Genomic DNA, 55,749 nt, shown 5'->3' with positions numbered 1-55,749 from the left:
GGTTTGTTGTGAATTCAGGTGTACCATGGGGAGCGGAGGTTTGTTATGAATTCAGGTGTACCATGGGGAGCGGAAGTTTGTTATGAATTCAGGTGTACCATGGGGAGCGGAAGTTTGTTATGAATTCAGGTGTACAATGGGGAGCAGAGGTTTGTTGTGAATTCAGGTGTACCATGGGGAGCGGAGGTTTGTTGTGAATTCAGGTGTACCATGGGGAGCGGAAGTTTGTTATGAATTCAGGTGTACCATGGGGAGCGGAGGTTTGTTGTGAATTCAGGTGTACCATGGGGAGCGGAGGTTTGTTGTGAATTCAGGTGTACCATGGGGAGCGGAGGTTTGTTGTGAATTCAGGTGTACCATGGGGAGCGGAGGTTTGTTGTGAATTCAGGTGTACCATGGGGAGCGGAGGTTTGTTGTGAATTCAGGTGTACCATGGGGAGCGGAGGTTTGTTGTGAATTCAGGTGTACCATGGGGAGCGGAGGTTTGTTGTGAATTCAGGTGTACCATGGGGAGTGGAGGTTTGTTGTGAATTCAGGTGTACCATGGGGAGCGGAGGTTTGTTGTGAATTCAGGTGTACCATGGGGAGCGGAGGTTTGTTGTGAATTCAGGTGTACCATGGGGAGCGGAGGTTTGTTGTGAATTCAGGTGTACCATGGGGAGCGGAGGTTTGTTATGAATTCAGGTGTACCATGGGGAGCGGAGGTTTGTTATGAATTCAGGTGTACCATGGGGAGCGGAGGTTTGTTGTGAATTCAGGTGTACCATGGGGAGCGGAAGTTTGTTATGAATTCAGGTGTACCATGGGGAGCGGAGGTTTGTTGTGAATTCAGGTGTACCATGGGGAGCGGAGGTTTGTTATGAATTCAGGTGTACCATGGGGAGCGGAAGTTTGTTGTGAATTCAGGTGTACCATGGGGAGCGGAGGTTTGTTGTGAATTCAGGTGTACCATGGGGAGCGGAGGTTTGTTGTGAATTCAGGTGTACCATGGGGAGCGGAAGTTTGTTATGAATTCAGGTGTACCATGGGGAGCGGAGGTTTGTTGTGAATTCAGGTGTACCATGGGGAGCGGAGGTTTGTTATGAATTCAGGTGTACCATGGGGAGCGGAAGTTTGTTATGAATTCAGGTGTACCATGGGGAGCGGAAGTTTGTTATGAATTCAGGTGTACAATGGGGAGCAGAGGTTTGTTGTGAATTCAGGTGTACCATGGGGAGCGGAGGTTTGTTGTGAATTCAGGTGTACCATGGGGAGCGGAAGTTTTTTATGAATTCAGGTGTACCATGGGGAGCGGAGGTTTGTTGTGAATTCAGGTGTACCATGGGGAGCGGAGGTTTGTTGTGAATTCAGGTGTACCATGGGGAGCGGAGGTTTGTTGTGAATTCAGGTGTACCATGGGGAGCGGAGGTTTGTTGTGAATTCAGGTGTACCATGGGGAGCGGAGGTTTGTTGTGAATTCAGGTGTACCATGGGGAGTGGAGGTTTGTTGTGAATTCAGGTGTACCATGGGGAGCGGAGGTTTGTTGTGAATTCAGGTGTACCATGGGGAGCGGAGGTTTGTTGTGAATTCAGGTGTACCATGGGGAGCGGAGGTTTGTTGTGAATTCAGGTGTACCATGGGGAGCGGAGGTTTGTTGTGAATTCAGGTGTACCATGGGGAGCGGAGGTTTGTTATGAATTCAGGTGTACCATGGGGAGCGGAGGTTTGTTGTGAATTCAGGTGTACCATGGGGAGCGGAGGTTTGTTATGAATTCAGGTGTACCATGGGGAGTGGAGGTTTGTTGTGAATTCAGGTGTACCATGGGGAGCGGAGGTTTGTTGTGAATTCAGGTGTACCATGGGGAGCGGAGGTTTGTTGTGAATTCAGGTGTACCATGGGGAGTGGAGGTTTGTTGTAAATTCAGGTGTACCATGGGGAGCGGAGGTTTGTTGTGAATTCAGGTGTACCATGGGGAGCGGAGGTTTGTTGTGAATTCAGGTGTACCATGGGGAGCGGAGGTTTGTTGTGAATTCAAGTGTACCATGGGGAGTGGAGGTTTGTTGTGAATTCAGGTGTACCATGGGGAGCGGAGGTTTGTTGTGAATTCAGGTGTACCATGGGGAGCGGAGGTTTGTTGTGAATTCAGGTGTACCATGGGGAGTGGAGGTTTGTTATGAATTCAGGTGTACCATGGGGAGCGGAGGTTTGTTGTGAATTCAGGTGTACCATGGGGAGCGGAGGTTTGTTGTGAATTCAGGTGTACCATGGGGAGCGGAGGTTTGTTATGAATTCAGGTGTACCATGGGGAGCGGAGGTTTGTTGTGAATTCAGGTGTACCATGGGGAGCGGAGGTTTGTTGTGAATTCAGGTGTACCATGGGGAGCGGAGGTTTGTTGTGAATTCCTAAGCTCTCCCTCATCACTGTACCCTCTATATGAGAGTGGGCTGGCCTTCCTTAGCTTGTCGGAGACCTAGTCATTGGTTACGTCTTCATTGATCAGGCCATACTGAGACAGCTCCCTTTTTACCTGTGTACCTACATTGTCCAGCAGACAAATGACAACAATTGGCTACGCTCACAGGACTGTATCTTGTTGACTGTGCCCGTACAGAGTTTGGTAAAAAAAAAAAAAAAAAACATTCCAGTTTTCTTGCCCTTCCACTTGGAACGAGATACAAAAGGACATTAAATTGCAGGAGCTCGTGTGCTTGAATTAGTTTAAGGCTCGGGTCAAATCTATGGTGGACAATAAAGTGTGTGTGTGTGTGTGTAGGGGGGGGATTCTGTGTGCTTCTATTTTGGCCAGGTCTCTCTTGGAAAATAGTTTTTTAATCTCAACGAGACTAACCTGGTGAAAAGAATACAAATAACATAAATAATGAAATGCAAATGAAATGGGAAGTTGGTCACAAAATATATGTTCACTGATTGTGACTTGTTATTTCTGGTTTCATCCTACTTTTTATGAGATCTTTAAGTGAGTCGTTTAGTTCGATCTGACTATTCCACTTATTTACTACCACACAGAGAGCAGCTTTAGTGGAGGGTTTGCTCTACAGGAAGCCTGAATGTGTCAGATATTCTAATGGAACAGAGCACATGATATATGAGATGCTTCTCGAGTGTGGTTATGGGGATTTACTTCTGCTAGTCTACAAAGTGCGGTTTCCTAACGGAGCTTAGAGAGGAGATCAAACGGAAGAGCTCAAACAACACAGAGCTCACAGCGTACACAACCAACACCCACATATCCATGCTCACATCACACACACACCGACAGACACACTCACACAAATCAACCAAACAGACACATTTAACACAACACTCAAATTCTCCAAATGAACCACTGTTGATCAGATCTAACAGATCCCATTCACTCCAGTGTTCCAGGTGTGCACGCTCCATGTTCATGGTCTTCACTCTGGACCATAATTTGATTAATCAGCTGTGCAGGGCTGGATTGATCTATCCAGTCACTCATTGATACAAAATGGTAGGAAGCAACTATAGACACCTACACTTGAATGTCGTAAGGTCTTTATTCTTGTCAAAATATATTTTTTTAAATACATCCAGTAGACATTATTTCCACTACATGCTTGCAACACAAAGTTAGTGGAAGGCACTTTCCACTGATGCGGGTAAGTAAAGTCTGCCTACACTCATATATGACATGTTTCCGATGAGATCCTCATGATTAGCAACAGAGAGACCTGGCCAATCATCCACCATCATTTACTGTAAGCGTAAGGGGTGCAGGCATCTGCGGCTTAAGGCATGAGAGCCGACTGAAGATAAAGAACCGCAAACTAGCTAGACTCTTTAGTCGCATGACACTACACTTCATAAAACAAACATTTCCTTTGTGTCATAGTGGCTCACAATGAAGTAGCTAGAATCAATGCAAGATATAACTGTATATGTGCTAATACGCTAGCTGCACAAAACATTAAGAACACCTGCTCTTTCCATGTCATAGACTGACCAGGTGAATCCAGGTGAATGATATGATCCCTTATTGACTTCACTTGTTAAATCCATTTCAATCAGTATAGTTGAAGGGAGACAGGTTAAAGAAGGATTTTTAAGCTTTGACATGGATTGTGTGTGTGTGCCATTCAGAGAGTGAATGGGCAAGACAGTGTCCTGTGTGTATCAAGAATGGTCCAACACCCAAAGAACATCCAGCCAACTTGACACTACTGTGGCAAGCATTGGAGTCTACATCGGCCAGCATCCCTGTGGAATGCTTTCGACGCCTTGTAGTCCATAACCCAATGAATTGAGGCTGTTCTAAGTGCAAAAGGGGGTTCAACTCAATATTAGGACGGTGTTTTGTACACTCACTGTATATACAGGCAGCATTAACATTGTGAGGAGGAAGAACTTGGCATCTGCAAGCATTGATACCATTTTACAACAGTTGATCTACACAGCTATGTACAAGTTGTTTTTCAGTACAGCAAACATCTAAAAGTCATTACAAAGATCTTCCTATCTTTATATCTCTATTTTCCAGAGCAACACTATGTTGATCACTATTATCGCTAGTTACAGTAATTCTAAACTATAGTTTTAACTAAATCATAATATCACACATCAAGCTAAAATAAGAAGCTCTTTAAGTCTATGCTAAGCACTACAGAGCCTTCTCCCCTCCTCTTTGATGGCAGGGTGAGCTGAGGCCTGCTGGTCCAGGGCATCAGAGGGGTCCTAGAGAAGAGGTGTGGTCTGGTGAGAGGATAGTCTACCCAGTCCTGTGGGTAGCGTAGATATCTCTGCTGCGGGTTTCCACACTAAGGGGCTGTCAGGGGGAAAATAAAGTCTTTAGGTGACTGATGTAGCTATTTGTTGTTGTTAAACTTGTCTGTGAATCTGACTTAATTAAGTCAGATTCACAGATCAGTTTCCATTGCAACACCCCACTTTATTATGCATCTTTACCAGAAGTATTGTGAATAGCTAGCCTAGACCATCTCCCTAAAATACTGACAGACATTGGCTAACCATGAGATGTGGAATGAAGAATAAGTAGGAGATACGGATGGAATAAAAGCACAAAATACAGATGGAGAGATAGACAAGAGGTAGTGGTCGACAGCCTACCTCATAGTCAGGACTTGGCACCACGGCCTGCTGAGCGGTACGTCGCTAAGGGGAAAACCAAATATAAATGAATAAGTAAACTTTTGCTGTACCGATAAGAAATGATCAATACTATGCCACAGGGAATTTATATTTTTATGATCTGTGAATACTTTGCTGTCGAGTAGTCCTGGGTATGGTCAAATTAAATAGTTGAGAGCACTCCTTACCACCAAGTGCCACTGTTGGCTGATGGATAAGCAGATGGTAACAGCATTACGTTTTTGGGGTACAGCAGGTCCAGACTTCTTCTGGGCCCAGTTATACACAATGAAGATGACCCCTCCTGTCACCAGCAGGTCCCCAACAATAACCCCGGTAACCAGAGTCGCATCCAGCTCAACACAGTTCTCACACACTGCAAAACCAAAACCAATACAGATCGGGTTAGTAGTCAAATTTTGTTAAAACATGGGAAGGGTGTATGAAGGGAAGAAGGAAAAAAAAGATGTGTTAATGGATGTAAATATTTTGGGGGCATTTCTTACCTTTGATGTATAACTGTTAAATTACAGTTGAAGAATTGCAGTAATACGGTCTTTTAACGTTTTCCACAATGTTATTTATGATTCCTTTGCTTTTATCACTCTTATCTAATGTAAATTAGGAGTCATCTTTTTTCTTTAATTCACCCCCGGGACATGTCATAGTTGTAACGATCGTCGTCATATTCCTCCTCCTCGGATGAGTAGGAGCATGGATCAGACCAACACGCAGCGAGGTATGTGGACATAATGATTTATTAGACAAACGACGAAACACGAAATAACACTTTAGAAAACAAAATAACTAAACGAACTAAACAGACCTAAACTTACGAACTTACATGAAACGAAGAACACACGAACAGGAACAGACAAACCGAAACAGTCCCGTGTGGTAACATGTACTGACACGGAAGACAACCAGCCACAAACAAACAGTGTGAAAACACCTACCTTAATATGATTCTCAATCAGAGGAGATGAAAACCACCTGCCTCTAATTGAGAACCATATCAGGTACCCAAAACCAACATAGAAACAGAAAACATAGACTGCCCACCCAAAACTCACACCCTGACCAATTAAACACATACCAAACAACAGAAAACAGGTCAGGAACGTGACAGAACCCCCCCCCCCTCAAGGTGCGAACTCCGGGCGCACCCCTACAACTCAAGGGGAGGGTCTGGGTGGGCATCTGTCCGCGGTGGCGGCTCCGGCGGTGGACGAGGACACCACTCCACCACTGTCTTTGTCCCCCTCCTTAGCGTCCTTTGAGTGGCGACCCTCGCCCCCGACCATGGTCCAGGAACCTTCACCAACGCTCCTCTAAAATAGAGGAGACAACTCAGGACAAAGAGGTAGCTCAGGACAAAGAGGTAGCTCAGGACAAAGAGGTAGCTCCGGACAGAGAGGTAGCTCCGGACAGAGAGGTAGCTTAGGACAGAGGGACAACTCTGTACTAATGGCAGCTCCGGACTGAGTGGCAGCTCCGGACTGAGTGGCAGCTCCGGACTGAGTGGCAGCTCCGGACTGGAGGGCAGCTCATGACTGGAGGGCAGCTCATGACTGGAGGGCAGCTCATGACTGGAGGGCAGCTCATGACTGGAGGGCAGCTCATGACTGGAGGGCAGCTCATGACTGTAGGGCAGCTCATGACTGTAGGGCATCTCTGGCAGCTCCTGACTGGCTGGCGGCTCTGGCAGCTCCTGACTGGCTGGCGGCTCTGGCAGCTCCTGACTGGCTGGCGGCTCTGGCAGCTCCTGACTGGCTGGCGGCTCTGGCGGCTCCTGACTGACGGACGGCTCTAGCGGCTCCTGACTGACGGACGGCTCTAATGGCTCGGGACAGACGGGCGGCTCTAATGGCTCGGGACAGACGGATGGCTCAGAAGGCGCTGGGCAGACGGATGGCTCAGAAGGCGCTGGGCAGACGGATGGCTCAGAAGGCGCTGGGCAGACGGATGGCTCAGAAGGCGCTGGGCAGACGGATGGCTCAGATGGCGCTGGGCAGACGGATGGCTCAGACGGCGCTGGGCAGACGGATGGCTCAGACGGCGCTGGGCAGACGGATGGCTCAGACGGCGCTGGGCAGACGGATGGCTCAGACGGCGCTGGGCAGACGGATGGCTCAGAAGGCGCTGGGCAGACGGATGGCTCAGACGGCGCTGGGCAGACGGATGGCTCAGACGGCGCTGGGCAGACGGATGGCTCAGACGGCGCTGGGCAGACGGATGGCTCAGACGGTGCTGGGCAGACAGATGGCTCAGACGGTGCTGGGCAGACGAGCAGTGTAGGCGGCGTTGGGCAGACAGCCGACTCTGCCCTGCTGAGGCGCACAGTAGGCCTGGTGCGTGGTGCCGGAACTGGTGGCACCGGACTGGAGACACGCACCTCAAGGCTAGTGCGGGGAGCAGGAACAGGGCACACTGGACTCTCGATGCGCACTATAGGCCTGGTGCGTGGTACCGGCACTGGTGGTACCGGGCTGAGGTCACGCACCTCATGGTGAGTGCGGGGAGAAGGAACAGTGCGTACAGGGCTCTGAGGACGCACATGAGGCTTGGTGCGTGGTGCCGGAACTGGAGGCACTGGGCTGGAGACACGCACCACAGGGAGAGTGCGTGGAGGAGGAACAGTGCGTACAGGACTCTGAGGACGCACATGAGGCTTGGTGCGTGGTGCAGGCACTGGTGGTACTGAGCTGGGGCGGGAAGGTGGCGCCGGATATACCGGACCATGTAGGCGTACTGGCTCCCTTGAGCACTGAACCTGCCCAACCTTACCTGGTTGTATGCTCCCCGTCGCCTGACCAGTGCGGGGAGGTGGAATAACCCGCACCGGGCTATGTAGGCAAACCGGGGACACCATGCGTAAGGCTGGTGCCATGTAAGCCGGCCCAAGGAGACGTACTGGTGGCCAGATATGTAGAGCCGGCTTCATGGCACTTGGCTCAATGCTCACTCTAGCCTGGCTAGTATGGGGAGGTGGAATAACCCGCACCGGGCTATGAACACGTACAGGAGACACCATGCGCTCTACTGCGTAACACGGTGTCTGCCCGTACTCTCGCTCTCCACGGTAAGCCCGGGAAGTTGGCGCAGGTCTCCTACCTGACTTCGCCACACTACCCTTTATCCCCCCCCCCAAGAAATTTTTGGGTTGTACTTGCGGGCTTCCAGCCTTGCTTCCGTGCTGCCTCCTCATATCGTCGCCTCTCCGCTTTAGATGCCTCCAGCTCCGCCTTGGGACGGCGACACTCCTCTGGCTCTGCCCAGGGTCCTTCTCCGTCCAGAATCTCTTCCCATGTCCAATCCTCCTTGACCCACTGCTGCTGTCGTTGCTGTCCGTTAACCCGCTGCTTGATCTGGGTTTGGTGGGTGGTTCTGTAACGATCGTCGTCATATTCCTCCTCCTCGGATGAGGAGGAGCATGGATCAGACCAACACGCAGCGAGGTATGTGGACATAATGATTTATTAGACAAACGACGAAACACGAAATAACACTTTAGAAAACAAAATAACAAAACGAACTAAACAGACCTAAACTTACGAACTTACATGAAACGAAGAACACACGAACAGGAACAGACAAACCGAAACAGTCCCGTGTGGTAACATGTACTGACACGGAAGACAACCACCCACAAACAAACAGTGTGAAAACACCTACCTTAATATGATTCTCAATCAGAGGAGATGAAAACCACCTGCCTCTAATTGAGAACCATATCAGGTACCCAAAACCAACATAGAAACAGAAAACATAGACTGCCCACCCAAAACTCACGCCCTGACCAATTAAACACATACCAAACAACAGAAAACAGGTCAGGAACGTGACAATAGTAACAATGCTTCTCAAGAAGGATACTCTTTACATTTATTTAATGCATACAAAAAAGTATTTACTTCACAGCTAACTTTTTTTTAACTAACATTGAATTATTGAATTGACACCAAACAAGACATTCAACATTACAGTTTCTCAATCACGTACAAGCAGTTTGTAACAATACTGTTGATTTTCAAAACAGAGTCCACAAGACACAGAACTCTGTGGCCTGTTGGAAAACAGTCATTGTAGTTGCCTTCTCAACACATATACAGTACATTTATCAAAACTATATTATACCGTAAATTGCAAATACATTTATCAAAAGAACATGCCTGCCTGCAAAAGATACACAACTATACATATCTCTTGATTCCAAGCAGACAAAACAGAAAGTTAGTCTGTCTTTAAAAAATCCCAGTAGATCAATACATTTTCTTTGCAGTCACTTAATCATGATGATAAAACATTTGAGTACAACTATCCAAAAGTGCAGAATTATGGGGAACTATTCTCCTTTGACGCATATTTCTCCAAACAATTTCATACACAAAATATTATTCCTGATAAAAAAATGCACATTGTGTGCAGGATTCGTTCATTGGTATCATCACAATACAATTCCATGTATTCAATACAAAGGTTGGTTTGCTTATAGTTTTGTAGACTTTTCATTGGTGCACCGAAACACAATCCACAATATAAATAAGGTTGAGGACAATGGAGGAACATACTTGATATGAATGTATAGTCCTGTCACGATTGTTAGAATGATTGGACCAAGGCGCATAGAGTTCCACATGTTTTAATCAATGAAACCCCCCAAAACAAATCCAGAACACAAACGAACCGTGACACAATTGCAGTGTTAACAGGCACTACACAAAAACAAGATCCCACAAACAACAGGTGGGAAAAGGCTGCCTAAATATGATCCCCAATCAGAGACAACGATAGACAGCTGCCTCTGATTGGGAACCATACCAGGCCAACATAGAAATACAAAACTAGAGTACCCACCCTAGTCACACCCTGACCTAACCAAAATAAAGAATAAAAAGGCTCTCTAAGGTCAGGGCGTGACAAGGCCTAAATCCACATTAAAGCAAAGCTCTATAATGGAAGGACACAATGTGGCTATGATGACTTAGGAGTAACCCAAGGTTACGTAAAAGTAACCCAACTTCATTGTCTGCAATATTGTGAAAAATCATAACAATTACACAGTCCCCATTGCCTAGATCTTTCCATATATTGTACATGGTATGACACTGATGTGAGACTTTTGTGCAGTAGTAGTTACTGATTACGGGAAACATTTATCTTCTGATGAAAACAATGTGTTCATATTCTTGAACTGAACACTTGACAGTGAGTTTAGTATTCACTGAGGACATTTGTAATTAAAGTTTTGCAAAAGGTGGTGTAAGATATGCAAGCCAGGTACTAAGGCAATAAAATGATCAGAAGTTCTGTAAATCTATTTGAGCATTTGATCATTGATGTTCTGCTATGGATACGTTTCAACACAGATCCCAGAATTGCTTGTACACTATTGAGAAGAACCGTAAATACTTTCAATATATAACTAAACCATATATTTTTTTATTTAATACAATCAATCTCTACATTGTAATAAATGTAAATATAGGACAACTGATTTGAACAAAGAAACCATAGAAACCATCTGAACCTGATTTTTGTCCCTGCACAGCAGTGATGGCGACCATGGAGAAGATGAGCGCACCACTCACGTTAACTCTGTTCATGTCTTCTCTGTCTCTCAAGGTAAGTCAAGTGTATTTTGATTATTGTATTCTGTCTGAATTTAAGTGCTGGAGATCTACAGTACTTATGTGAATATAGTCTGAAAATGTTGTGTTTAGAAAAGTCAATAGTTCTCTCAAAGCCCGCTCTCTCGTTGCCTCTCTCTCTCTCTCTCTCTCTCTCTCTCTCTCTCTCTCTCTCTCTCTCTCTCTCTTTGCCTTTCTCTCTCTCTCTCTCTCTCTTTGCCTCTCTCTCTCTCTCTCTCTCTCTCTCTCTCTCTCTCTCTTTGCCTTTCTCTCTCTCTCTCTCTCTCTCTCTCTCTCTCTCTCTCTCTCTCTCTCTCTCTCTCTCTCTCTCTAACAGGAAGACATTTTTTCAAGATGAGGTTTTGATTGTTCTGCTGTTACACACATCGTTCCATAGGCTTTACACTGAATATAGAAATATAGTAATTTAGTAGTTAACGAAATGATTAAAATAATTCTAAAAATTGAATAGCATATTCATTATTTGATCTAACTTCAAATCACATTTACTGTATTGTGTTTTTGAAGGTGTTTTTTATGTTTTTTTATGTGTAGTAATAGCGAACATTTTGACAAAATATATTTATATATGTATACATATATAATGAGAAATACAGTATGTACCATAAAGAAGGAACTGGGAACAGGGGTACGCCAACTTAATATCGAGGCCACACCATAGGACAGTTATGCCCCCTGCTGGATTCAGTCAGTGAACTTCCTAATTATTTGTTATTTGACAATTCCGTTACTCTAGCTTTGATTTGTGAAATAAATAAATAAATGCCATGCATGACCTATAGTCTATACAGAATTGTATTGGCACAAAAGTTGGTTACTTGGTTTGTGATTTGGTAATAACAGACTTATTTTAGCTGCATAGCTAGTAACAATGTAAACCGTACCAGGAGTCCATCAAAACATTAAATATAGGGCATATTCATTACTATTTCAAATGTCAGCATTATATTCCAAACGTTTGCAACGAATGCCAGTTAAAGGGATAGGAAGGTATGATGAGGATGTGGAGACTATAGGTTGGCATCATAGTGGGTCTACAGTGCATTCGGAAACTATTTAGACCCCTTGACTTTTTCCACATTTTGTTAAGTTTTACAGCCTTATTCTAAAAAAAATATTTAAAAAATATTATCTCATCAATCTACACACAAATCCTCATAATGACGAAGTAAAAACAGGTTTTTAGAAATGTTTGCAAATGTATAACATTTTAAAAAACTACCTTGGACCCTTTGCTATGAGACATGAAATTGAGCTCAGGTACATCCTGTTTCCATTGGTCATCCTTGAGATGTTTCTACAACTTGTTTGGAGTCCACCTGTGGTAAATTGACAGTTGACAGTGCATGTCAGAGCAAAAACCAAGCCCTGAGGTCAAAGGAATTGTCCGTAGAGCTCCGAGACAGGATTGTGTCGAGGCACAGATCTGGGGAAGGGTACCAAAAACATTCTGCAGCATTGAAGGTCCCGAAGAACACAGCGGCCTCCATCATTCTTAAATGGAAGAAGTTTGGAACCACCAAAACTATTCCTAGAGATGGCTGCCTGGCCAAACTGAGCAATCGGGGTGAGAAGGGCCTTGGTCAGGGAGGTGACCAAGAACCTGATGGTCACTCTGACAGAGCTCCAGAGTTTCTCTGTGGGAGAACCTTTCAGAAGGACAACCATCTCTGCAGCACTCCACCAATCAGGCCTTTATGGTAGAGTGGCCAGACGGAAGCCACTCTACAGTAAAAGGCACATGACAGCCCACTTGGAGTTTGCCAAAAGGCACCTAAGGACTCTCAGACCATTAGTCTGATGAAACCAAGACTGAACTCTTTGGCCTGAATGCCAAGTGTCACATCTGGAGAAAACCTGGCACCATCCCTACAGTGAAGCATGGTGGTGGCAGCATCATGCTGTGGGGATGTTTTCAGCGGCAGGGACTGGAAGACTAGTCAGGATCGAGGGAAAGATGAATGGAGAAAAGTACAGAGAGATCCTTGATGAAAACCTGTTCCAGAGCACCCAGGACCTCAGGCTGGGGCAAAGGTTCACCTTCCAACAGGACAACAACCCACAGCCAAAACAACGCAGGAGTGGCTTTGTGACAAGTCTTTGTATGTCCTTGAGTGGCCCAGCCAGAGCCAGGACTTGAACCCGATTGAACATCTCTGGAGAGACCTGAAAATACCTGTGCAGCAATGATCCCCGACCAACCTGAAAGAGCTTGAGAGGATCTGCAGTGAAGAATGGGAGAAACTCCCCAAATACAGGTGAAACCCAAGAAGACTCGAGGCTGTAATCACTGCCAAAGGTACTTCAACAATGTACTGAGTAAATGGTCTGAATACTTACAGTTGAAATCGGAAGTTTACATACACCTTAGCCAAAGACATTTAAACTCAGTTTTTCACAATTCCTGAAATGTAATCCTAGTAAAAATTCCCTGTCTTAGGTCAGTTAGGATCACCACTTTATTTTGAGAATGTGAAATGTCAGAATAATAGTAGAGAGATTGATTTATTTCAGCTTTCATCACATTCCCAGTGGGTCAGAAGTTTACATACAGTGGGGAGAATAAGTATTTGATACACTGCCGATATTGCAGGTTTTCCTACTTACAAAGCATGTAGAGGTCTGTCATTTTTTATCATAGGTACACTTCAACTGTGAGAGACGGAATCTAAAACAAAAATCCAGAAAATCACATTGTATGATTTTTAAGTAATTAATTTGCATTTTATTGCATGACATAAGTATTTGATCACCTACCAACCAGTAAGAATTCCGTCTCCCACAGACCTTTCTTTAAGAAGCCCTCCTGTTCTCCACTCATTACCTGTATTAACTGCACCTGTTTGAACTCGTTACCTGTATAAAAGACACCTGTCCACACATTCAATCAAACAGACTCCAACCTCTCCACAATGGCCAAGACCAGAGAGCTGTGTAAGGACATCAGGGATAAAATTCTAGACCTGCACAAGGCTGGGATGAGCTACAGGACAATAGGCAAGCAGCTTGGTGAGAAGGAAACAACTGTTGCCGCAATTATTAGAAAATGGAAGAAGTTCAAGATGACGATCAATCACCCTCGGTCTGGGGCTCCATGCAAGATCTCACCTCGTGGGGCATCAATGATCATGAGGAAGGTGAGGGATCAGCCCAGAACTACATGGCAGAACCTGGTCAATGACCTGAAGAGAGCTGGGACCACAGTCTCAAAGAAAAGCATTAGTAACACACTACGCCGTCATGGATTAAAATCCTGCAGCGCACGCAAGGTCCCCCTGCTCAAGCCAGCGCATGTCCAGGCCCGTCTGAAGTTTGCAAATGACCATCTGGATGATCCAGAGGAGGAATGGGAGAAGGTCATGTGGTCTGATGAGACAAAAAATAGAGCTTTTTGGTCTAAACTCCACTCGCCATGTTTGGAGGAAGAAGAAGGATGAGCACAACCCCAAGAACACCATCCCAACCATGAAGCATGGAGGTGGAAAAATCATTTTTGGGGATGCTTTTCTGCAAAGGGGACAGGACGACTGCACCGTATTGAGGGGAGGATGGATGGGGCCATGTATCGCGAGATCTTGGCCAACAACCTCCTTCACTCAGTAAGAGCATTGAAGATGGGTCGTGGCTGGGTCTTCCAGCATGACAACGACCCGAAACACACAGCCAGGGCAACTGGTAAGAAGCATCTCAAGGTCCTGGAGTGGCCTAGCCAGTCTCCAGACCTGAACCCAATAGAAACTCTTTGGAGGGAGCTGAAAGTCCGTATTGCCCAGCGACAGTGTAACGGCTGTCGTTTTCCTCCTCGTCTGAGGAGGAGAAGTTAGAAGGATCAGAGGACCAATGCGCAGCGTGGTAAGTGTCCATCACGTTTATTATCAAACATAAACTGAACACTAAGAAATACAAAACAATAAAGGTGAACATAAACGAAACCGAAACAGTTCTATCTGGTGCAGACACACGAAGACTGAAGACAACCACCCACAAAACCCAACACAAAACAGGCTACCTAAATGTGGTTCCCAATCAGAGACAATGACTAACACCTGCCTCTGATTGAGAACCATATCAGGCCAAACACAGAAATAGAAAAATATAGATAAACAAACATAGACTGCCCACCCCAACTCACGCCCTGACCATACTAAATAAAGACAAAAACAAAGGAAATAAAGGTCAGAACGTGACAGTACCACCCCACCCCCCCCAAGGTGCGGAACCTGAACCTATAGGGGAGGGTCTGGGTGGGCATCTGTCCGCGGTGGCGGCTCTGGCGCAGGACGTGGACCCCACTCCACCATAGTCTTTGTCCGCTTTAGTGTCCTCCTAGGAACGCGACCCTCCTAAATGACCCCACTGGACTGAGGGGCGCCTCTGGACTGAGGGGCAGCTCCGGACTGAGGGGCAGCTCCGGACTGAGGGGCAGCTCCGGACTGAGGGGCAGCTCAGGACTGAAAGGCAGCTCCGGACTGAAAGGCAGCTCCGGACTGAAGGGCAGCTCATGACTGAGGGGCAGCTCCGGACTGAAGGGCAGCTCTGACAGCTCCTGACTGGCAGGTGGCTCTGGCAGCTCCTGACTGGTGGGCGGCTCTGGCAGCTCCTGACTGGCGGGCGGCTCTGGCAGCTCCTGACTGGCGGGCGGCTCTGGCAGCTCCTGACTGGCGGGCGGCTCTGGCAGCTCCTGACTGGCGGACGGCTCTGGCAGCTCCTGACTGACGGACGGCTCTGGCGGCTCAGGACAGACGGGCGGCTCTAGTGGCTCAGGACAGACGGGCGGCTCTGACGGCTCAGGACAGACGGGCGGCTCTGACGGCTCAGGACAGACGGGCGGCTCTGACGGCTCAGGACAGACGGGCGGCTCAGATGGCGCTGGACAGACGGGCAGCTCAGACGGCGCTGGGCAGACGGGCAGCTCAGGCGGCGCTGGGCAGACGGGCAGCTCAGGCGGCGCTGGGCAGACGGGCAGCTCAGGCGGCGCTGGGCAGACGGGCAGCTCAGGCGGCGCTGGACAGACGGAAGACTCTGGCCTGCTGAGCCGCACAGTAGGCCTGGTGCGTGGTGCCGGAACAGGTGGTACCGGGCAGGGAACACGCACCTCAGGGCGAGTGCTGGGAGCAGGAACAGGGAGTACTGGACCCTGGAGACGCACTGGATGCCTGGTGCGTGGTACCGGCACTCGTGGTACCGGGCTGAGGACACGCACCTCAGGGCGAGTGCGGGGAGGAGGAACAGGGCGTATTGGACTCTGGAGACGCACAGGAAGCCTGGTGCGTGGTACCGGCACTGGTGGTACTGGGTTGGTGCGAGGGGCTGCCACAGGCGGACTGGTGCGTGGAGAAGGCACCGGATAGATCGGACCGTGGAGACGCACTACAGGTCTCGAGCACCGAGCCTGCCCAACCCTACCTGGCTGAACGCTCCCCGTAGCCAGGCCAGTGCGGCGAGGTGGAATAGCCCGCACTGGGCTGTGCTGGCGAACCGGGGACACCATGCGTAGGGCTGGTGCCATGTACACCGGCCGGAGGAGACGCACTGGAGACCAGATGCGCTGAGCCGGCTTCATGGCACCTGGCTCGATGCCCACTCTAGCCCGGCCGATACGAGGTGCTGGAATGTACCGCACCGGGCTATGCACACGCACCGGGGACACCGTGCATAACACGATGCCTGCAAGGTACAACGCTCTCCACGGTAAGCACGGGGAGTTGGCTCAGGTCTCATACCTGGCTTAACACCACTTCCCGTGTTCCCCCCCCCCCCCCCCCCCCAATTTTTTTGGGGGCTGCCTCTCTGGCTTCCAGCCGCGCTTTCGTGCAGCCTCCTCATACCACCGCCTCTCCGCTTTCGCTGCCTCCAGCTCAGCTTTGGGGCGGCGATACTCACGAGCCTGTGCCCAGGGTCCCTTGCCGTCCAGTATTTCCTCCCAAGTCCATCTCTCCAGATATCGCTGCCGCTCCTGTTGCTGCTGCTGCTGCCCGTTACCACGCAGCTTGGTCCTTTTTTGGTGGGTGGTTCTGTAACGGCTGTCGTCTTCCTCCTCGTCTGAGGAGGAGAAGTTAGAAGGATCAGAGGACCAATGCACAGCGTGGTAAGTGTCCATTACGTTTATTATCAAACATAAACTGAACACTAAGAAATACAAAACAATAAAGGTGAACATAAACGAAACCGAAACAGTTCTATCTGGTGCAGACACACGAAGACTGAAGACAACCACCCACAAAACCCAACACAAAACAGGCTACCTAAATATGGTTCCCAATCAGAGACAATGACTAACACCTGCCTTTGATTGAGAACCATATCAGGCCAAACACAGAAATAGAAAAACATAGATAAACAAACATAGACTGCCCACCCCAACTCACACCCTGACCATACTAAATAAAGACAAAAACAAAGGAAATAAAGGTCAGAACGTGACAGACAGCCCTGAAACCTGAAGGATCTGGAGAAGGTCTGTATGGAGGAGTGGGCCAAAATCCCTGCTGCAGTGTGTGCAAACCTGGTCAAGAACTACAGGAAACGTATGATCTCTGTAATTGCAAACAAAGGTTTCTGTACCAAATATTAAGTTCTGCTTTTCTGATGTATCAAATACTTATTTCATGCAATAAAATGCAAATTAATTACTTACAAATCCTACAATGTGATTTTCTGGATTTTTGTGTTAGATTCCGTCTCTCACAGTTGAAGTGTACCTATGATAAAAATTACAGACCTCTACATGCTTTGTAAGTAGGAAAACCTGCAAAATCGGCAGTGTATCAAATACTTGTTCTACCCATTGTGCACTCAATTAGTATTTGGTAGCATTGCCTTTAAATTGTTTAACTTGAGTCAAACGTTTCGGGTAGCTTTCCACAAGCTTCCCACAATAAGTTGGGTGAATTCTGGCCCATTCCTCCTGACAGAGCTGGTGTAACTGAGTCAGGTTTGTAGGCCTCCTTGCTTGCACACGCTTTTTCAGTTCTGCCCACAGATTTTCTATTGGATTGAGGTCAGGTCTTTGTGATGGCCACTCCAATACCTTGACTTTGTTGTCCTTGAGCCATTTTGCCACAACTTTGTAAGTATGTTTGGGGTCATTGTCCATTTGGAAGACCCATTTGCGACCAAGCTTTAACTTCCTGACTGATGTCTTGAGATGTTGCTTCAATATATCCACATCATTTTCCATCCTCATGATGCCATCTATTTTGTGAAGTGCACCAGTCCCTCCTGCAGCAAAGCACCCCCACAACATGATGCTGCCACCCCCGTGCTTCACGGTTGGGATTGTGTTCTTCGGCTTGCAGGCCTTCCCCTTTTTCCTCTAAACATATAATCCTAACCAACCTGCCCTCCAAATACACCTCTGCTGTCTTCAACCAGGATCTCAACGATCACTGCCTCATTGCCTGCGTCCATAATGGGTCTGCGGTCAAATGACCACCCCTCATCATTGTTTAACTCTCCCTAAAACACTTCAGCGAGCAGGTCTTTCTAATCGACCTGGCCCGTGTATCCTGGAAGGAGTAGAGGATGCCTGGTTATTCTTTAAAAGTGCTTTCCTCATCATCTTAAATAAGCATGCCCCGTTCAAAAAATGTAGAACCAGGATCAGATATAGCCCTTGGTTCACTCCAGACCTGACTGCACTTGACCAGCACAAAAACATCCTGTGGCGTACTGCATTAGCATCAAATAGCCCCTGCGATATGCAACTTTTCAGGGAAGTTAGGAACCAATATACACAGGCAGTTAGGAAAGTAAAGGCTAGCTTTTTCAAACAGAAACTTGCATCGTTTAAAGGCACAGTCAACTTAGTGTATGTAAACTTCTGACCCAGTGGAATTGTGATACAGTGAATAATAAATGAAATAATCTGTCTGTAAACAATTGTTGGAAAAATTACTTGTGTCATGCACAAAGTAGATGTCCTAACCGACTTGCCAAAACTATAGTTTGTTAACAAGAAATTTGTGGAATGGTTGAAAAAATAGTTTTAATGACTCCAACCTAATTGTATGTAAACTTCCGACTTCTACTGTATGTAAATCTGATATTTCAGTTTGGGATTTTTAATACATATGCAAAAAATTCTAAAAACCTGTTTTTGCTTTGTCATTATGGGGTATTGTGTTTATATTGATGAGGGGGGAAAACTATTCAATACATTTTAGAATTAGGCTGTAATGTAACAAAATGTGTAAATGGTCAAGAGATCTGACTACTTTCCAAATGCACTGTATGGGGAACAAAAACCTTATTTTTTACTATGGTCTGGTCTCAATGCATTTACAAGTAACCTATCATTGATGAGAGGAGATATGAGGAGAAGTGCTATAGGATTAACTCAACAGTGAACAAAACCCATGAATAGCACCAGAAATGCAGTCTTGGAATGGAATGACAGTAAAAATGCCCACTGGACAGAGATGTTAATTCCACTTTGGTTCAAACAACGTTAAAGTTGATTCAACTAGTGTGTGCCTAGTGGGTGGAATCCGAATAATGTAGTGTCTTAACAGGATGGACAAGAAGATTTGTCAACCTCAACTTCATAAGAATGGAGTAAATGTTATGACTCTGCCTGGAAAAGGTCCCCGGTGGGAGGGCTTCGAAACGATGAAGGCAGTGGCGAGTTGAGACGTGTCCCATATCGGCTGAGACTGCTAGTCAGTGCGTGTTGGATTGGGGTTTACAGACAGTCTAAACTACAGGTCCAGAATAGTTCACCGAGTTTATAGAATCGAAGTGTCCAGTCCCTTCAGATGTTATTCGGGGGGTTGGTGGGGACTCCACAAGGGTCTGGTCAATTGGGTCGACTCCGGACACCTTTTCCAATGTGCGTAAAACGGTTTTATCTACTCGTCCTCTTTTCCGGACTAGCAACTTCAGGTGAGTGTGCTGAAGTTATTTCGATTTATAGGCCTACTCTACTAACTTTGAATGAATCCAAACAATGGAAACTAGTCCAACAGAACAGTAATTGTGGTTATTAGTAATATCTGGTTATAGCATTTTAGATCACATGGTTAGATTATGTTTGATCAGTAATTATTCTCCTCCATCCCTCACTCGACACATCATTACGAAGGTATGGTGATATTAGGGAGTAGCTGTTCTATGCATTAGACCAGTAAAGTGGTGAAAACATTTACTCATACTGGTGCGTTAAGTGAAGTGGGAACTTGGGTCCACGCGCTGGCATAGGGTTGGTCGTCTGAGCATTCCGACGTGATTATACAATGCAACTTGCCTATCCCCTTAATGACTTTACCGTATTTGTCGGTATTGAGGCAAAGACACATTGTCTTGAGGCTTCATGCAACATAATTCGTTTCCTGCTTTTGATAATGTGTATCCGTGCTTGCGTGCTAGCAAATGGATCCGAGATTTTGACTGCCCTGTAGGAAGGTCCACCTGTTTCCCGTGAACAAGTCAAAGGATGTCACTAGTGGCTCATATGAGCTACTATCTTGGCAGATGCACAAAGAACCTCAGTGGATATGTAATAAACAGATTACAATGAAAATAGGTCAAACTGTAGGCTATTTAGTTATCATGTATACAACTGAGCAAGCTAGACTAATTGCAGTTAGCGTCACTGATATTCCTCTGGAGAACAGTAGAGAACATTAGGCGTATTGAGAAAAGTAGGCCTATTTAACCTTGACATAATCTCTGGAAGTGTCCAACTGTGTGCTATAAGGGGATTATATGCATAGGTGCAAGCTGCTTAGGTTTACATTGACATCATGTGCCAAGCAATAATTCATTCATATTAACAGAGTGCCTGACTAATTGTGCAAATAAAGATAGACAATCTTGAGCAATTTACTGGCAATATTGAGCAACAAACTGTTGACACTTTTGACTATCGCAGACATGATACCCCTCCACCCATGGGAATCATTTTGAATTTTTCAAATATCTTGCATTTAGGTTAAGAATCAGTCTCATGCCTGTCCTCGGCACTACAGAAGACTACGCTGGTGTCAGCACTATGCACAACTGTTGAGGAACAATCTTGTTAAAGAGGAGTTCATTAATTCCCTCTAGGTTGTTTAGGACAACTCTAGGCCAAAGAGAGAAGTTGTTTAGATATTGTAAATATCCCTGTTTCCCCTGTTTAGCTAAAATATCAACAGGAAGCTATCACAATACTCTCTTAACCATTACGTGATATTCTGCCATTGGTGATAAATGTTCATTCTTGCCATGACGGGGTTTCCTTTCATAATGTATACCTACGTTTCCTTTCTTTGCTTTCCTACATCTCAACCAGCCTATTCCATGAGCTTGAGAGCTCATGGACACACAATCATGCATGTGTCAGCTTGTCCTGACAATCCTTGTTTACCATCTTGACACACACACACACGCACACACGCGCACACACGCACACACGCACACACACACACACACACACACACACACGCACGTGTTCAGAGCAATAATGAATTGCCTGCCTGTGCTGGTTATGTAACCTCCAGATATTTGGTTGGCCATTTTAGCATAGTTGATCACATGTAATTTGCCATAATAGAGAAGGGCCACTTCTTTTGCGCCACTGTTATTAGTTCAGGGTTAATATCACCAAGGAAAGTGTTTTGACATGCTAAACAGTCAACACACTTTTTATGCATAAAGTGAATGGGCAGCCCAGGGGCACAGTTGATAGCCACTTGGTCTATCTCAAGTTCCACCCTATAAGCTAACCTCATAAAGTCAAAGGGTGAAACTGCTTTCTGGGCCTTGCAAAGCCACTCTTAAAACTCCTGATTATTTCTTTCATGAGAATGGGTTTGGCCCTAAGCTGAAACAATGATTTGATGGCATATCTACTTCCCTGTGCATGACAAAGTTGTTGTGGGGGAAAGTTCTGTTTTTCTCCAAACTATTTGTCAATAATGTAAACGAAAGTTCCAGTTAACTAGTGGGTTTCCTCAGGAAAAACAAACCAGTTGCAGCCATTTCAGATAGCTCATCTGACTCAACTGATGTTGATAATTCATTCATCTGGAAACAGCTAAGTAATGTACCATGTTGGTAACACTACTTGACAGCTGACACAACTTGTCATAACCTGTTATAATACGGTCATAACACTGTCACGCCACATTTAGACCTGCTGTGACATATATTGTGTTATTTTATGGCTGGCTATGACACCTACATAAGCAACACCTACAAACCTACCACACAAGGCAAAACATTCCGTTACACCATAGTCTACATGTCAACAGTATGTTTATGTTATATAACATTTTTAAACTGACCATATTAAATTATCATTGTAATTGCGCACACATTGATGTCAGACATGCGCCTACCCCAATGCTCCGTTGCTGATGACTGGGATGAATGCAGGAGCAGATTTCAGGAGCAGGACAAGACACCTTGACTGATGACTGACATGAGGGCATGTACGTGATAGGCCTATCTGGCTTATATGATTATGATGATCAGGATGCTTCTTGACAGTGTCATAAAGTGTATATTCTACAAGTTGTTTAAAATATGATCTAAAAAAACAGGACTGTAAAGAATTCATTACAACAACAACAAAGGATTTAAGAAACAAACTTTTAAACGAGAGGAGACTTCTTGGCAGGGCGAAAACCTCAATTGAATAAATGTGGAGTTTGACACTCTTATGTAGGTGTCATAACCAGCCATAAAATAACGCAATATATGTCACAACAGGTGTAAATATATGGGTCATGACAGTGTTATGGCCATATTATGACAAGTTATGACAAGTTATGTCAGCTGTTAGGACATCTTATGACATGTTATGACCGTGTCATAACGTGTTATGACACTGGGTGTCAAGTAAAGTGTTACCAATATATTTTATGGAGTCCCTGAGGCAAAATTACATTTTAAAATTCATTGATCCATTCAAATATCTGCTCCAGAGTTATCCCCACCCCGAAGGCTCTATGGCTACCTGTAAATATGGTGTGTGGAAAAGTTTTCTCCAAAGCATTAGAGTGCTATTGGTGTGGGTGGTAGTACATTTGTTGCGTTGGACCTAGGCCCACTTAAAAGACTTTAAAAAATGCACTTTACTCCAAAACAACAATCTGTGGAGAACTACTTGAGTCAGTGTTGAGGCCGAGGTGGGAGAGGAGGTTTGATGGATTCAACTTTTATCCTTTCTTATCGTAAAAACACTTTTCCTGGCCAATACTACAAGATGAATTGTAGTCTGTCAGTTCACCCCTGAATTCGGAAAAAAGGGGGAGAGAGGGCAGGAGGTAGAGAGAGAGAGAAGGGGGTGGAGAAAGAGCGAGAGGGAGAGAGGGAGAGAGGGAGAGAGGGAGAGAGCAAGAGTTTGTGTGTGATGTGTGTGCAGTGGCATGTATTCATGGATGCCAATGGAAGCCATTCTTCCCCCCCAAAATTTACCAAGAAAAAAATTAACTAAATCATGTATCTTTCGTCTTTCTGTGTTTCATACATTTCCTTCATTTCGCAAGAGGCTGAATGTATCTCACCGGAGAAAGCATCCGAGCGGGTGAAACAGTGCCCCTCTGTCTCTGACAGTATGTGTAGCGTATCTGATGCTGTCTGGTCATAAAGAGCATGGCATTGTTGCCGCCTGTAGCATTGAATGCAAGGGAAGCCAGCAAGCATTTGGCCTCCCTTGATAAAAAAAATAAAAAATAGCCAATTAGCGTTGACCTAAACTGAGTGAGCTCAGATGTAAATGGTCCGGGCCACCAAAAGAAAAGTGTCTAGGGAAGCCAGTTTGGATTTGGCTTCAGAACAATCACATCACAAGCTAAACGTCATTATTGACAGATTTTTTGTTGTTGTTGTTGCTGCTCATTGTGTTGTTGTCCTCCGGTGGCTAGATAGCTAGCTACAATCGTCCCTTTCCTAAATAAGCCATGGATAGAGATATGGATTTGGACTTATGGTTTTACTTGATTCTCCACACTGGAGAATTTAGTAAATTCAACCTTAAATCCAACCTTAAATTCATACATTGTGCCCCTGGCCTGATAGGATGGAAGTTCAACATGTAGCTAGATGTAGTAGGCTAATGTTAGCTAGCTGGCCTGGTGTATGAAAGGAAGGAAGTTAGGTTAGCAAGCAACTATTTTAGCCAGGTAGCCTAGGATAACACAAACTAAAAGTGTGTACTGTATGACAGAGAAGTTGAAATGGTGCTGGAATAGTGGAGTCTGCTCCTGTTTTCTTTGCAACTTGCGCTAACTCTCTGTGGTTTTAAATCAATAGTTGTTTAGTAGTCCAAAAATCTCTGAAAAATTAACTTGATTGACCATGCTGTAGGTCATGTAACTGTTTGTTACTTGCAATATGTTTTGTGGAATTCAATGAACAGATGTTGCTTCTCCGGTTTTGTAATCAAACAAATGTGTGGTTGAATTTATTCTGCCACTGTGTCTTCTTATTGTCTCGGCCTTAGGCCTATATATCACTGTGTCAAGGCATATGAACTAACAGGTTATAGAGTAAACAACTCAATTATGACAACACATAGGTTGTAATATGGCTTTTTTTCTGGATTGGCTTCCCCGGTGATTTTACCCATGCACCGTGTGTGTGTGTGAGAGACAGAGAGAGTGAGAGTGATAGTGAGAGTATGTAGCTTGGCCTGTGAACGCAGGTTGTTACCTAAACTCAGCTCCTCCCTCCCACTATGAAAGAGCTCTTGTAAACGTAACCTGTGCTTGTGAAATCTCTGCCCACAAAGGAGCGAGGAGAGTCTTTGTAGTCTTCTTAGGCTTTGTGTTGTTGTGTGTAGGAGACCCGGCCCAAGTGTTTCTTTCTCCACCCCTGTAAGAGAGTCAGGTTTCGTCCGGCGAACTAGGAGTCTGGTCCTAAAAGGGGAAGAAAAACCAACATAGACACGATCTAGGAAATATTGTAATGAACACAATTTCCCAAGTCCGAGAGGAGAGCCGTGCCGATTGGTTGAGTTGCCTTACATTGTTCTTCCAGATCCAATGTAAACCCACCTTCTATTCACATTAAGTAACAACAACTCGTTAGATTTGCACCTACGGTACATTTCAACAGTCTTTTTGGTAAGGAAGGTACTCTGTACTGTGTTGATAACATCCACATGCACTCTCTACTGGAGACTGACACATTAATCAATCAATGACTATAATGCAGCAGATTGATTGATTGATGTTATTTGATGATTAAAAACACATATAGAGCCATAACACCGATTTAATAGCTACTGTATGCAGTTATTCACGGAGACCTTATAGACTAGAGAGAGAGAGAGAGAGCGAGAGAACGAGAGAGAGAGAGAGAGAGAGAGAGAGATAAGATAAACTGATCTCGGGCTAAAAGATATGCAGGGAGAAGATAATACTGACAGGTTCAAGCAACAGATTTAGAGCAATTGAAGGAACATGTTCATCCCAAAGTATGTCACTGCTATAATAAATTATATCTACAAAAGTATGAAAATGACTCACAGAATGTGGAATATTCATACTTTCTTGACATGGGTATTCCTACTTTTTCTGTCTATCTTGTCTGCGACATACTGCAAGCCCATACTGCAAGTCTACTGCACTGGCATCCTCACGATATGTCCCTTTCCCTACATAGCTAGCTATTAATAAGCCATGAAAAAAATGGACAATGGGTGTGGTCAGTAGACGCTAGAAGTCAAAGTCCCAATTCGAAACGTAAACAAGCTAACGAGCCCAACGGACAGAAAGACGGACAAACAAATAAACATCCCCTTAATATCATCATCTCCAATCTCTCTGGCTGTTCCCACTGAATTCCCCTACAGTGTCCCAGCTAGCACCTTTGGTTCCTTGGAAGTTGTGGGAACGTACGTTTTTGGTGTCCCATTGGTTCTGGGACGTTAATTATCCTAACCTGCTATGTAAACAAATCATCTGTGTCGAGAATAGGAATGACCACATCAAGAAATGCTCCGAATTGTGGTCTGACAAAGTTTTACTATGGTTTCCTAAAAGTTTTCCTGGGTGGTTTTATTAACGTTCTGTGAACACCAATTATATATATTTTTTTTTAATGGAAAGTTTTCTTCACGTCTCGGAACAATTTGAGAACATTACTTTAAATAGAACCATGAGGAAACCTGTAGGAAACATTTGGCTGAAGTACTGAAAATCCCACAGAATAACGTTGTTTTTTAATGTTCTCGGAACAAGGTGTGAACATTATTTTAAATATAACCATCTGGAAACCTGTAGGAAACATTATGCTGAAGTACTGACAGAAGAACATTGTTTCTTAATGTCCTCTGAACTATTTGAGAACATTCCCAATGTCAAACCAGTTGGAGAACATTCGTAGACCGTTACTAAAATTGAAATTAAATGTAATAATGTTTGAACTTTTAAGAAACGTTCTGATAAAGTAATGAAATACCATTACATTTTTTTGGTGAAGTTCCTTAAATGTGCTGAGAATGTTCCAAAGCCAAGCAACTATCCTGCACCATTCCCATAAAGAAAGGTTATGCAGAAGTATTGAATTTCCCACCTAAGAAACATATGGTTCTCAGAACATTATTCACTAGCTGGGTATCCTGCACATTTCCCAGAATCTTTTGGGAAGGTTGTATAAAAAAATTATTATAGGACAAATAATTAGAGGACAACCATGCTCTCACCAGAGTCTAAGAAACATATGGTTCTCAGGACATCCCACAAGGTTCTGGGAATGGTGCAGGATACCCAGCTAGGGCATAATGTTCTGAGAACCATATGTTTCTTAGGTGGGAATTTCACTACTTCAGCATCGCGTTTCTTACATGTTTCCTCATGGTTCTATTTAAAGTAATGTTCTCAAATTATTCCGAGAACGTTAAGAAACAACGTTCTTCTGTGAGAATTTCAGTCCTTCAGCATGTTTTCTGCAGGTTCTCATGGTTCTATTTAAAGTCATGTTTTCAGAACATTAAGAAAACTTTTAAAAAACAAGAAAACATTAGTAATGTTCAAAGAACGTTATAAGAATGTTATTTAAAAACATATACATTCTGTTCTCAGCGTCAATAAAACTCTATCCTCTATCTTGTTAAGTATGTTCAGGTGTGTTGGCCGCTCCCACTCATTGGCCACACCTGATCTTAACCTTTTCACACACGAGTTCCAAATATCTCTAACAGTAGCACCAGCGTGAGTTGTTTTATGCACGTGATGTCAGAATGCACTCACTGTTCCAAAATGTGATTGTTACGCAACAGGACAGTTAACCTGGGCTGAATGCAAATTATCTATAGGCTGTTTCAACTTGTCAATTTCAAGTTTTATTTTCTAACAACAGTTGGAATTGAGGTGTGTTCCGCCTCTTCATTAACTCCATTTCACTGTTGCAGACAATTTATGTTTGAGGCTTTACTGAACCGGACAAACTTCTCTCTTCAAGGAGAGCCTAAGCCATTCCTGAGTCTTTCCGCAGACATTTGCATACATTTGCGTAGTCTTGCACAAACTTTTTCCAAGTGCGGCACATTTTCTGGCTGGCGCTCGCATTGCCTTCATTGTTGTTTTCCTTACAAATAATAACATTGGACATGTGTGCTTTTCTATCAAAGTAAGTGCCTTATTTTCTGTATAGTGTTTCTACTGTAGCATACAGTATATATGTATGGAGCATAATGTATTTACAGTTCTATTTACATGTTTTTAAGTGCTGGCGACAAATAATGCATTCTGATTATTGCATAGATTGTAATGGATACCTATGATGTGTGTAAAATACTTTTTTGAAGGTTTTACCTAATTATGATGAGCTAATGCTAAGCTATTTGCCAGCTATGTGTGGCGCCATGTTTGTTGACATTATACAATGCATTCTGGGTGTCACGTAAATGTCTGTCACACCAAAGATATTATAATGAGGTGATGGAATGGTTCACTCGTCTTTTGAGTAAACATCCGGAAGTGAATGAAGGGAAGTGAATGATCGTAGATGAAACACCCCTTTCAACATGCATACTGCAAATAGATCAAACTTATCTTGTCTCCTGTTATCTTTTGTTGACCCCAAATTACAAACATGGTGGCGCGCACAAACTACCCATCGTCGGATTACATTCGATTTTTAGAAAGTGTGTTCCCTTTCTTCATTAACTCCATTTCACTGTTGCAGACAATTTATGTTTGAGGCTTTTCTGAGCCGGACAAACTTCTCTCTTCGAAATGATCAATGGTGAACTCACCCGTGATGTGATGAATTGTAAATAGGAATTTCTATTAGCTAATTCATATTGTAGTTTCTGACCGCTTGTGTTATGTCAATCTTTCCTCAGTTAGCGCTAGGACTAATGTATCCTACATTTTCTGGTTTGGATGATTGTGTTATGATGTCACGACTTCTGTGAATTTCCAAAAATAAACTGGTCACATTCAGGACATAACTTTGTAAGGACTGTGTTTGTGCAAAATGTTTCTGTGAAAAAAACAGTGTGGCCAGCTGAAACACTGACTGTTGCGTCAGTCAAAACTGGACGTTCTAAATAAGTGTTCTAATCACACCGGTTTGAGGGTAAGCTGCAGGGACCACTGTAGTATGATCACACTCATTCGTTGGTACATGGTGAGTGCTTGTTTCCTTTGAAATGGGGTCTGTTTGAATAGACTAAAATGAAATACATGGCATGCGAGCTCCATCCTGGTGGCGTAGTGGACTGTTTTCATGGCGACAGAACAGAAGATCATAGATTTGAATCCCATTGATGCCGTGACACCATAAAAAAGAAACATGTTTGCATGATTAATGCTTAATCAAATAAATTTTCTTGTGACCTATCTGTGCTTGGAGTTAAAAACATTTAACACAAACTAAGCAATCGGTGTGTTCTCAGAGCGGTATTTAATTACCTTCAACTAACCTATAAATTATCAAAACCTCCCAGTAAAATGTTCAGGGAACCATAGTAAAACGTTGTCAGAACCTCGCTTCAACCTAAAAATGTAAGTTCCCAGAACAGGTGAAATTTTCACTTCTGTTCTCAGAACGTGTAAAAAACATTCCGTTTTACCAAACGTACTGTATGGCCTCATTCCCAGATCCAATGGCAAACCAAAAACATACATTCCCACAACTTCCAAGGAACCAAATATGCTAGCTAGGCAGCTTATAATGTCAACAATTGCTTTCACTTGAGTAATGTGCCATTTTGCAATTGTAACTGTCACTAATTCCTCATTAAATAGCATTTATGCTCTAAATGTGAAAGGCATAACGTATATGACATGCTATTAAAGTAATTGGTACACACTTTACAAGCTTTTTTTTATCTCTCTTAAAACCCACATTAGATTCAGAAACCCTTATGAGAAGTCATTGTTAATCAGTTAATCAGTAACACTGGCATCAGAAAGAAAGCTGCTGCATCTCCGAATGAAATCAGGGCCAATTATTTAGTGCCACAGAAATAAGTGCTATTTATGCTCCTAATAAATGAAAGGAAATATGATAAAAAAATGTAACACACATTCAAATGGTCTGCATCTCATAGTGTGATCTTTAAGATGATTACCTAACATACTTGAGTTTGGATGAACCTACTGTAAATAGGTACTGTGTGAGAACCATTTTAGTCTACCTCCCCTTCCCTTTCCGCTCTCCAACTCCCCCCCCATCCTCCGTGCTCCAGTTTCCTGGTGGAAGATAAATGTGTTGGGGAAGGAGGGTGATGCTGGCCTATGTGCGGTAGCCCCATTCCCCTCACAACAAAAGCCAGTGTGGAGTCTGCTGTGGACAGACAGGTCTGAGCCTCCTCCTCCTCGTCCTCTTTCTGCCAGCAATGGTCATTAACTGGGACTGATATAGGCCAAGCTAGCTAGCTCGGAGCACGTAAATAGAGACCTTTTTCTCGTCCCTGAGAATTTTGCAATTTCCTGAGGCAGGCCCAATCAGTCTGCCGCCACCAACCCCCCCCCAGCCACCGCCACCCAAAAGATCCCCTCAATGATTTTGGGCAATTTAAAACACATTAGGGCCAGGGGGAACTGGGTGCGCTCCTCTGGTGTTGGTGATGAAGGAGGGCCCTCTCTGTCTAATGTACAGTGGGGCTGGTTACTGGTAATGTGGCCTACAGGAAGCCATCTGCACTGCTGATAAGGAAAATACAGGTTCCTGGGGAGCCGAGCCCAGCAGCTGTTTTCCCAGCTACATGCGTGAACTCATTAGATGAACAAGCATCCAGTCTTTATGGACCCATAGGCTTATAGCCATATCAAAAACCCTCTCAGCACGGGAGGGATGCATGCATTGTCCAATCAAATCGAATCCAATTTAATGCGCAGAATACAACAGGTACCTTACCGTGAAATGCTTACTTACAAGCCCTTAACCAACAATGCAGTTCAATAAATAGAGTTAAGAATATATTTACTAAATAAACTAAAGTTTAAAAAATTATAAAATAAAAAAGTAACACAAGAAAATAACATAACAATAACGAGGCTATATACAGGGGGCACCGGTACCGAGTCAATGTTAGTCGAGGTCATTTGTAAAGTGACTATGTATAGATAATAAACAGGGAGTAGCAGCAGTGTAAAAAGAAAGGGGGGGGGGGGGGGTTGTCAATGTAAACAGTCCGGGTGGACATTTGATTAATTGTTCAGCAGTCTTATGGCTTGGGGGTAGAAGCTGTTAAGGAGCCTTTTGGTCCTAGACTTGGCGCTCCAGTACCGCTTGCCGTGCAGTAGCAGAGAGAACAGTCTATGACTTGGGTGACTGGAGTCTTTGACAATTTTGTGGGCCTTCCTCTTGCACCACCTAGTATATACAGTGGTTTGCGAAAGTATTCACCTCCTTGGCCATTTTGTTGCCTTACAACCTGGAATTAAAATAGATTTTTGGGGGGTTTGTATCATTTGATTTACACAACATGCATACCACTTTGAAGATACTAAATATTTTTTATTGTGAAACAAACAAGAAATAAGATTTTTAAAAAGAAAACTTGAGCGTGCATAACTATTCACCCCTCCAAAGTCAATACTTTGTAGAGCCACCTTTTGCAGCAATTACAATCTCCTGGGGAATGTCTCTATAAGCAATTACAATCTCTTGGGGAATGTCTCTATAAGCTTGGTACATCTAGCTACTGGGATTTTTGCCCGTTCTTTAAGGCAAAACTGCTCCAGCTCCTTCATGTTGGATGGGTTCCGCTGGTGTACAGCAATCTTTAAATCATACCACAGATTCTCAATTGGATTGAGGTCTGGGCTTTGACTAGGCCATTGCAAGACATTTAAATGTTTCCCCTTAAACCAGTTGAGTGTTGCTTTCGCAGTATGCTTAGGGTCATTGTCCTGCTGGAAGGTGAACCTCCTTCCCAGTCTCAAATCTCTTGAAGACTGAAACAGGTTTCCCTCAAGAATTTCCCTGTATTTAGCGCCGTCCATCATTCCTTCAATTCTGACCAGTTTCCCACCACCATGCTTCACTGTGGGGATGGTGTTCTCAGGGTGATGAGAGGTGTTGGGTTTGCGCCAGACATAGCTTTTTCCTTGATGGCCAAAAAGCTAAATTTTAGTCTCATCTGACCAGAGTACCTTCTTCCATATGTTTGGGGAGTCTCCCACATGCCTTTTGGCGAACACCAAACGTGTTTGCTTATTTTTTTATTTAAGCAATGGCTTTTTTCTGGCCCCTCTACCGTAAAGCCCAGCTCTGTGGAGTGTAAAGTGGTCCTATGGACGGATACTCCAATCTCCGCTGTGAAGCTCCACAAAGCACCTTCAGGGTTATCTTTGGTCTCTTTGTTGCGTCTCTGATTAATGCCCTCCTTGCTAGGTCCGTGAGTTTTGGTGGACGGCCCTCTCTTGGCAGGTTTGTTGTGATGCCATATTCTTTCAATTTTTTAATAATGGATTTAATGGTGCTCTGTGGGATGTTCAAAGTTTCAAATATTTTTTATAACTCAACCCTGATCTGTGATTCGCCACAACTTTGACCTGTTTGGAGAGCTCCTTGGTCTTCATGGTGCCGCTTGCTTGGTGGTGCCACTTGCTTAGTGGTGTTGCAGACTCTGGGGCCTTTCAGAACAGGTGTATATATACTGAGATCATGTGACACATAGATTGCACACAGGTGAACTTTATTTAACTAATTATGTGACTTCTGAAGGTAATTGGTTGCACCAGCTCTTATTTAGGGGCTTCATAGCAAACGGGGTGAATCCTTTAAGGGGTGGCAGGTAGCCTAGTTGTTAGAGCGTTGGGCCAGTAACCGAAAAGTTGTTAGATCGAATCCTCGAGCTGACAAGGTAAAAATCTGTCGTTCTGCCCCTAAACAAGGCAGTTAACCCACTGTTCCTACATCGTCATTGTAAATAAGAATGTATTTTTAACTGACTTGCCTGGTTAAAAACATATGCGCACACCCCTTTTCCATTTTTATTTGTTAGAATTTTTTTAAACAAGTTATTTTTTTCATTTCACTTCACCAATTTGGAACTATTTTGTGTATATCCATTACATGAAATCCAAATAAAAATCTATTTAAATTACAGGTTGTAATGCAACAAAATAGGAAAAATGGTGATGCATTCTTTTGCAAGGCACTATAGGTCCTGGATGTCAGGAAGCGTGGCCCCAGTGATGTACTGGGCAATAACCCTCTGTAACGTCTTACGGTCAGATGCCGAGCAGTTGCCATACCAGGCGGTTATGCAAACGGTCTGGATGCTCTCGATGGTGCAGCTGTAGAACTTTTTAAGGATCTGGGGACCCATGCCAAAATCTTTTCAGTCTCCTGAGGGGGAAAAGGTGTTGTCGTGCCCTCTTCACAACTGTCTTGGTGTGTTTGCACCATGATAGTTTGTTGGTGATGTAAAAACCAAGGAACTTGAAACTCATGACCCGCTCCACTTCAGCCCCGTCGATGATAATGGGGGCCTGTTCGGCCCTCCTTTTCCTATAGTCCACGATCAACTCCTTTGTCTTGCTCACATTGAGGGAGGCTTATAGCCATATCAAAAACTCTCTCAGCACAGGAGGGAGGAGAGATCGGAGCGATTAATATTATGACTGTATTTGGTTGCGTGCCATATTAGTTCAAGTGTTTGCCCCTAAAGGACCTTATAGACCCTGGGTCATATTCATTAGGCACCAAACAGAAGAAAACTAACTGAAATAAGAAGGGATTACCCGTAAGCCTGGCGGGTAGGAGCGTTGGGCCAGTAACCGAAAGGTTGCTGGATCAAATCCCAGAGCTGACAAGGTAAAAAGCTGCCATTCTGCTCCTGAGCAAGGCAGTTAACCCACTGTTCCCTGGGTGCCGAAGATGTGGATATCAATTAAGGCAGCCCTATGCACCTCTCTGTTTAAGAGGGGTTGGGTTAAATGCGGAAGACACATTTCAGTTGAATGCATTCAGTTGTACCTTGTGGAGTCCTTGTGGACTTCCGGCTCCCCTTGTGGACTTCCGGCGCCGACCGAGATGGCCGCCTCGCTTCGCGTTCCTAGGAAAATATGCAGTATTTTGTTTTTTTATGTGTTATTCCTTACATTGGTACCCCAGGTAATCTTAGGTTTCATTACATACAGTCGGGAGGAACTACTGAATATAAGAGCAACGTCAACTCACCATCGTTACAACCAGGAATATGACTTTCCCGAAGCGGATCCAGTGTTTTGCCTTCCACCCAATACAATGGATCTGATCCCAGCCGGGCGACCCTAAGCGACGCCGTAAAAGGGGCAAACGAAGCGGTCTCCTGGTCAGGCTTCGGAGACGGGCACATCGCACACCACTCCCTAGCATACTACTCGCCAATGTCCAGTCTCTTGACAATAAGGTTGATGAAATCCGAGCAAGGGTAACATTCCAGAGAGACATCAGAGATTGTAACGTTCTTTGCTTCACGGAAACATGGCTCACTCGAGAGATGCTAACGGAGTCGGTGCAGCCAGCTGGTTTCTTCACGCATCGCGCCGACAGAAACAAACATCTTTCTGGTAAGAAGAGGGGCGGGGGTGTATGCCTTATGATTAACGAGACGTGGTGTGATCATAACAACATACAGGAACTCAAGTCATTCTGTTCACCTGATCTAGAATTCCTCACAATCAAATGTCGACCGCATTATCTACCAAGGGAATTCTCTTCGATTATAATCACAGCCGTATATATTCCCCCCCAAGCAGACACATCGATGGCCCTGAACGAACTTTATCTGACTCTTTGTAAACTGGAAACCACACACCCTGAGGCTGCATTCATCGTAGCTGGGGACTTTAACAAGGCTAATCTGAAAACAAAACTCTCTAAATTCTACCAGCATATCGATTGTGCTACCAGGGCTGGTAAAACCTTGGATCATTGTTATACTAACTTCCGCGACGCATATAAGGCCCTCCCCCGCCCTCCTTTCGGAAAAGCTGACCACGACTCCATTTTGTTGCTTCCAGCCTACAAACAGAAACTAAAACAGCAAGCTCCCTCGCTCAGGTCTGTTCAACGCTGGTCCGACCAATCTGATTCCACGCTTCAAGACTGCTTCGATCACGTGGATTGGGATATGTTCCGCATTGCGTCCAACAACAACATTGACGAATACGCTGATTCGGTGAGCGAGTTCATTAGAAAGTGCATTGACGATGTCGTACCCACAGCAACGATTAAAACATTCCCAAATCAGAAACCGTGGATTGATGGCAGCATTCGCGTGAAACTGAAAGCGCGAACCACTGCTTTTAACCAGGGCAAGGTGACCGGAAACATGACCGAATACAAACAGTGTAGCTATTCACTCCGCAAGGCAATCAAACAAGCTAAGTCCCAGTATAGAGACAAAGTAGAGTCGCAATTCAACAGCTCAGACACAAGAGGTATGTGGCAGGGTCTACAGTCAATCACGGATTACAAAAAGAAAACCAGCCCCGTCGCGGACCAGGATGTCTTGCTCCCAGACAGACTAAATAACTTTTTTGCTCGCTTTGAGGACAATACAGTGCCACTGACACGGCCCGCTACCAAAACCTGCGGGCTCTCCTTCACTGCAGCCGAGGTGAGTAAAACATTTAAACGTGTTAACCCTCGCAAGGCTGCAGGCCCAGACGGCATTCCCAGCCGCGTCCTCAGAGCATGCGCAGACCAGCTGGCTGGTGTGTTTAAGGACATATTCAATCAATCCTTATCCCAGTCTGCTGTTCCCACATGCTTCAAGAGGGCCACCATTGTTCCTGTTCCCAAGAAAGCTAAGGTAACTGAGCTAAACGACTACCGCCCCGTAGCACTCACTTCCGTCATCATGAAGTGCTTTGAGAGACTAGTCAAGGACCATATCACCTCCACCCTACCTGACACCCTAGACCCACTCCAATTTGCTTACTGACCCAATAGGTCCACAGACGACGCAATCGCAACCACACTGCACACTGCCCTAACCCATCTGGACAAGAGGAATACCTATGTGAGAATGCTGTTCATCGACTACAGCTCAGCATTTAACACCATAGTACCCTCCAAACTCGTCATCAAGCTCGAGACCCTGGGTCTCGACCCCGCCCTGTGCAACTGGGTCCTGGACTTCCTGACGGGCCGCCCCCAGGTGGTGAGGGTAGGTAACAACATCTCCACCCCGCTGATCCTCAACACTGGGGCCCCACAAGGGTGCGTTCTGAGCCCTCTCCTGTACTCCCTGTTCACCCACGACTGCGTGGCCATGCACGCCTCCAACTCAATCATCAAGTTTGCGGACGACACTACAGTGGTAGGCTTGATTACCAACAACGACGAGACGGCCTACAGGAAGGAGGTGAGGGCCCTCGGAGTGTGGTGTCAGGAAAATAACCTCACACTCAACGTCAACAAAACAAAGGAGATGATTGTGGACTTCAGGAAACAGCAGAGGGAGCACCCCCCTATCCACATCGACGGGACAGTAGTGGAGAAGGTGGAAAGTTTTAAGTTCCTCGGTGTACACATCACGGACAAACTGAATTGGTCCACCCACACAGACAGCGTTGTGAAGAAGGCGCAGCAGCGCCTCTTCAACCTCAGGAGGCTGAAGAAATTCGGCTTGTCACCAAAAGCACTCACAAACTTCTACAGATGCACAATCGAGAGCATCCTGTCGGGCTGTATCACCGCCTGGTACGGCAACTGCTCCGCCCACAACCGTAAGGCTCTCCAGAGGGTAGTGAGGTCTGCACAACGCATCACTGGGGGCAAACTACCTGCCCTCCAGGACACCTACACCACCCGATGTCACAGGAAGGCCATAAAGATCATCAAGGACAACAACCACCCAAGCCACTGCCTGTTCACCCCGCTATCATCCAGAAGGCGAGGTCAGTACAGGTGCATCAAAGCAGGGACCGAGAGACTGAAAAACAGCTTCTATCACAAGGCCATCAGACTGTTAAACAGCCACCACTAACATTTAGTGGCCGCTGCCAACATACTGACTCAACTCCAGCCACTTTAATAATGGGAATTGATGGAAATTATGTAAAAATGTACCACTAGCCACTTTAAACAATGCCACTTAATATACTGTTTACATACCCTACATTACTCATCTCATATGTATATGTATATACTGTACTCTATATCATCTACTGCATCTTGCCATCTTTATGTAATACATGTATCACTAGTCACTTTAAACTATGCCACTTTATGTTTACATACCCTACATTACTCATCTCATATGTATATACTGTACTCTATACCATCTACTGCATCTTGCCTATGCCGTTCTGTACCATCACTCATTCATATATCTTTATGTACATATTCTCTATCCCTTTACACTTGTGTGTATAAGGTAGTAGTTGTGGAATTGTTAGGTTAGATTACTTGTTGGTTATTACTGCATTGTCGGAACTAGAAGCACAAGCATTTCGCTACGCTCGCATTAACATCTGCTAACCATGTGTATGTGACAAATAAAATTTGATTTGATTTGAACTGACTAGGTATTTCCCTTATATGCATATTTTTGTTTTATGTTGCAAAACGTTTTGGTATGGTGTGCCCTAATGTATACAACCCTGTACTACCGCTCATATCTTCCCAGAGGTTTTAGAGTACTAGGTCATGTTCTGCTTGGTCATTGGGTTGAAGAGCACCGATGGTGCATACCAATAGAAAAGGGGTATTGCACTCTTTACAAAATGTGGTTTGGCCATCCATTTTAACGGGACAGAACACTTCTTCTAATTACACTGAACAAAAATATAAATGCAACATGTAAAGTGTTGGTCCCATGTTTCATGGGCTGAAATAAAATATCACAGAAATGTTTCATACGCACAAATTTGTTCACATCACTGTTAGTGAGCATTTCTCCTTTGCCAAGATAATCCATCCACCTGACAGGTGTGGCATATCAAGAAGCTGATTAAACAGCATTATCATTACACATGTGCACCTTGTGCTGGGGACAATAAAAGGCCACTCTAAAATCTGCAGTTTTGTCACAAAACATGCCACGGATGTCTCATGTTTTGAGGGAGCTTGCAATTCGCATGCTGACTGCAGGAATGATCACCAGAGCTGTTGCCAGATAATTGAATGTTCTTTTCTCTATCATAAGCCACCTCCAACGTTGTTTTAGAGGCAGTACATCGCTGCAAGTACATTGGCAGTACATCCAACCGGCCTCACATCCAACCGGCCTCACGACCGCAGACCATGTGTATGGCGTCGTGTGCGCGAGTGGTTTGCTAATGTCAACGAACACAATTAGATTTTATCAATGGCAATTTGAATGCACAATTGTACTGTGATAAGATCCTGAGGCTCATTGTGAGGCACATTTTTTTTAAAGGTATTTGTGACCAACAGATGCATATTTGTATTCCCAGTCATGTGAAATCCATTGATTAGGGCTTGATGAATTTATTTCAATTGACTGATTTCCTTATATGAACTGTAACTAAGGAAAATCTTTGAAATTGTTTCACTCTTTTGGAACCCTTTTTTCTAAGAGTGTAGCGTTGTCTGGAGACTATTATAAGTGTGCAGAATACACACATGAACGCGCACACACGCACACACGCACTCACTCACGCACGCACGCACACACACACACAAACACAAACACACACACACACACACACACACACACACACACACACACACACACACACACACACACACACACACACACACACACACATACACACACACACACAAAGAAAGAACACAAAGCAAACAGGGCAATCTTAACTCGGACGACACCTGAACAGAATAAGCCGGGCTTCTGATTTAACTGGGGCCAAGATCATTTATTACAGGTTTTTTCATTCGCTTTGTTGCTATTTAACAAGAATGTGAAATTTCAAAACACTTAGTACAAAACGCCACACTGGTAACACTTGTAATGCAGCAAGTCTTATTCTAAACCTTATATTGTGCATTCACTTTGATTTGTAGACATGTCTCACCACACAACCATTGATCCAAAATATAAATATACCGATATAATTACAACAATAAAATTAAACTAGTTAAATTAATGAAAAAACATAACGATTGGAAGGTACTAGTTTGCATCAAGCCTGTCTTGAGCATTTGACCATTGGTTCTCAGCTACATTGCAGTAAATGTCCAGGGCCAAACGAGCACCCAGGGCACCCAGAGCACGGACACCCAGGGCATGTGCCCCGTGGCCCCCGACCTCCAGGGCCCCCCCCCCCCCCCCCCCCCCCCAAAATGCCCTGTAAATGCCCTCATTGTTCATGCACCTGGGGAAAAACCTTTGAACATGATTGTTTGGATGATTGTGTTATGATGTCACGACTTCTGTGAATTTCCAAAAATAAACTGGTCACATTCAGGACATAACTTTGTAAGGACTGTGTTTGTGCAAAATGTTTCTGTGAAAAAAACAGTGTGGCCAGCTGAAACACTGACTGTTGCGTCAGTCAAAACTGGACGTTCTAAATAAGTGTTCTAATCACACCGGTTTGAGGGTAAGCTGCAGGGACCACTGTAGTATGATCACACTCATTCGTTGGTACATGGTGAGTGCTTGTTTCCTTTGAAATGGGGTCTGTTTGAATAGACTAAAATGAAATACATGGCATGCGAGCTCCATCCTGGTGGCGTAGTGGACTGTTTTCATGGCGACAGAACAGAAGATCATAGATTTGAATCCCATTGATGCCGTGACACCATAAAAAAGAAACATGTTTGCATGATTAATGCTTAATCAAATACATTTTCTTGTGACCTATCTGTGCTTGGAGTTAAAAACATTTAACACAAACTAAGCAATCGGTGTGTTCTCAGAGCGGTATTTAATTACCTTCAACTAACCTATAAATTATCAAAACCTCCCAGTAAAATGTTCAGGGAACCATAGTAAAACGTTGTCAGAACCTCGCTTCAACCTAAAAATGTAAGTTCCCAGAACAGGTGAAATTTTCACTTCTGTTCTCAGAACGTGTAAAAAACATTCCGTTTTACCAAACGTACTGTATGGCCTCATTCCCAGATCCAATGGCAAACCAAAAACATACATTCCCACAACTTCCAAGGAACCAAATATGCTAGCTAGGCAGCTTATAATGTCAACAATTGCTTTCACTTGAGTAATGTGCCATTTTGCAATTGTAACTGTCACTAATTCCTCATTAAATAGCATTTATGCTCTAAATGTGAAAGGCATAACGTATATGACATGCTATTAAAGTAATTGGTACACACTTTACAAGCTTTTTTTTATCTCTCTTAAAACCCACATTAGATTCAGAAACCCTTATGAGAAGTCATTGTTAATCAGTTAATCAGTAACACTGGCATCAGAAAGAAAGCTGCTGCATCTCCGAATGAAATCAGGGCCAATTATTTAGTGCCACAGAAATAAGTGCTATTTATGCTCCTAATAAATGAAAGGAAATATGATAAAAAAATGTAACACACATTCAAATGGTCTGCATCTCATAGTGTGATCTTTAAGATGATTACCTAACATACTTGAGTTTGGATGAACCTACTGTAAATAGGTACTGTGTGAGAACCATTTTAGTCTACCTCCCCTTCCCTTTCCGCTCTCCAACTCCCCCCCCCATCCTCCGTGCTCCAGTTTCCTGGTGGAAGATAAATGTGTTGGGGAAGGAGGGTGATGCTGGCCTATGTGCGGTAGCCCCATTCCCCTCACAACAAAAGCCAGTGTGGAGTCTGCTGTGGACAGACAGGTCTGAGCCTCCTCCTCCTCGTCCTCTTTCTGCCAGCAATGGTCATTAACTGGGACTGATATAGGCCAAGCTAGCTAGCTCGGAGCACGTAAATAGAGACCTTTTTCTCGTCCCTGAGAATTTTGCAATTTCCTGAGGCAGGCCCAATCAGTCTGCCGCCACCAACCCCCCCCCAGCCACCGCCACCCAAAAGATCCCCTCAATGATTTTGGGCAATTTAAAACACATTAGGGCCAGGGGGAACTGGGTGCGCTCCTCTGGTGTTGGTGATGAAGGAGGGCCCTCTCTGTCTAATGTACAGTGGGGCTGGTTACTGGTAATGTGGCCTACAGGAAGCCATCTGCACTGCTGATAAGGAAAATACAGGTTCCTGGGGAGCCGAGCCCAGCAGCTGTTTTCCCAGCTACATGCGTGAACTCATTAGATGAACAAGCATCCAGTCTTTATGGACCCATAGGCTTATAGCCATATCAAAAACCCTCTCAGCACGGGAGGGATGCATGCATTGTCCAATCAAATCGAATCCAATTTAATGCGCAGAATACAACAGGTACCTTACCGTGAAATGCTTACTTACAAGCCCTTAACCAACAATGCAGTTCAATAAATAGAGTTAAGAATATATTTACTAAATAAACTAAAGTTTAAAAAATTATAAAATAAAAAAGTAACACAAGAAAATAACATAACAATAACGAGGCTATATACAGGGGGCACCGGTACCGAGTCAATGTTAGTCGAGGTCATTTGTAAAGTGACTATGTATAGATAATAAACAGGGAGTAGCAGCAGTGTAAAAAGAAAGGGGGGGGGGGGGTTGTCAATGTAAACAGTCCGGGTGGACATTTGATTAATTGTTCAGCAGTCTTATGGCTTGGGGGTAGAAGCTGTTAAGGAGCCTTTTGGTCCTAGACTTGGCGCTCCAGTACCGCTTGCCGTGCAGTAGCAGAGAGAACAGTCTATGACTTGGGTGACTGGAGTCTTTGACAATTTTGTGGGCCTTCCTCTTGCACCACCTAGTATATACAGTGGTTTGCGAAAGTATTCACCTCCTTGGCCATTTTGTTGCCTTACAACCTGGAATTAAAATAGATTTTTGGGGGGTTTGTATCATTTGATTTACACAACATGCATACCACTTTGAAGATACTAAATATTTTTTATTGTGAAACAAACAAGAAATAAGATTTTTAAAAAGAAAACTTGAGCGTGCATAACTATTCACCCCTCCAAAGTCAATACTTTGTAGAGCCACCTTTTGCAGCAATTACAATCTCTTGGGGAATGTCTCTATAAGCAATTACAATCTCTTGGGGAATGTCTCTATAAGCTTGGTACATCTAGCTACTGGGATTTTTGCCCGTTCTTTAAGGCAAAACTGCTCCAGCTCCTTCATGTTGGATGGGTTCCGCTGGTGTACAGCAATCTTTAAATCATACCACAGATTCTCAATTGGATTGAGGTCTGGGCTTTGACTAGGCCATTGCAAGACATTTAAATGTTTCCCCTTAAACCAGTTGAGTGTTGCTTTCGCAGTATGCTTAGGGTCATTGTCCTGCTGGAAGGTGAACCTCCTTCCCAGTCTCAAATCTCTTGAAGACTGAAACAGGTTTCCCTCAAGAATTTCCCTGTATTTAGCGCCGTCCATCATTCCTTCAATTCTGACCAGTTTCCCACCACCATGCTTCACTGTGGGGATGGTGTTCTCAGGGTGATGAGAGGTGTTGGGTTTGCGCCAGACATAGCTTTTTCCTTGATGGCCAAAAAGCTAAATTTTAGTCTCATCTGACCAGAGTACCTTCTTCCATATGTTTGGGGAGTCTCCCACATGCCTTTTGGCGAACACCAAACGTGTTTGCTTATTTTTTTATTTAAGCAATGGCTTTTTTCTGGCCCCTCTACCGTAAAGCCCAGCTCTGTGGAGTGTAAAGTGGTCCTATGGACGGATACTCCAATCTCCGCTGTGAAGCTCCACAAAGCACCTTCAGGGTTATCTTTGGTCTCTTTGTTGCGTCTCTGATTAATGCCCTCCTTGCTAGGTCCGTGAGTTTTGGTGGACGGCCCTCTCTTGGCAGGTTTGTTGTGATGCCATATTCTTTCAATTTTTTAATAATGGATTTAATGGTGCTCTGTGGGATGTTCAAAGTTTCAAATATTTTTTATAACTCAACCCTGATCTGTGCTTCGCCACAACTTTGACCTGTTTGGAGAGCTCCTTGGTCTTCATGGTGCCGCTTGCTTGGTGGTGCCACTTGCTTAGTGGTGTTGCAGACTCTGGGGCCTTTCAGAACAGGTGTATATATACTGAGATCATGTGACACATAGATTGCACACAGGTGAACTTTATTTAACTAATTATGTGACTTCTGAAGGTAATTGGTTGCACCAGCTCTTATTTAGGGGCTTCATAGCAAACGGGGTGAATCCTTTAAGGGGTGGCAGGTAGCCTAGTTGTTAGAGCGTTGGGCCAGTAACCGAAAAGTTGTTAGATCGAATCCTCGAGCTGACAAGGTAAAAATCTGTCGTTCTGCCCCTAAACAAGGCAGTTAACCCACTGTTCCTACATCGTCATTGTAAATAAGAATGTATTTTTAACTGACTTGCCTGGTTAAAAACATATGCGCACACCCCTTTTCCATTTTTATTTGTTAGAATTTTTTTAAACAAGTTATTTTTTTCATTTCACTTCACCAATTTGGAACTATTTTGTGTATATCCATTACATGAAATCCAAATAAAAATCTATTTAAATTACAGGTTGTAATGCAACAAAATAGGAAAAATGGTGATGCATTCTTTTGCAAGGCACTATAGGTCCTGGATGTCAGGAAGCGTGGCCCCAGTGATGTACTGGGCAATAACCCTCTGTAACGTCTTACGGTCAGATGCCGAGCAGTTGCCATACCAGGCGGTTATGCAAACGGTCTGGATGCTCTCGATGGTGCAGCTGTAGAACTTTTTAAGGATCTGGGGACCCATGCCAAAATCTTTTCAGTCTCCTGAGGGGGAAAAGGTGTTGTCGTGCCCTCTTCACAACTGTCTTGGTGTGTTTGCACCATGATAGTTTGTTGGTGATGTAAAAACCAAGGAACTTGAAACTCATGACCCGCTCCACTTCAGCCCCGTCGATGATAATGGGGGCCTGTTCGGCCCTCCTTTTCCTATAGTCCACGATCAACTCCTTTGTCTTGCTCACATTGAGGGAGGCTTATAGCCATATCAAAAACTCTCTCAGCACAGGAGGGAGGAGAGATCGGAGCGATTAATATTATGACTGTATTTGGTTGCGTGCCATATTAGTTCAAGTGTTTGCCCCTAAAGGACCTTATAGACCCTGGGTCATATTCATTAGGCACCAAACAGAAGAAAACTAACTGAAATAAGAAGGGATTACCCGTAAGCCTGGCGGGTAGGAGCGTTGGGCCAGTAACCGAAAGGTTGCTGGATCAAATCCCAGAGCTGACAAGGTAAAAAGCTGCCATTCTGCTCCTGAGCAAGGCAGTTAACCCACTGTTCCCTGGGTGCCGAAGATGTGGATATCAATTAAGGCAGCCCTATGCACCTCTCTGTTTAAGAGGGGTTGGGTTAAATGCGGAAGACACATTTCAGTTGAATGCATTCAGTTGTACCTTGTGGAGTCCTTGTGGACTTCCGGCTCCCCTTGTGGACTTCCGGCGCCGACCGAGATGGCCGCCTCGCTTCGCGTTCCTAGGAAAATATGCAGTATTTTGTTTTTTTATGTGTTATTCCTTACATTGGTACCCCAGGTAATCTTAGGTTTCATTACATACAGTCGGGAGGAACTACTGAATATAAGAGCAACGTCAACTCACCATCGTTACAACCAGGAATATGACTTTCCCGAAGCGGATCCAGTGTTTTGCCTTCCACCCAATACAATGGATCTGATCCCAGCCGGCGACCCTAAGCGACGCCGTAAAAGGGGCAAACGAAGCGGTCTCCTGGTCAGGCTTCGGAGACGGGCACATCGCACACCACTCCCTAGCATACTACTCGCCAATGTCCAGTCTCTTGACAATAAGGTTGATGAAATCCGAGCAAGGGTAACATTCCAGAGAGACATCAGAGATTGTAACGTTCTTTGCTTCACGGAAACATGGCTCACTCGAGAGATGCTAACGGAGTCGGTGCAGCCAGCTGGTTTCTTCACGCATCGCGCCGACAGAAACAAACATCTTTCTGGTAAGAAGAGGGGCGGGGGTGTATGCCTTATGATTAACGAGACGTGGTGTGATCATAACAACATACAGGAACTCAAGTCATTCTGTTCACCTGATCTAGAATTCCTCACAATCAAATGTCGACCGCATTATCTACCAAGGGAATTCTCTTCGATTATAATCACAGCCGTATATATTCCCCCCCAAGCAGACACATCGATGGCCCTGAACGAACTTTATCTGACTCTTTGTAAACTGGAAACCACACACCCTGAGGCTGCATTCATCGTAGCTGGGGACTTTAACAAGGCTAATCTGAAAACAAAACTCTCTAAATTCTACCAGCATATCGATTGTGCTACCAGGGCTGGTAAAACCTTGGATCATTGTTATACTAACTTCCGCGACGCATATAAGGCCCTCCCCCGCCCTCCTTTCGGAAAAGCTGACCACGACTCCATTTTGTTGCTTCCAGCCTACAAACAGAAACTAAAACAGCAAGCTCCCTCGCTCAGGTCTGTTCAACGCTGGTCCGACCAATCTGATTCCACGCTTCAAGACTGCTTCGATCACGTGGATTGGGATATGTTCCGCATTGCGTCCAACAACAACATTGACGAATACGCTGATTCGGTGAGCGAGTTCATTAGAAAGTGCATTGACGATGTCGTACCCACAGCAACGATTAAAACATTCCCAAATCAGAAACCGTGGATTGATGGCAGCATTCGCGTGAAACTGAAAGCGCGAACCACTGCTTTTAACCAGGGCAAGGTGACCGGAAACATGACCGAATACAAACAGTGTAGCTATTCACTCCGCAAGGCAATCAAACAAGCTAAGTCCCATTATAGAGACAAAGTAGAGTCGCAATTCAACAGCTCAGACACAAGAGGTATGTGGCAGGGTCTACAGTCAATCACGGATTACAAAAAGAAAACCAGCCCCGTCGCGGACCAGGATGTCTTGCTCCCAGACAGACTAAATAACTTTTTTGCTCGCTTTGAGGACAATACAGTGCCACTGACACGGCCCGCTACCAAAACCTGCGGGCTCTCCTTCACTGCAGCCGAGGTGAGTAAAACATTTAAACGTGTTAACCCTCGCAAGGCTGCAGGCCCAGACGGCATTCCCAGCCGCGTCCTCAGAGCATGCGCAGACCAGCTGGCTGGTGTGTTTAAGGACATATTCAATCAATCCTTATCCCAGTCTGCTGTTCCCACATGCTTCAAGAGGGCCACCATTGTTCCTGTTCCCAAGAAAGCTAAGGTAACTGAGCTAAACGACTACCGCCCCGTAGCACTCACTTCCGTCATCATGAAGTGCTTTGAGAGACTAGTCAAGGACCATATCACCTCCACCCTACCTGACACCCTAGACCCACTCCAATTTGCTTACTGACCCAATAGGTCCACAGACGACGCAATCGCAACCACACTGCACACTGCCCTAACCCATCTGGACAAGAGGAATACCTATGTGAGAATGCTGTTCATCGACTACAGCTCAGCATTTAACACCATAGTACCCTCCAAACTCGTCATCAAGCTCGAGACCCTGGGTCTCGACCCCGCCCTGTGCAACTGGGTCCTGGACTTCCTGACGGGCCGCCCCCAGGTGGTGAGGGTAGGTAACAACATCTCCACCCCGCTGATCCTCAACACTGGGGCCCCACAAGGGTGCGTTCTGAGCCCTCTCCTGTACTCCCTGTTCACCCACGACTGCGTGGCCATGCACGCCTCCAACTCAATCATCAAGTTTGCGGACGACACTACAGTGGTAGGCTTGATTACCAACAACGACGAGACGGCCTACAGGAAGGAGGTGAGGGCCCTCGGAGTGTGGTGTCAGGAAAATAACCTCACACTCAACGTCAACAAAACAAAGGAGATGATTGTGGACTTCAGGAAACAGCAGAGGGAGCACCCCCCTATCCACATCGACGGGACAGTAGTGGAGAAGGTGGAAAGTTTTAAGTTCCTCGGTGTACACATCACGGACAAACTGAATTGGTCCACCCACACAGACAGCGTTGTGAAGAAGGCGCAGCAGCGCCTCTTCAACCTCAGGAGGCTGAAGAAATTCGGCTTGTCACCAAAAGCACTCACAAACTTCTACAGATGCACAATCGAGAGCATCCTGTCGGGCTGTATCACCGCCTGGTACGGCAACTGCTCCGCCCACAACCGTAAGGCTCTCCAGAGGGTAGTGAGGTCTGCACAACGCATCACTGGGGGCAAACTACCTGCCCTCCAGGACACCTACACCACCCGATGTCACAGGAAGGCCATAAAGATCATCAAGGACAACAACCACCCAAGCCACTGCCTGTTCACCCCGCTATCATCCAGAAGGCGAGGTCAGTACAGGTGCATCAAAGCAGGGACCGAGAGACTGAAAAACAGCTTCTATCACAAGGCCATCAGACTGTTAAACAGCCACCACTAACATTTAGTGGCCGCTGCCAACATACTGACTCAACTCCAGCCACTTTAATAATGGGAATTGATGGAAATTATGTAAAAATGTACCACTAGCCACTTTAAACAATGCCACTTAATATACTGTTTACATACCCTACATTACTCATCTCATATGTATATGTATATACTGTACTCTATATCATCTACTGCATCTTGCCATCTTTATGTAATACATGTATCACTAGTCACTTTAAACTATGCCACTTTATGTTTACATACCCTACATTACTCATCTCATATGTATATACTGTACTCTATACCATCTACTGCATCTTGCCTATGCCGTTCTGTACCATCACTCATTCATATATCTTTATGTACATATTCTCTATCCCTTTACACTTGTGTGTATAAGGTAGTAGTTGTGGAATTGTTAGGTTAGATTACTTGTTGGTTATTACTGCATTGTCGGAACTAGAAGCACAAGCATTTCGCTACACTCGCATTAACATCTGCTAACCATGTGTATGTGACAAATAAAATTTGATTTGATTTGAACTGACTAGGTATTTCCCTTATATGCATATTTTTGTTTTATGTTGCAAAACGTTTTGGTATGGTGTGCCCTAATGTATACAACCCTGTACTACCGCTCATATCTTCCCAGAGGTTTTAGAGTACTAGGTCATGTTCTGCTTGGTCATTGGGTTGAAGAGCACCGATGGTGCATACCAATAGAAAAGGGGTATTGCACTCTTTACAAAATGTGGTTTGGCCATCCATTTTAACGGGACAGAACACTTCTTCTAATTACACTGAACAAAAATATAAATGCAACATGTAAAGTGTTGGTCCCATGTTTCATGGGCTGAAATAAAATATCACAGAAATGTTTCATACGCACAAATTTGTTCACATCACTGTTAGTGAGCATTTCTCCTTTGCCAAGATAATCCATCCACCTGACAGGTGTGGCATATCAAGAAGCTGATTAAACAGCATTATCATTACACATGTGCACCTTGTGCTGGGGACAATAAAAGGCCACTCTAAAATCTGCAGTTTTGTCACAAAACATGCCACGGATGTCTCATGTTTTGAGGGAGCTTGCAATTCGCATGCTGACTGCAGGAATGATCACCAGAGCTGTTGCCAGATAATTGAATGTTCTTTTCTCTATCATAAGCCACCTCCAACGTTGTTTTAGAGGCAGTACATCGCTGCAAGTACATTGGCAGTACATCCAACCGGCCTCACATCCAACCGGCCTCACGACCGCAGACCATGTGTATGGCGTCGTGTGCGCGAGTGGTTTGCTAATGTCAACGAACACAATTAGATTTTATCAATGGCAATTTGAATGCACAATTGTACTGTGATAAGATCCTGAGGCTCATTGTGAGGCACATTTTTTTTAAAGGTATTTGTGACCAACAGATGCATATTTGTATTCCCAGTCATGTGAAATCCATTGATTAGGGCTTGATGAATTTATTTCAATTGACTGATTTCCTTATATGAACTGAAATTGTTGCATGTTGCATTTATATTTTTGTTCAGTATAATAACCTAGAGCAGTCCAATAAATTAGTCATGAGACTAGTTTAGAATATTTAAATTGAATTATAAAATAAATAGCTTGTCAGATTCATTCCTCAGTTCAATTGATTTTGTCGTTTCATCCTAAATTATTTACAATAAGGTGAAATAATTGTTATTCCTACCCTGTTTGAACTACCATGGCAACACATTTGTGTTCGATTCAGTGATTCATATAAATCTAGAAGGATCACTGGTTTATACTATTGAGCATAACCGTATTACAGTTTGAACATCTTGAAGAACAGTCTGGCCTTAATGGCCATGTACTCTTATAATCTCCACCTGATGTCAACGAACACAATTACATTTTATCAATGGCAATTTTAATGCACAATTATACTGTGATAAGATCCTGAGGCTCATTGTGAGATCCATTATTTTTAAAGGTATTTGTGACCAACAGATGCATATTTGTATTCCCAGTCATGTGAAGTCCATTGATTAGGGCTTGATGAATTTATTTCAATTGACTGATTTCCTTATATGAACTGTAACTAAGGAAAATCTTTGAAATTGTTTCACTCTTTTGGAACCCTTTTTTCTAAGAGTGTAGCGTTGTCTGGAGACTATTATAAGTGTGCAGAATACACACATGAACGCGCACACACGCACACACGCACTCACTCACGCACGCACGCACACACACACACAAACACAAACACACACACACACACACACACACACACACACACACACACACACACACACACACACACACACACACACACACACACACACACACACACACACACACACACACACACACACACAAAGAAAGAACACAAAGCAAACAGGGCAATCTTAACTCGGACGACACCTGAACAGAATAAGCCGGGCTTCTGATTTAACTGGGGCCAAGATCATTTATTACAGGTTTTTTCATTCGCTTTGTTGCTATTTAACAAGAATGTGAAATTTCAAAACACTTAGTACAAAACGCCACACTGGTAACACTTGTAATGCAGCAAGTCTTATTCTAAACCTTATATTGTGCATTCATTTTGATTTGTAGACATGTCTCACCACACAACCATTGATCCAAAATATAAATATACCGATATAATTACAACAATAAAATTAAACTAGTTAAATTAATGAAAAAACATAACGATTGGAAGGTACTAGTTTGCATCAAGCCTGTCTTGAGCATTTGACCATTGGTTCTCAGCTACATTGCAGTAAATGTCCAGGGCCAAACGAGCACCCAGGGCACCCAGAGCACGGACACCCAGGGCATGTGCCCCGTGGCCCCCGACCTCCAGGGGGCCCCCCCCCCCCAAAATGCCCTGTAAATGTCCTCATTGTTCATGCACCTGGGGAAAAACCTTTGAACATGGCGAATCCAAGCCTGACATAGGTCTGGATTGATGTCATTGCATGCCTCATCCATGGCCTGAAGGAGGGTGGCATGCTTATGTCTTATGTGACTCAGTTCACCAGAGTTGTGGGTTCGATTCACACTGAGCTCACATACAGAAATGTGTGGACTCACTCACTGCGTAAATGGCATATAAATGGTGTTTTCCAATGCAATTTTAGTAAAGCAGTGTGAAACCCCTCCATCAAGAAGACCCCAGCAACTTAATTTTGTATACTTATTACTGTAATGCCAGTTGTCACATACCTTTGTATCATACAGTTACATTGTTATAATTCTCTAAGTCTTCGGTGATGTTTATAAATGTCACGTTCTGACCTTAGTTCCTTTTTTATGTCTTTATTTTAGTTTGGTCCGGGCGTGAGTTGGGGTGGGCATTCTATGTTATTTTTCTATGTTTTGTTCTGTATGTTATATTTCTATGTGTTTGGCCTAGTATGGTTCTCAATCAGAGGCAGGTGTCAGTCGTTGTCTCTGATTGGGAGCCATATTTAGGTAGCCTGTTTTCTATTATGTTTTGTGGGTGATTGTTTCCTGTGTTAGTACCATACGGTACTGTTTCGGTTTTCATTTATTCTCTTGTTCTTTTGTATTTTGTATTCATTCTCGATTAAATGATATTATGGATACGTACCACGCTGCCTTTTGGTTCTCCTTCCACCAACGAAAGCCGTTACAATAAAGTGCAGTACTGGGATGCAAACTCCAAATGGAATACATTTCAACTCTACAGTATATCTGACATGGTACAGGGGTCTTCTTTTTTAAGCCCATAACTATGTGTGTGAGGTGTATACATTTGTTTCAAAGTAGATTTGTTTAAGAGTACCAATAAACACTCTGTGTGACCCTGATTTAGCCCACTGCAGTAAAAGGATCATTATTGGCCTCCCCCTCAATGTCAGTATGACAAAGGAGCTGATCGTGGACTACAGGATACGGAGGGCCGAGCACACCCCCATTCACATGGACTGGGCTGTAGTGGAGCGGGTTTGAGAGCTTCAAGTTCCTCTGTGTCCACATCACTAAGAATCTATCATGGTCCATACACACCAACACAGGCACGACAATGGCTCTTCCCTCTCAGGAGGCCGAAAAGATTTGGCATGGTCCCTCAGCTCCTCAAAAAGTTCTACAGCTGCACCATCGAGAGCATCTTGACTGGCTGCATCACCGCTTAGTATGGCAACTGCTTGGCATCCAACCACAAGGCACTACAGAGGGTAGAGCGTATGGCCCAGTACATCACTGGGGCCGAGCTTCCTGCCATCCAGGACCTCTATACCGGGCGGTGTTAGAGGGAGGCCCTAAAAATTGTCAAAGACTCCACCAACCCAAGCCATAGACTGTTTTCTCTTCTACTGCACAGCAAGCGGTACCCATGCACCAAGTCTGGAACCAACAGGATCCTGAACAGCTAATCAAATGGCTACCCGGACTACCTGCATTGATCCTTTTTTGGACTAACTCTCTTGCACTTACTCTTTGCACACATATGCATACTGATGCCACACACACACACTCACACATACAGTACTCACACTGACACATACACATTTTCACACTCACCACATACACTGCTGCTACTGTCTATCTATCCTGTTGCCTAGTCAGTTTACACCTACCTATATGTACAGTAAATAGCTACCTCAACTACCTCGTACCCCTGCACATCGACTCGGTACTGGTGCTCCCTGTATATAGCCATGTTATTTTCTACTCACTAAAATATATAGCCATGTTATTTTTACTTGTTCTTTTTATTAGTTATTCACTGTATTTTTTAAATATTTTTTTAAAATCTTTAACTCTGCATTGATGGAAAAGGACCCGTAAGTTTCACTGTTAGTCTACACATATTGTCTATGAAGCATGTGACAAATAACATTTGATTGGATTAAGTTATAGTAAAATCAATTTTAACAAATGAGAAGACAATCATATCAAAAGTAATGTGAGCCATTTATTTCTAGATGAAACACTCATTAAGGTGAAAAGTGACTGTATGATTTGATTTTGTGGTGTGGTAGTTAGTAAATTGAAAATGTGCTTATAGTTTTGAAGCAACTGTCTTTTCAATGATCTGTTTTTAGTTTTGTACTAAGAGTTGTGAATAACATACTTATGAAAATTGCACTAAAGCGATTGAAAACAAATGTAATATCAGAGGAAAACTGACATGATCAGCCGAGTACTGATGTAATGTTGTTTTGTAGTGAAACAGGAACTGTTGAGCAATTTAAGAATGTCTCTTCCTGATTCTGGGTTCGAGTCCAGGCTCTGTCGCAGCCGGCCGCGACCGGGAGACCCATAGGGCGGCGCACAATTGGCCCAGCGTTGTCCGGGTTAGGGTAGGGATTGGCCGGCAGGGATGTCCTTGTCCCATCGCGCACTAGCGACTCCTGTAGCGGGCTGGGCACAGTGCACACTGACACAGTCACCAGCTGTACAGTGTTTCCTCCAACACATTGGTGTGGCTGGCTTCTGGGTTAAGTGGGCATTGTGTTAAGAAGCAGTGCGGCTTGGTTGGGTTGCGTTTCAGAGGACGCACGGTTCTCGACCTTCACCTCTCCCGAGTCCGTACGGGAGTTGCAGCGATGAGACAAGACTGTAACTACCAATTGGATACCAAGAAATTGGGGAGAAAATGTATATTTTTATAATGTCCCTTCCTGGGACTGTGTTTGTGTGTGTGTTTTTGTGTGTAGACCACACTGCAGACTCCATTCTGTGCGTGTCACTCAATCTATTATCTGGAGCAGGGAAAATGCTGCCAAGTTTTGTCTCTCTTTAATTTCCAGCACTTTCTCTGTAATGTGTGGGTGTGAGCGTCTGTTGGTACACCAACATCCATAACATACAGTATTGATGTTGTATGTATGTACTGTATGTACAGTATGTATGTATGTTTACTAGTGTTTCTGTTGCATAACTACTATGCTGTGCTGTGTTCCTGTGGCTTCAGGCATGTTACCGGTCAGTGGGATGAGGGTGTACACGTCGGGGGAGGTGGAGGCGGTGAACGGCACAGATGTGCGGCTGAAATGTAACTTCCAGAGCAGCTCGCCCATCACCCCAGCAACGCTCACGGTCTCATGGAGCTTCCGCCCCCTCGAACCTGGCCGCGAGGAGTCAGTGAGTCACCCTGGCTGATTGTAGAACCCTCTGGGCATCCTCGAGATGTAGTTCAGAGACTGTGTGTGTGTGTGTGTGTGTGTGTGTGTGTGTGTGTGTGTGTGTGTGTGTGTGTGTGTGTGTGTGTGTGTGTGTGTGTGTGTGTGTGTGTGTGTGTGTTTATAATCTGCATTCTGTTGTTTGTCAAGGACCTCTGAGTCAGCCATCAACCTCCTTGTCAGTGTCATTTAGGAATCTGGCTGAACCTTTTAGAAAAATGACCTTGTTTTGGAAACGCTATTGTTGGAGAAGCTCTATTAGAGGCGACAATCTAGTAAATTAGATACAATTAACTACCCTCTAATGAGATGCAATTGGATCTCATTAAGCATTGTGCCAATACATGCCAGGTGTTCTACTACCATGAGAGGCCTTACCCTCCCCCAGAAGGGCGTTTCCATAAGCGGGCGACATGGGCGGGTGATATCATGGGGCGGGACGCCTCCATCGTGGTGCGTGAGGTCAAGTTCTCCTACAACGGGACGTTCAGCTGCCAGGTGAAGAACCCTCCGGACGTCCACGGCAACGCGGGGGAGGTGAAACTAACCGTGGTCACCACAGGTTAGTGTCTGTCTACTGTGAAGCGTTCAAGGGTGCTGGGTTAAAATATACTGTAGACGTGTCTGCTGTCCAATCTTTGGCCTCAGGCTGTGAAAACCTCCCAGCAATCTTTACAAAACCAATCTGGCCCATTTGTCCTTTATTCAATCCAGCAGCTCCTTTCTCACAGTAGGTACTAGCTGACATTGCTACTGTAATGGGATAATATGTTTGCTGTTGATACATTTAAAAAAATCCTAAAACATCCCATAAGGTCATCATCATGTACCTCCCCTGGGAACCAGCCATCTAGTCCTGTTTGAATAGAGAGTTTCCTCTTAGTCTATTTATTTCCCCCTCTTTTCTTTCCAGCCTCCTTCTCTGAGATTGTCATTCTGGCTGCAGCCATCGGGGGCGCCATCATGCTGATGGTCATCCTCCTCGTCGTCATCATGTCAATAAGGCAATGTTTCAAGAAGAGACAGGAGGAGTGGGTGGAGGAACTGCCTCGCAGAGAGAGAAAGGACCCTACAGTGTGGTAAGACAGAGAGAGCGAGAAGGAGCGAGAGAGAGTGGGATCTCTCCAACCTGTCTTCCCTCTGGCTGGGCTCTGTGGTGCTCACCTCTGGGACTGGGCTCAGTCAATTGCTCTGTCTGCGTGGACACTCTCCTCTGAACCTAGCTTTGGAACCAAAACCTGGACCTATCGTTGGGCAGATGTTTTTACAAAGAGCAGACTAAAAGTGCCTTAGAATACTACTGTAGATTATCCATCTGCTGGATCCTGTATCTTACCGCCATGCACCTTTCTGGAAAGACAGTAGGCCTGCATTAATATTTTCCTGTATATCAAATGGAATTCTTAACACATTTCCTGTTTAAGTGTAGATGTTTTATGAGATAGTTGTGGAAAATAATGTACAGTATTTCTATTGTGATTTCCTACTATCAGTTTCAAACTCTAACATCTGCCCAATCATTTTCCAATCGCATAGGACTTAGTAAGCCAATGCCCATGGTTGTATAGGTACAGGCAGTCTCTCTCTCATCTGGTTCAATGCATTTCAACCACAAGTCCACGACAAGATCTCTTTACATTTCTGTCTTAGTTTACTGCTGACCAATGATATTATTTGATTTTGTCCTGAAGTGATTTTGTATTTCTAAACAGATGTTGTGTTTTTTATCAGTGAAAATGTTCAACTACTGCAGAAATACTCAAAATGCTGTCAATATTCACTGCAAGACCTAAGGCACTTGCTTAAAGCAGACATTTCTCAAATATTATAATCAACATACAGTTGATTATATCAACATTGTTAAATCATTATTTTCAAATTATTAAACATTTCAAAGAATTTACTATTTCACTATGACTGTCACTGTATTGTAGTTTTTTCACCTTTAGACTGTTGAAACCCCATGTGTCTGTTTTAGACAGTGCAATTATGGTCAGTTGAACACAAATTCTATATCAGTAGTGTTCCTTATCTATGGTCTATGGATGAAGGGACTACTTTGCCTCTCATTCTGTTGGGTTTTCAGATCCCTCTGCATTGGGTGCTTCTTTAGGTTTCAATTTAAACAACGTCATGTGTAACCACATATGCCTCAACAACAAAAGCCAACTCTACTACTTGGCGATGGAAGTATTTTTCTTTTACAACAACAAAATCCAGACCAATTGATTGATCCCGATCAAACATGGTGTTCCAAGATGGCATCGCTTGAAGAGTTGTTCTTTTCCTATTCATTGAAGAGGTGGCTGCCTCTCACCTAAAAGGCAAATTCATGCTCAACCTTTCCCGATTTTGATCTCTGCGTGTGCGTGCGTATGTTCGTGTTTGTGTGTATGTCCCTGTTCCTGGCCTTGTCTTCTGTGTGTATGTGTCTTAGCCACCCTGCAAGGGCCATCCACCTGTATATGGATGATGACGTGCTAGAGGTTGACAGCTCAGACGGTATGATCTCTGATGCCAGCACTAAGGACCCCAGTTCCTCTGAGGAAGACGACAGGAGCTCTGACTACGACGGAGGTGATGACTCTGACTGAGATAGGGACAGTGGCACCACATGAGGTTGGTGGCACCTTAATTGGGGAGGACGGGCTCGTGGTAATGGCTGGAGCAGAATAGGTGGAATGGTATCAAACACATGGTTTCCATGATGCCATTCCATTTGCTCCGTTCCAGTCATCATTATGAGCCGTACTCCCCTCAGCAGCCTCCTGTGAGCAGGGCTGGTTTAATGCAGGGGCTTACAGGGACTGAAGCACCTTGGCCCAAGCCCGTAGAGGGCCCAAGAGACAAAAACATATACAGTGGGGCAAAAAAGTATTTAGTCAGCCACCAACTGTGCAAGTTCTCCCACTTAAAAAGATGAGAGAGGCCTGTAATTTTCATCATAGGTACGCTTCAACTATGACAGACAAAATGAGAAAAAAAAAATCCAGAAAATCACATTGTAGGATTTTTAATGAATTTATTTGCAAATTATGGTGGAAAATAAGTATTTGGTCACCTACAAACAAGCAAGATTTCTGGCTCTCAC

General features: G+C 44.4%; 1 protein-coding gene and 1 pseudogene across 1 annotated transcript; one reads left to right on the top strand and one right to left on the bottom strand.

Moving 5' to 3' along the window:
* Positions 1-4,695: 4,695 nt before the first annotated feature.
* On the bottom strand, positions 4,696-5,775 carry LOC120029167 (annotated as a pseudogene).
* Positions 5,776-19,444: 13,669 nt separating this feature from the next.
* LOC120029060 (myelin protein zero-like protein 2) lies at positions 19,445-54,465 on the top strand. The gene is made up of 4 exons (XM_038974360.1): positions 19,445-19,643; positions 52,451-52,620; positions 53,010-53,220; positions 53,572-54,465. Exons 1-4 carry the CDS (start codon positions 19,517-19,519, stop codon positions 53,739-53,741), a joined length of 678 nt encoding a protein of 225 aa, XP_038830288.1. The 5' UTR covers positions 19,445-19,516; the 3' UTR covers positions 53,742-54,465.
* The last annotated feature ends 1,284 nt before the right edge of the window (positions 54,466-55,749 follow it).

Source organism: Salvelinus namaycush, chromosome 34, assembly GCF_016432855.1.
Source record: "Salvelinus namaycush isolate Seneca chromosome 34, SaNama_1.0, whole genome shotgun sequence".
Classification (NCBI taxonomy): Eukaryota; Metazoa; Chordata; class Actinopteri; order Salmoniformes; family Salmonidae; genus Salvelinus; species Salvelinus namaycush.
Note: the sequence above shows the minus strand (reverse complement) of the source record. Positions and strands in the feature narration are given on the sequence as shown.

What these genes read in the sequence shown, in the direction of transcription:
- LOC120029060 (XM_038974360.1), top strand. Translation starts at nt 19,517, where the DNA reads ATGTTATTCGGGGGGTTGGTGGGGACTCCACAAGGGTCTGGTCAATTG. An exon ending in TTCCGGACTAGCAACTTCAG is followed by an intron (nt 19,644 to 52,450) that starts GTGAGTGTGCTG and finishes CTGTGGCTTCAG; the next exon opens with GCATGTTACCGGTCAGTGGG. An exon ending in ACTAACCGTGGTCACCACAG is followed by an intron (nt 53,221 to 53,571) that starts GTTAGTGTCTGT and finishes TTTTCTTTCCAG; the next exon opens with CCTCCTTCTCTGAGATTGTC.